Source organism: Eucyclogobius newberryi, unplaced genomic scaffold (assembly GCF_026437365.1).
Source record: "Eucyclogobius newberryi isolate DKJ021-1_F unplaced genomic scaffold, fEucNew1.0.hap1 SCAF_6, whole genome shotgun sequence".
NCBI lineage: Eukaryota > Metazoa > Chordata > Actinopteri > Gobiiformes > Gobiidae > Eucyclogobius > Eucyclogobius newberryi.
Window position 1 is genome coordinate 15504870 of NW_027316278.1, and position 72089 is coordinate 15576958.

Here is a 72089-nt window from a genome sequence, read left to right on the forward strand (position 1 = left end):
TTAACTGAACTTCTGACAGTGGATTTCATCAGCGTTGCTTCTTTGGCTTGCATCACAGTGGCATGGTAAATTAGACTAAGAAGGGAATGTCCAATTGTTGTGGTTGAAATAAGGAGAAGGGTTATAAATATTAAATGCTACTAATTCTGTATCATATACAGCATATATTCAGGTTTAGTATTAAGTTATTTCTTCTAAAGCATCACCAATAATACAAACACAAACATGAATAAAACTAACTTAAATGAATGGCTACTCTTAATATATTCAGGACAACAGCTTCAAACTCACATATGCTCCAATATGCATATCTTAGTGTCCCTTGACCCTCATATTTACAATTGTAAGTTGTATGAGACGTCTTTGCCATGGCCATGGAGGTCATTCTGAAGCCATATTGAGCAGATACATTTTAACTTAGATTCCTGTTGCCTATGGTTAAACACAACTACTGGTGGTTTAATGCATTCATAATTCCAATGTAATATTTCTTAATGTATTCCTTTTGTGCACCACCTACTAAAAGGCAACTATCAAGCTTCTGGACAGGTAAAATAAGAAAAGAAAGCTGAAACCAACTTATTTTCAATCAAATCAACCAAGTAGGATCAGTTAACTACAAAAACCCACAAATTAGAAAATGCCTAAAATGCCTGAAATGAAAACTGTGATTGGCAACATAAGTTAAATCCAATTTCTCCCTGCAGCATCTTTACTCCCCCATTTACCTATCGCAAGGCGGGTCATTTTGTGGAAATCAACCGAAATTTAGGACATAATAGATTCTGCAGAACAAGTCCTCAAGGCTCCTCCTAATTATTCTGTTCATGGTGGAAAAGGCTGATCACAATCTGCTGCACATCGAGCCTCTATATTGGGCCGTGCATTGAACGGATAGACTGCATTGCTGCTTCCCCCAGCCCCGGAGCCCCCTCCCGGTCGTCGCTCCCCCCCTCCCGGTCGTCGCTCCCCGGTGTACCGACCGCGTACGGCACATAAACACGCACGGCCACGCCCCCAGAGACGCTGGCAGAAGGCGCAGACCCAGGACACGCCTCCTCTTCTCTCTCCATCCTCTCTCCGCTCACAGAACAGACACACATTACACCACAGTCGCATCTTTGAACGAGAGGAACAACATGTAACACGCCATGAGGGTCATTTGTCTCCGTAGCAGGCGCAGTGTGCGACGTGCCTCTGGTTTGATGCTGAGAAGCGCTCGGCTGCGGGCGCTTCTGCCATAACCGCCGCGTCCAATCATCTCACTGGCATCTCGCGGTAAGGCCTTTTGCGTCTTCTGTCCGCAAACTTTGTGTTACTCGTGCTTGTTTCCTCCTCAAAGATGTGATCTAACCCGGTTTGAACCTCTCCTCTGCGTCTTTACGGCTCGGAACATGATGTCACTCCCGCCTCAAAGGCATCAGGTCAGTCACAGCGGAGCGATGATGGCCGGCCGCGCTGCACCACCTAAATATAAGGTGCCAAACTATTTGCTATCTCACAGTTTAAAAAAAAAAAAGGAAGATTTTTTGCGCTTAAAAATTAACTGAAATGCAATAGGCCACACGCCGTTTGGAGAAAAGGTACGCGTGATAAAGTTAGCTGTGTGCGTGAATGTGGGATGTGCGTAGGCTTCTGAAATATTTTGTGTTACGCTTCAGTTTTTCCAAGCACAGATTTTGCCCCCTGCAACTCCGGCTGCTTCGTGCCTTCTTTTCAGTGAGCTGTAGCCATGGAGACAGTATGTGGCATGTGTTTAAATGCTTTTGCTGTAAAAGTGTAGGCCCTTCTATTCAGCGGAGAGCTGTTGCGGAAAAACACAATTTCTTATCTTATCTAAACCAGTTTCCGTTTAAATGATTATTTTATCTTAGATGGATATAGCTCAGATGTTCATGTTTCTTCAAATCAGTTTAGTTTATGGGACTCTGATTAAGTGTTGTTACAATGAATCATGAAATAAAGCCTACTGCAACAAAACCAGCTCAGGACTAAACCAATTCAGGATAAATCCAGACTAAACCCTAATAAAACAATGAACAAAACCAGAACTTAGAGGTGCACAATGTAACTTTTCAGATACCGTGTCCTTAAAGTGCCTGTCTCCATGGAGATATTATTGCTTGGACTGGAATTTCCCACACTATGGCCATTTTCAATAAATTACATCTTGAAAAACATGCTTTCTGTGACTATCTCACCTGATCCGTAACTTAATAACTCAATGGAGGGATGTTTAATATCATGCAGGTGGTGGACCTTTTACCAGAAAAAGTTAGGTATAGGATAGGTGTTGTAGCAGTAGTAGTATTACTAAACCAGGTCAATAATAAGCCTTGTGAGGAGGTGTGGAGACCTGACAGTGAGACGGCTGGTCAGTACTCTCCCATCCACATGAACAGATGGTCACTCAGGGTTAGCCATAGGTGAGAGCCAACAAGAAAGGCACATGGACATCCATATTGAAGGAAGTATTCTTCTACAACAACAAGCTTAAACAGTGGATACACTAACCGTGTTTTTAAAGAAATGTATAAAATTTTATATTAATTTAATTTGAATCACAATTGCACACTACATTTCACTTACTGATACTATTTATGACATGAGTTGTGTTACATAATGCTACAGCCAACCACCAATACGTAGAAGATGAATGAATGAATGTACTAAACGTTTCTCTCTGTAGTTACATAGTGTACACAATCAGTCTATTTATTTCTGTTGGTTATGACTAAGTGCCTTAAAACCACCTCCTCACACTGACTAAATAAGATCCTAAAAACAAAACACTGATATTTAGATTAACTCATTGACAGTGTGACTTGTTTTGATATAATTTTAAGCTCATAATTGATTTATTGTTTGCAGGACTTTTCACTTGAGTGCATTTGTCTCTTTCCCAGGCTGAAGGGCGCTGAAGGTATTTTAAAATGACCCGGACCCATCCTCCTGATATACTGGCATCAACTTTATATCGGGACATCACTCTTAATCCCATCAATGATCACCCCATTCTCCACGCCTCTCCGCAATGTGACCTGAAAATGATTGACAAACCGGAGATCATTAACAAAAGACACTGTCGTAGCTTTGACTTCATTGAGTCACTGGACGACCCGCAAGCTTTATCCTCCTCAGTGGAGTATCCTTACAAGCGACCTGAGCAGTTGGCTTTCAACAAAAACGTAATGTGGAATGGATTGGATCAACCGGGGCATCTTCGCTTTTCATCTCCAGATCTGTTTAATACCAGGCACTTTCAGCAGCAGCAGCAGCAGCAAGACAAAACCAGCCATCTAACATGGTCCGATTCTAAAAAGAGGGCGAGATCTAAAAGTACGCCACGAATCAAGGCCACACTCACTCCGGTGCCAATTTCCGTGTCTCCTCCAAGCATACGCAAAGGCAGGGACGCACCTCAGGCACTTCAAGACTCTCAAAAAGAAACATATTCAGCAAACAGGGCTTATTTTAATGAGGTGCATCCTATTAAACTTCAACCCCAAACTCCCCTCTATGTCTCAGACTGTTTTGAAGACGACAAACCAGACAAGCCAGCCGCTACGCCTCATGTCAGGTGCCGTGTGGACATTAAACCAGATGCTGCGGTTCTCCAGCAAACAACAAGGCACAATGTACGGAGCGATAATCAGTGGCAGAGATATTCACAGGCCGGTAGCAGTCGTGGTTTGTATGTACAACCACCACCGCGACAGATTGGCTACTCACCGACACCCACTCCAAGCGAATGCTACAGTGGAGATTTTAGACAAGGGTACCACTATACCACCAGCATGTCTCCCATCTCATACCAGCATTTAGACTTGCACAGAATGCCATCACCGATGCCGCCATACTTAACTGCAGAACAAAGAGCCTACTCAAATCCTAACATACCCACTAAGTTCTTTTATACGGAAGATCCGGTCCGATATCCCATCCATCCCTTCTCCAGACCCTACTTTCAGGATGATCGGTCAAGTATTACCAGCCATGCCAGTACTTTGACCAGTCACTATGACCCCAGGACTAGATGGGTGCACACACTTCCCCCTCGTTCATACTACACAGATCAAAGTGTTTATAGTAGACCATACTCGACAAGTGAGGCTGGGTCTTACATGTCCCATACGCCACTATCTAGACCTTATTTTGGAGATGAAAATCGTTATAACACATACCACCCAACCAGTTCAGGGCTTTTTTATTCCAAACCATATGTCGCTTCTACAGAAACATACATTCCCCCAGCAAGACTTTATCACACAGAAGCCCGTCGGAGGCCACAAATGTCTGAAGGTCTTTCTAATGACTGGTACGGGTCCAGTATATCTGGTTACTCCACTCAATCTTTCCAGCACACACACCCCAGGTTAAGAGAGACAGGTATATCTCCATGGTATGGGGGTGTGGACACCTCTCGACTTGGGGAAGAAGCTAAAAATCACTCAAAGTCTTTTGACAATATTTCGTATCCCCATCTGGACAGAAGTCAGTCAGTGCCTCGTGGTCGTAGCTATGAGAATCTGTTTCACCAATCTCGACATGCAGCATCTACTGATGTTACCTCTCAGCCTGTTATTCTGAATCTTTCCAGCTCACCTCGGCGCTATGCAGCACTGTCTCTCTCTGAAAACTCTCTTGACAAGGGGTCAAGTAACCCTTGGAGGAATACAAAGGGTGGACAGTGGTTTGTAACTCCTGAGATCACAATCACAGACAATGACTTATGTGCAGGAAATAACAAGAGGCGTGAAGTCCACTCGGTCAGCTGGGATATAATGGACAATGAAAATACTCCAAGGGTGATGCCTCAAAAGCAAGAATCCCTCACAAAAGAGTTAACCAAAGACAGGAAACATAACAACTTTTCCTTACAACAAAGTCTTGAGCAGCTGGACAAGCTCTTAGCCGATCTGGTTGTAGACTACAAACCACCTACGAGCAGGAAGTCGAGCGATGACCTCTTGGATCAACTAAAGCAACTCATAAATGTTGATGATAAAGACCAATGCTCATCAGGGGTGGAAAACCTTCAGAGTTCTGATACACAGCTCACATCCAGTAAATCTAGCCCCGACACAAACAAGGAAGCTGATAGTGGATGTGATGCTTTTCAAAGGAGTGGAGAGGAGTGCTCACCTGACCATAGCACAGATGAGGATGACAACCTGGTGTGCGCTAATAAAAAGTGCAATAGGGTTGAAAGTATGTTCAATGCATGTTTGTACTATAAATCTTGCCACAGTTGCTATACATTTTATTGCTCACGAAACTGCCGGAGGGATGACTGGGAAACGCATAAAGAAACTTGTTTATATGGCAGTGTCAGTAGTGTGTGTCGGCATACACTTAAGTTTTGCAGAGAGAATACAGACATTCACAAAGCCTTCTCACGTGTTGCTAAAGTGGGCTACCTTTCTCGAGGGAGAGGTGTGCTCTTCCTGGGCTTTGCTAATCCGGACACAGCGCACAACTTCCTGCAGGTGGGCCTGGAGAGCCTTCTCATGTCTCCAACATACTTATCTCTCAGAGAGCTAGACAGCTTCAAAGACAATTTGGGTGAATATTGCAAAGAACTACAGCACGCAGGAAATGAGTATGATCCCAATGAATGTTTCCTCCTCAATGTATCCATAGCAGTTGGTGAACTGGTGCCTAACAGACCCTCTCCAAGGATCCAAGCTCCAACGGTACGCAAATATGCAAAAGTGTCCTTGGCATCGTCTAGTCCAGATAAGAAATTACTCAAGCAGGAAAATGAAATGGAAACGCTCATCTTAACTCCGCCACCTGGGACACCAGACATAGACCGGGAAGGGGAGGAGGGAAGGAAAGCACGGGAGGTCTGCTTTGTCAATATACAGCGTGAACTCAGGACAAGGGGTGTCTTCCTCCGGCATGAGTACCCTAAAATTTATAACCATCTTTGTGAGTTTGTGGAGAAAAACATACGGTTCACACCAACCACGATTTACCCAATAGATAAGAGAACAGGGAAACAGTTCATGTGTATGATCATGGCAGCATCAGAGCCAAGGACACTGGACTGGGTGGGCACACCTCATCTGTTGGATGATATTATTTAGAAAAAGAGGATGAAAATGTCAGTCAAAAGTGTATATTGTGTAAATATATGGGATGGCTTAATAGGTTGACTTAATGGATGTGTGAGAACATGTGACAAAATCTGGTTGTTGTGTGTATTTTTAGCTATTACCAGAATATGTATGCACACATGCACAGACCAAACAGCACTTACTCAATACACATACTTTGCTGATGTACAACTACAGTAGGTGGCTGTAAATGCACCTTTTCAGTTGGCTGCCAACCGCCATTAAAAGTTGCACAACAACAACAACAACAACAACAACAACACATACTAATGTACATGTTTTTTGGCTCGTTGCTCTGAACTGATTGAAGCCTGCATGTAGCCCACATGCCCAGCCCCAAGTGCTGGGTGTTAAAGATGTGAACGTCGAGTGCAGTATATACAAAACATGTATAAAGCACACTATATTTATGAACAATGTGTCTTATCCCCTCCACAATACTTGAGTGGACAACTACTATTTCTAAACTGCACTCTGAAACAGACTTTTTGATCAATAATCTAAGCCGTAAAGATACTTTTAAAAAACTACTTGAAAATATGTTTAAAGTACAATCAAACCAATGTTTTCCCAGAAAAATATATTTACATTTATTTCATATTGTAAAGAAAAACTTGATGTCGTTCTTTAACAGCTTTTTTTGGAAGTGGCCTTCTGTAATAATGCATTTGACACAAAGCAATGTAAAGAGTGATGAGTTTATAAATGCTTGACAGCCGCCAATTTAGATTTACTGAACTAATGTTGTAAATTTTAACACTTATTTTGCTTAAAGCATGTTATTTATATTCAGGTTCTTAAATATCAGCATTGCATTATTTTAAATTGTTATGTTGATGAATTATGGTTTTATGCTTAAAAATGTAAGAGGTATATATGATAAATATCTATATTGAATATCAGATTATTCCCACTACATAACCTTGAGACCTGATTGTAGGTAATACCACAGTATATGCAATAAAAGAGCAACCTTATTATTTATCACTAAATTATATTTTGTTATAGCCTGAATGAAATATTTATTATTAAACCTGCAAAAACTGCACTAAAATATAAATTACACATAAGTCTATTATGCTTCTATAAAGCTGCAGCAGCACCACCACTGAAAGCCTCCTTTTATTTAAAATGGACACAGCTAAGGTTGCTCTTTTAACTGATTGATCTTTGTGACCTTCCTTAACTTTATATTTTGTGATGTTTATATCCTAAATACATGATTAATATGGCATTAAAAAGGGTGAACAAACTATGTTGGATTTTACTTTTATTTTGTATTGGAAAATGTTTCTGGTGAGGTAATACTATCCATACTAATAGGACCTAATTTTTCCAGTTTTAATTTTAACAGTTTTAATTTGATGGGTGCTTCAACAGTGTTTTTGATAGTCTGCACTGCTTGGCCTGTCGAACTATTTTTAGCACAAAGCGATGCAGATGGGGATCCCTTATATCAACAGCGCCGTCCGGCTGCCATCTAGTGGAGATAATCGGCACTCCTTTTTGTTGTACTTTTACTTTTTTACTTGTAGTGTTACACGTTTTCCTTGCATTATGGTTACTTAATACTTACTTTCGAATACAGTAGAATCAAGTAGGATAAGTGTTTACAGACAGAAACAAAAGTTAGGAGACTTTGTTAAACACAGACATTTAATATATATTGTAGCAGGTCTGGTCACTTCACGCATGCGCAGGTTGTAGTTTTCCTCGTGATGACAGTAATGACAGCGGCGCTGTTCGCTTCTGCAGAAGCCACTGTGGCGCTAACATCCCAGAGCTGATTCAATAAACCTTTTCATCGCCGCTGTTTATACAAGAACCAGTCGTCCCATAGCGCAAACCTACATTTGGTAAGTACCCACATACATCGTAGGAAACATTTTTTTTTTTTTATCACAAATGCCCTCATAATAGCTAATAACTTGCAGCCAATGCTAAGCTAACTTGGCTAGCTAGCTCGTCTTGGCTTGGCTAGCCTCTCTTTTCAGAATTTGACTCGACTTGCTTAAGCAAAGGTTGTAGTAGCCTTTTGAAGTGTTTTCCTGCGATAATCCCATATAATAAACCAGTTTGTTTTATACAAATCTGTCAATTCATCCACATATTTGTGTCACTTCATCTTGCTCACACAGCTTTTAGCTGACATAATTTCTTTAGGCTGACGAATGATTTTCAATACAGAGCCAACACCAAACAGCTACCACCTCAAACCTCACGCACGTCACCGTTTATGCTTCATATTATCTCTGCGTGATTAGATTTATTTGGCTTACTAGCACTTCAAGGACAAAAACAGAGTAAAACCCTGGCCCAACACTGACCCTGGCCCCTCATTTCCAGGTTATTTGAGGCAAATAGTAATTCGTAGTTATGGTTTCTCTCTTTTGATTACCCAGTTGTCATTTGTCAACATTGACGAACGTGTATAAAATGTGTCTACTATGGTAGACACATTTGTGCGTGTGCGTGTGTTCATTAGGTGACTGCTGCTCTCTAGTTCTTTAGTATACTAGATAGAGGCTGATTTATTGAGTTCATCGAACTCGAAAGTTTTTGTTGCTCGGTGTGTTTAGGCTGACTCTTTATACGCTAATCAACTTAAGACCTTGGTTTAAGCACTTGCTTTATGTGTCGTGGGAAATGTGCTTGGTCAAGTCTTTACCCTTCATGTGTGAATGTGACTGAGGATCTTTTCCTGTTAGAGCAACATCCAGGAAGCTGCTGGTCAAAACTGAAAACATTTGTTTATCCACTTGATGCATCACCAGGAAATTAGCCAAGACAAGACAGCAGATCAGCAGCATTTACATCAAAAAATGATAAGGACATTATTAAACTGTATTTTGTCCATGTTATATTTGTTTTATTTTTAGAAATATTTTATAGCGGTAAGTGGTACAATATCCATGGATTATATACATGTATATGTATACAAATAAAACAAATTTAATCCCTCCCTAAAATCTGTATTCATTTTCATATGTAAATAGTAAGGAAAATACTTGATCATTGATACAGATTTTGATACCTCAATGATAATTAAAATAAAATCTTATGACATTAGACAATAGAAACCTTTTCAACACAAACATGATTACTTTCTTTATTAAACATTGTGGTCTTATAGTTTTGATGAAGCTCAAGATCATTTTGTACTTGTTCACGAAAGGTCAAATTGAGTTCTGTCAATGTGATCTTTTTCTTTTTGTTAATACTTGCTCAATTAAATTAGTATCAGATTTTTGACATTCTGGACAACCCTATTTTTGATACTCAATATAAATAGTCTAGTAATCTTATTGTAAGAAATTAACTGAAAAGGAAGTTTGAACAGGATGTTTGTACTAGAAACTGAAAACATCACCCTATTGATCTTTTATTGGCTCAATAGGTGCATTTTTATGCTGTTGAGATCCTCACTTGTCATGTCTCCAGTAGTACTGTGTTTTCTCTTCTGCTTTAGACTTCCTCCGTCCGGTCCAAAAATGACTCACCTGGAAGCTTTGTGTGGTGGAATATAGCTGCCACCAGCCGCAGCCGTGACTAACAACCGCTAGCCTCCTCACTTGACATGTTGTGGCCTTGTTGCCTTTTCACTTCCATTCAAGTATCTGTGGAATGTGCCTATTTGTTAACATGTGGAAGTGGGCCTTACAAGGCTTGAGTGACATGTTTTGGATTGCAAAGAAATCATTGTCTTTTTTTCTAATAAATGTGCTAATTAGTTAATAGAAGTGTAAGTTTAATATAACTGTATTTCAAATTTTGTTTGTTGCCAATGATCTCATGTGAAATTGTTGTTTTTATTAGTTGTGCTAAATTGTAACACTCAAGGCAGCAAAATGACAAAAAAAATACAACCTTTGTATCTTTTTAATGTACCCCAATCGTTCATACAACTCAGATGGGTGGAAATTTTTTTAATACAATTTAATTGTAATTTAAGACAACAATTAATATATTTCCCCCCTGGGATTTGACAGATTTGTATTCGCAATATGGCTGTCCATCAGAAAATTGGCGTTCAGGTATTTTACAAAATGTGAATGGATAATAAAATTAACCACGATAAGTGCAAGAAAGACAACCCATGTGATATTATACATTTTTTGATAAATCTCCCTTTACGTCTGTCATTATATTTTGTATAATCACATTTACAACCAGATTTATTGAGCTCATCCGCTCAGCAGTTGTTTGTGCCTCCAAACTAACAGAGAGCCACGTCCTTTGCAGTAATACACTTCTTTCAGACAGTTTTCAGTCATATTCTTCCTCTGGCACTTGTTGTATGCTGCAGCTAATGCTGTGTTTGCATACTGCCACAAAGAGGCTTTGTTTAACAGATTCACCACAAATCATTGAAATTTCATGCCCTGAGCTGGGTGTGTATGTCTTGGCTGTGTATGTAAAAGAGCATGTGTAATTAGCATCTTCTACTCCAGTATTGCCAGCAGCTTATAAAAATGCATGCCTTCTCTGATGTCGATGAGCCAGCATGTGAAGCATACTGGCTGCAAATCATCCCTTACCTTGCAGGACATTAATTAATATGTTTTATATCAACTCTAAGCAAAACACTAGGCGTGATTTCCCTTTTTCTATGGTTGTTTTATGGATCTAATTTTTCTCATAAGGAACTGCTCAGCTCTTGTATCTAAAAGCATTATTACTACAGAATAACCTTAATTTATGACAGAACTCTAGCCGACTACTACTACTATCCAGTTTGTTTACAGAAGTTTAATGAAGTTCTTGTTGTATCAGCCCGTAGCTGTCTCCCTGTGTGAGCTGAAGATGGTGAAGCCAGACATCCACACTCTGGCCCATCACCTTAAGCAGGAGCGACTGTATGTGGCCTCAGAGAAGCAGCTCATCCAGAGGCTCAACAGTGATGTGCTGAAGACTGCAGAAAGGCTGTACCGGGCCGCCTGGATCGCCAAACAACAGAGGATCAACCTCGACCGCCTCATTCTCACCAGGTTCGACTTAACTGTTTGTCTGTGTCTGACTAATGCACAAGTTGAAGCGAACATAATGGGAAAAATTAAACCATATTGGAAATAAATATTGCAAAAAGTGGTACATTTTTAATAAACTGTTAGTAATTGTGTTCAAACTGTTGGCTACAGTGCCGAGGCCTCTCCGGCAGAGTGCTGCCAACATGCCAAAATGCTGGAGGATACACAGTTTGTGGACGGCTACAAGATTCTCGGGTTCCAAGAGACAATCTATGGGGAGTTCTTGGCCCGACTTCGCGAGAACCCCAGACTTGTGGCATCGTGCTTGGTCGCGGGTGAGAGGTTGAACCAAGAGCATACCCCGAGTGTCATCCATACTGTCTTTACTGCACTGTACGGAAACTGCATCATGCAAGAAGATGAAAGCTACCTGCTTCAGGTATAGTCTTGATGACTGTCATGTTGCCATAATGTTCTCAAAGGCTAACAGATGTTCCTGGTTAGGTGTTGAGATATCTGGTTGAGTTTGAGCTGAAGGAGAACGAAAACCCTCGGCGTCTCCTGCGCAGAGGAACGTGTGCCTTCAGTATCCTGTTCAAGCTCTTCTCTGAGGGCCTCTACTCAGCCAAACTTTTCCTTACGGCGACTCTTCATGAGCCCATTATGCAGCTGCTAGTGGAGGATGAAGACCATTTAGAAACAGACCCAGCTAAAGTCACCGAGCGCCTGACTCCCGCCCAGCAGGAGCGCTTTGGGGAGAAGGGCTCAGAGGACTATAAACAGAGGGTGCAGGCTGCTGTGGATGCCAATGAAGCCAAACTTGTAGCACTAGTCAACAAATTTATTGGTTATTTAAAGCAGAACACCTACTGCTTTCCTCATAGTCTTCGTTGGATAGTCTCTCAGATGTACAAAACTCTGTCATGTGTGGAGCGTCTGGAAGTGGGAGAGGTTCGGACCATGTGCACAGACCTGCTGCTGACATGCTTCATCTGCCCTGCGATAGTCAACCCAGAGCAGTACGGCATTATTTCAGACGCCCCCATCAATGAAGTGGCTCGCTTCAATCTAATGCAGGTGTGTGTTATATCTCATGTCATGTACATCTGAGTCATTCAATAACCTTGGTTTTATTGCTCTTATTCAGGTGGGACAACTGCTGCAGCAATTGGCAATGGCCGATGATGATGCCGATCCTAGACGGAAAAGTAGTTTATTCAAATTTGATAAAGTACGTGCACTGCCACATATTTTATAATGTGTGTCTTTATTGTTATAATTTTAAGTATACTTATGTATTTTGATTTTTACAGAGTTGTGTTGCAGTGTTTTTGGATGTGGTGATTGGAGGAAGAGCAGTTGAAACTCCACCAATGTCTCCCATGAACTTATTGGAAGGGCTCAGCAGGACCGCAGTTTACATCACACATAATCAGCTACTGACTTTGGTTTGTACAATATGCTTATTTCTATGTGTAATTTGAAAATGTAAATATTTGTATCACTCCATCTCCAATAATACTACTAGGAATGCACTGATAATTATCAGCCAATAATGACAATTATGATGTCACACCAATAATTCTGATCATTCTTAATATTTCCCCTGATAATCTGAAGCTCAAAAATATATGGATTCAGTTTTCTCCCTCGCTCAGCCCTTTGCTCCTGCCACACACACAGCAGAGGCTCTGGACTCATGAAACCCCCCAGATAAACCTATAGAAGTATTAACGAGGAATATAACAAAATAAAACATTAAAGGTGGTATGGACGATTTTTCGTTGATTTGAGAACGCAGGCGGAAGTGCGCATGCGCACTCCCCCCGTGCGGACTGATACAACACACATGTGCGATTTGTTTATTAGCGCAACGGAGCGCATCTTATCTCTCGTCTCCCGTAGATTTCTGTCCACTTCTGCGTCAGCTCAAACTGTCTTTCTCTCTTCATTTTGCCCCGTACACTGGGAGAACTATATTATGATAGATCCATGCGCTTAGGCACGCGGAAACGTGGGGACGAACCGCATGCGGCTGCAGGTGAGCGGTAGGTGCGTTTTATGATACGTGGCAGGACAAATGATTTATCCACGCCACGAGGAAATATGATAAAAAAATTTGCTGAAAAAAATCGTCCATACCACCTTTAACACATCCGAATATGTGGCAAGTGAAATTAGTTGCGAGTGTGAATTCCGGCTCTGACAACGTATGCCTTACACATATGAAACTTTACCTGAAATGCCACAGACACTAGATTATTGAGCTTTAAAGTAATTATAAACTACTTATACATTTGTATGTAATATTTGGGCTCATATCTCTCTGTCTCTCTCTGTCTCTCTCTCTGTCTCTCTCTCTGTCTCTCTCTCTGTCTCTCTCTCTGTCTCTCTCTCTGTCTCTCTCTCTGTCTCTCTCTCTCTGTCTCTCTCTGTCTCTCTCTCTCTGTCTCTCTCTCTGTCTCTCTCTCTGTCTCTCTCTCTGTCTCTCTCTCTGTCTCTCTCTCTGTCTCTCTCTCTGTCTCTCTCTCTGTCTCTCTCTCTGTCTCTTTCTCTGTCTCTCTTTCTCTGTCTCTGTCTGTCTCTGTCTGTCTCTGTCTGTCTCTGTCTGTCTCTGTCTCTCTGTCTCTGTCTGTCTCTGTCTGTCTCTGTCTGTCTCTGTCTGTCTCTGTCTGTCTGTCTCTGTCTGTCTCTGTCTGTCTCTGTCAGTCTCTGTCAGTCTCTGTCAGTCTCTGTCAGTCTCTGTCAGTCTCTGTCAGTCTCTGTCAGTCTCTGTCAGTCTCTGTCAGTCTCTGTCACGCACTGTCCCAACCCCCTAAACATGTCTATGCCAGGAGGGGGAGGCAAAGGTTTCCCAATAGACCTTTTGGTGCAGTGATCATTTTCTACCGTTTGTTCCCGTTTACCCCACCTGTCACCCGCGACCCCACCTGTCGCGGGTGACAGCTGGGATAAACATAGACACACATTCACAAGGGGCATTTTAGACCTGCCAGTTGTATGTGTTTAGACAGTAGGAGGAACTGCCACTGTTCAGAAATTCACTGATGCCCGTTCCAATACAGGAAAAATAGTATGACATATGAAGCCAGTTGACTCTGCTGTGAGAATGTGTGGTGTAAACTGGATCTGAACCACTTGTGTGCGCAGGTGGATTTTGTGCGGGGTGTGACTGCGGGGGACCATCTCAGAGAGGAGGAACACATGGCGTTGGAGACCCTGCTCGCCAATGTGCCTCAGTCCAGAGCCGTAAAGAGCAACAGTCTGGAGCTGACTCCCTCCAATACCCCACAGCTATCCCCAGCCACCACTCCCGCCAACAAGAAGAACCGGCTCCCCATAGGTACTTTGACTATATGCCCTTTTGGTAATCAGTCAGACTTTGGCAGGAATAACTTGTGAAACCAAAAATAAATAGTTTTGAATAATTTTGCCTAATGAGAAGTAACATAAACAAGTTGAGCGCTGATGGCTAGTGAAAGCCTTGTGTTTTATGCATAAGCTAATGAGCTTCTTCTAGGCTTGTTACAAAGATAATTAGCACGGCCTGGATCGAGGTTCAATTATAGAAATGACAACCAATTAAATTACCAAATATAAATGAACTAATTTTAATTAGAATAGATTGAAAGATGCATAGGCTTCTTTCATTAGCATTTTAAAGACAAATGATGGCATGCGACTCCTTAATTAGGAATAAACTGCTCGTGCCTTTGTCGTTGACATATGAATTTTATAAACACAATCTTGACATGATGTTTAAAAATGGCTGAACTTGGAGATCTCAGACGTAATATGTATTTATTTTTTTTCCAATCCCCAACTTTTCCTTTTCTCCCTTTCCCGCTGCCACTGAATGACCAGGACAACATTTAGCTGCTATAACATCCTGGGACCCAACTTCCACTTCTCTGTCCGCTCACATTCCTTTAGTAACCCCTTTTGGTGGGTAGCCTGCTGTCAGTTGTATAAAAGCTCGATGTGACCTCATATTTTGCTTCTTGCAGTTTTGTGTTTGATCAAACTCATACAGCGCTAGTCTACGCTCTACCCTGCACACTCTTAACCCCGCCTCCACTCCAGCACCTAGAAGCACTGCTTTGGTTTTTGTGCACTAGAAACACGCACTGTGTGTTTATACCATGCTTTGGCTATTTATTAGAGCTGCAGTTTCAATTTACAGTAAATTACTTAATTACCTAAAATGTCTGTAATTTCTGCTTTCCATCCAGTGGAGTTTGGCTGTTCATTACCAGGTAGAGTTGTACTGAAACTTTTTCGGTTTAATAGTTTTCCTGCCCAAACTTGAACACAAAGTTTGTTTATTTGACGAAACCGAAAGAAAAGTATTAACAAGTGAAAATGAGCAGCGCACATTTAAAGTTCCTTTTCACATTCAAACGAATGTTTATTATAACATGTTTTTTATTTTTCAAAATTTGAAACATAAAACAAAAACAGTTCAACATGAACTATTATTGATAACTGCATTTTCTTTGTATTATTTTAAGCTAAGGCACCAACCAGCCTGAAAAAAATAAATACAATGAAAAACACAAATGATATTCATGAAGTTGAACTAAAAGGGTCTTCTTGCTGCTTTGATTATTTTATAGTAATCCACAATCACAACCATGCTTGGTTTGCTTTCCTAACACATGTACCCTCTAACTTATTGACCGCTCATGTAATTATTTTAACACAACTGATTTGCATAAGTTAAAGCCAGTAACTAACTCTTTGTTCATTTTGACTAATTCCCCTAAACCTGCAGCCGCCCGTAGCCGCAGTCGTACCAACATTGCCCAGGAGGGGGAAGCAGAGGCTAGCTCCCAGGAGTCTCTCCATGAGCTCCCGCCAGAGGAGGTGCTGGTGATTTCAATAGGAACAGGCCCCCAGAACGTCCCCGGGATGATGTCAGAAAATGAGGTAATGTGACTTTCATTTATATAGTCATCTACTGGAGAGGTGACAATGGTGTTAATTCAGTTTTATTTCTGCCACAATTTGATGTCTGAAGATGCAATATTATATGATGGACCACCAAGAAACAATGTTTTATTTATTATTATTATATCAAATGGGGATCATAATATGAACATAGTATCACTTTATTGCTCCATCACTGACTGAAATATTGTCATCCCCACAAATCAGATTTGTGGGGATGTGTTGAAATGTGCCTCTTTGAAATACTGGGTTGTTTTTGTATTAAATCATTATCTCATGAACTATATTATACTTCTTCTGGACTTTGTATTTTTAGTTTTTAGCTGAATATGGTTTTCATTGCCTTTTTTTTAGGTTTTGAACCTGCAGATGAGTGATGGACCTCAGGGAGATGGTCCCACTGATGAATCTAAACTTCATGGCAAACCAGACAAGACCCTGAGGTTCTCCCTTTGTAGTGACAACTTGGAAGGCATCTCAGAAGGTCAGTCTATTGTTCACAAGGCATCAGCGGTACACTGTGAGACATAATTAAATCCATTATTTTGTCTAGGTCCATCCAATCGCTCCAATTCTGTGTCCTCTCTGGACTTGGAGGGAGAATCTGTGTCAGAGCTTGGAGCTGGACCGTCAGGAAGCAATGGAGTGGAGGCTCTTCAGCTTTTAGAGCATGAACAAGGTAAGCTTATTTTTCTTAAATTTAGTTTGGTTTTAAATGTATACTAAAACCATTTTGGGATTATCTTATACAGCCACCACTCAGGACAACTTGGACGACAAATTGCGCAAGTTTGAAATCCGAGACATGATGGGCCTCACTGAAGACCGCGACATCTCTGAAACTGTGAGTGAAACCTGGAGCACCGATGTACTCGGCAGCGACTTCGACCCCAACATGGACGAAGACCGATTACAGGAAATTGCAGGTGAGAGTTGTTGTAACTTTTTTTTTTTTTTAGCCTAGTGCTATGTGCCTCTTTTTTCAATGAAATGTCATCACCTTGTGGTTTAAAGGGGAACAACATTCCAGACTGAAACGTCCAAAATAAATCCAGATTTATCTTACAATAATACATACACGAGCTGCAACGATTCAGCTGAATAATTGTGACTAATTTACTAAACAGACTATAAAACATATATAAAAAGGCATACAACAAATATCTGTATTATTAAGATTAAATTGCAAAAATGTATTATTTGTAAATATGTTCTATCTATAATCAATAAGCATAGCTCATGTTAACCATTAAAAACTTGAACTTTAAACATGTTACTGTAAGTTTACTTTCATACTTTACAACACCCAAGTAGAAAATACAAATATACTACCACCACACAATGAAGTGTGTACACAAAACATTGAGCCTAATACTTGTGATACTGTATAAAGAGGATAATAATAGACATGTCTTTCCAATGTTTTTGATGTACTTGTCTGTCTACTTTCTTCTCCCAATGCAGATCCAGTCTAGTCTCTCTCCCGCTCTCTCCTCTATCGCTCTCTCTGACATTCACTCAGTCCCTGCTGTCTTATTGACCTTGGTTCCTTCTCATTTGCATCCACCATTTTTCATTCTTCGGAATATGGCGTTGGGGGACTTTTCCATCATTAAGTGAATTTACAGCGATTTCCTTATGTGTTTTCTCCGAGGGATTGGGTTATGAGATGCACATTAAATATCCATTAATACCTCATTATCCCACTGATAAGATTACCATGATAATGAGGCAGAAATTCTAATTGTTTCACTTCTTGTTGTGCCACTCATTTAATCATCCACCTGAAAGACATGTACTCTGCGCCCCTACCTTGAAGACTGTAAACACGAACAGCGGGATAGAGCTCTCCCACTGCCGCCCAGAGCCTTGCCCCCGCCAACAGCGCCACACACAGTTGCCTGGGTGCTGGCATGCTCGTTCATTCATCGTGCCTGCGCGCTATGGACTGGAAGCATGACGTACCGGGGGGTGCGGGGGCCGTCGGAGGACTTGGTCTCGAGCCCTTACCCACTCACACCTGCTTGCTCAATTCCCGCTCCGGCACATTCTTCTGCCTTGTTAAGCCCTGGCTCTTCCAAATGGAGGGAGACGGTGCGGCGGACGTTGTGGGAGGGCGAGCTAAGTGGTAATTTGGTTGTGAGTAATGCTAGGTTTAATCAACAGCTCAAAGTCATGGCTCTGGAGGCCAAAGCGGGGTGAGATATTACCATTAACCTTTGAACTTTGGCCCTGTGGTGTCTGTGCCTGTTGGGCCCAGCATGAAAAGCATGTGACCTCCAGCTTGTGCGGCCGTTCACACTGATTTAAATACATACTTAAACACGACAGTCAACATAGATGCTTGTTAATTTTTGCTTATTTTAGGTTTATCACAAATAAGTCGCTAACGGTGGAAAACAAGGTTATTGAGGCTAGTTGTAGATGAGTGCGAGTTTCATATTGCATTGTATCACCTGTATGTTACCTAAGGCCTCTCTTTAGAATGTTCATGCACCACCATTCCCACATTGCTCATTTAAAAAAGCCTGAATTATTGATAAGAACTAATTACAGAATATATAAATCAACCTTAGTGCCTTAACAACCTGTGCACTAAGCTGAAATGTGTCTTTAAGATGACTTTGGGGCCACAGAGGAGACTTCTTGCTTCTCCTACTCTAACCTTAAAAACAATGGCCGCTGCGGATGGCGCTTTACTCTTCGTGTGCCCTTTGTGTTTCAGGAGCGGCTGCAGAGAACATGCTCGGCAGCCTGCTGTGTCTGCCTGGCTCTGGTTCAGTTCTGTTGGACCCCTATGGATCCACTATATCAGAAACCACCAGTGAGGCCTGGAGCGTGGAGGTGCTGCCCAGTGACTCGGGTAGGTTTTGTTTTGGCGGTGAAACATGGGGAGGGTGACACTAACTGGAGGCACTTCTGTCAAGCTCTGTTACGCAAGTTAGACTTTAATCTGAGCTTTGTTATTACTAAATCTAACCACACAATGACTTGATTGAAACTCCTGCCGGTGAACTGATTTGTGCTCTTCAATATAGTTTATCTCAAATAACAGAAACACTTAGGGTTTTTCAGTTAGTCACACTCGCCCTTATTGTGAGGGAAAGCTCCTAAACAGGACCATGAACACTCGTATTGATCACAGGCGCCTGAAAATGTGTTGTTGAAATCTATTTTATATTTGAGTTTTCAGACTGTTTCCCATCATGTGCATTGTGTCACCGTGGTAACTGTTGACCTGTCCTCCATAGACTTACATGCTGCCCTCTTGTGATTTCACTGCAATGTATCAGTTGTTCAATATTATTTGGGTGTTTGTATGGATATTTATTTGTTTGTGTGGCATGGGGGTGGGGACGGCTGTGCTGTGTATTCAAAATGTGCACCTGCACCTGTCAACATGTTGGTGTATTGTTTACTGTCGTTCAGGACAAATATGTGCGTGTACTATGTAGTTAAAGGCAGCTCAGGGCTTCCTTCAGCGGACCACCAGGTGTGTCTGCACCTGTGGTGGAGCAGTGTGATGAAAAACACAAGGACAGTCAGCAGCTGTCCTCAGGCAGTGAGTTTACAGTGTCAGTTCTGTATCTGGCTCATAACAGTGCACTGTAGATGATCTGGAAAAAGAACCAACAGGCCTCAATAGTCTTCAGCAGAAAGAGTGTTTGTTCTTATGCATTCTTTCTAATCTAATTAATATATTTATTTTCTTTTTCAGAAATTCAGACCTAAAACTGTAGGTACAGTGAAAGAAGGGGACACAAAGTCTTGATTGTTTTTGTTCCGTTTTGCTTTCCCATTCTGCTCTATAATCACACAGTTGGAGAATTGATCCGGCTAGAGCGCTTGTTTCATGGCTAGGCAGCAGAAAACTACACTCTGAAGAGCACTTCACCAACACATTATTACTAACGAGCATGCAAATGAGCACCGCTGTTACTATGGAACCTCTGGGTTTGGCCCAACAGCTCCATTGGCCATACTAGTTTAATAGTTCAGTTTGGCCATTCCAACACATGATAATGTATGTCATGTTTGATTTTGTCCATGTGTGAACACAAAAGGGTGGAGATGGCCACCATCTGTGGATCAGATGCTGTTACTTGAAAAGTCCCTGAAAAGACCAAATAAAACCTAGTATTTGTGTTGCCTTAGAAGCACCTGACCTGAAGCAGGAGGAGCGTCTGCAGGAGCTAGAGAGCTGTTCTGGAGTGGGCAGCACCTCTGACGACACCGAGGTCCGAGAGGTCAGCTCCAGACCCAGCACTCCAGGCCTCAGTGTGGTTTCAGGTACAAATCTATGCACTTCATGTGCTTGTGTGATCCCCTGCATGCAATAACTTTGTTAAAATGTTAGTTAGTCATTAGACTGAAACACTATACTTAACATCCAGGTTGTTTCTGGCTGTCCTTGCATGTGTTGACCGGTCATATTGCTGGCAGGCCTGTTAACACGGGTAGAAGGGTCATGTACATTTTTCCATGTGATACAGAGGTTAATGCTGGCTGTGTTTTGGACATGCATGTTGACAAACATGAAGTAGTATCCAGATTAAGAAGCTAGTCATGACGTCCACAGCTCTGCTCACAGGGGACCTTCCCCAGGGATCAGGCCGATGGATAGTCTGCATCCGATGATCACTCTTATCTGTGTCTGTCTCCAAACCCAAGGGAGCTTACGCTACCAATTTAGTGGTCCCAGTTGGTTCCCAACTGAGCCAGTCTGTACTGCATAGTCTAAAGAGAGAAATATCCCATTTTGTATGAATACTTCTCCTTTACATAGAATTTGAATTAATTTTAAAGGTGATAATGAGTTGTTTTTGTGTGAAAGTCAAACTGTCTGTGCCCCAGGTATCAGTGCAACGTCAGAAGACATCCCAAACAAGATTGAGGACCTGCGGTCAGAGTGCAGCTCCGATTTTGGAGGGAAGGACTCTGTGACCAGTCCAGATGGGGAAGAGGCCGGCCACGGTAGGACAGAGTCACATTCCCACCAGGACAGCCACACTAAAAGTACAGTGTGTATGTGGTCGAAACAGCATCAGTCAGACCCATCAATCCCTGTCTACTCAACAGCTGCCACTAAGTTTAATCACCTGTTTACAGTGTTAATGACACTTAAGTTGATAAGGAGAAAACAACAGTCCAGAACAAAGTTTAAAGCTTGCTTGTCCTTATCCCCATTCCCATTGTCTCAAAAATATTGGAAGATTTTGATGCTTGAGAGTTTATACAAACCTGGACACAAATGCATGTTTCGTCTAGTTGTTATTATAAACCAACAAGTGATATGTTAAAATATTTTATCAGTTGGGCCGCAAAGAGTTTGAGAAAACATCTTTGGTTTGTTTCACTTTCCAACTTGTGTAAAGACAGATTCCAGCAGCAGATTATAATATTCTTCTCCTACCTTCCTGCATTACCCTCTTGTTTGATTAATTTGTCAGTTGTTTTGTTTTGTTTGCGCATGGTTGACTCTTGCCTTTTTAGCAGCACACCACCCAACGACCCCACCATCACAAACGGACTCGTTACTGGCCATGTTTGATCCTCTCTCCACTGGTGAAGGTAACTGTTCTGACAGATTTTGTGTAATCTTCACTGTTAGACCCAAACTGTTTTGAGCTCTATAAATGTCATCAAACCGACTCTCACTTTTGCAAAACATAATAAAGGTGTTACAGAATGTCATTGACTTTGCCCTTTGAGTAATATTATATTAGAGTCTCTGTTCCTCTGAGCACATTCAGTTTGATTGCTGGTGGAAACGAGAAAGAAATGATAGTGCAATGTGTCTGTGGCAAGGTGAAGGGTTGACAGGTTGAGAGCCCTCACCCCAGGCTCTTTGGCACTGTACCCTTGTCCCACTGTGCTCATGGCACCAGGCTGCCATTGGAACCCTTTCAGCAGAGTGTCTACCCTTGGAACAGGTGGCCTACCTACACTACTACTCGTCTCTCACAAACATCTTGCTTTAGAGAGTCCCTTTTTCTGTTGTCTGTTTAAAGACTTTTATAGTGCATCATCTTCTTCAGAGGGCCACCATTATTGCATGTAGGTATTCTTACCCTTCTTTCCTTTTCAGGTTCATCAACTGGAACAATTGTAAGACCCAAAGTGCACTATGCCAGGCCAGCCCACCCGCCTCCTGATCCCCCTATTCCTGAAGCCAGTGCTCTGGGACACGAGACACGGCACTCCATGTTCACCCCCCACTGTCTGGCCCAGGTGGAGCAGAGGCACTCGTTCCCAGATAGACTGGTCCGCAGTCGCAGCTCAGACATTGTGTGCCCCGGCCGCCGTCCCACCAGTGACCCCGGTCTGAACCGGAGGGTTGCTGTGGAGGAGCGAGAGTCGGGGGTCTTCGCCTCAGGACCGTCCTCTTCACCCAGCAAGGATTCCCTTAAAGGAGAGGTATCTTCAATTGAACAACTATTCTGCAAAAGTGCGACTAGTTTTACTGCTTAAAACTGTACTTAATCTGTGCACATGTTTTCTAGACTGAAGAGAGAAAAGACAGTGATGACGAGAAGTCTGATCGTAGCAGACCGTGGTGGAAAAAGCGTTTTGTGTCTGCCATTCCTAAAGGTCAGTCAACCAATCACTTGGTCATTTTGAGCATGTCTTCTTTCTCAAACTGACAAATGTATGTCTGTACTTTGAAAAGTGATCTGTTTCTTTGCAGCACTCCTTTATTTTTTATTGTGGCAAAAGTTCTCTTAATCACAACTGACAGAAAATATCACACTTTAAAGAGCAGAGCGAAAGCCAATTTATAATGTGAGAAAGAGAATGATGATCCATGTTGTCCACTTCATTGCTGATGTTCCACTTGGAAAATGATGTTTCTTGTTTGAAGTTACTCCAGAGACGTGTCCAGTTCTTTTCCCCTCACGTTTCACTGGCTGCAGATTTATATAGACTTTTCAAAGCTAATCAGTCATCAGAGAAGCTTTAGCTGTGTAGATTGTATGGCTGTAGCCCTCCCAGCAGTGCTGTCAGCCAGCGGCTAATGGTCATTAGATGGACCTCTCTGTCACGAGCTCTGATAGATGACACATCTCTTGTTGCACTTCTACTCTACAATAATCTCTCATACATCTGTCTGCAAAATAATGAGCTGTGCTTACATGAAATGCCTGCTTATTACTCTTGGGCATAATGATCTTTCTTAAGTAAACATTAAACATGAAATTGATATTCACAATATACTGCGTGGAGAAAAGTGTGGGGTCAGACAGAAAAGTTTGCAGAATTACCATGATTAGAGTTTTTATTTTTTTTTAGATACTTAATCATTATTTCAATACTACAAATCTAGAAAACATATATTTGATTTCCCTTCACATTAATGATACTGTGATAATGGTTTAAATAGTTTATGTGCTAAATGTGTTGAAAACAGAGCAGCTGGTCCTGAACTTGTTTGTGGCTAGTGTTTGTATTGCTGCCTCAGCTTTTGAGGAGCAGACAGTTGTCCCGCAGAGAGGCATACTGTGTGTGAAAGGCCAACCTTGTCTGTTATGCCCCTCACAGTGCTGTACTGGGCGGCTGAGGAGGATGTCCCAGGTAATGCTTTACTGCTGAAGCCTCCTACCACTGCTGTGCTCCTTTGTAGGTGTGATCTTAGAGCTGTAGAGCTGTGAAGATGTAGTGTGAGCCAAAAACACATCAACCTTCCCTTCCAAGTTATGTCCAAAATTGTTTGGTTGTATTTCACAGAGAATATTGAAGAATAATGTCGTCTTGTTTTAGTCTCGCTTCAAGCATTTAATATTGTGCTGTAACCCAGTGGTGAATCTGTTTCCTTTAGCAATAAAAAGTTTAAGAATATTAAAGTACTAGCTTCTCTCCCGTCTTCCCTCCACAGTATTCACTAAAATCATGTCTGTTTCAGCTCCAATAGCAGCCTTTCGTAAAAGAGACAAGCAGGAGAAGGACGATCTGTCACAGGAGCGCATCCCACAAGGTTTTAAGATTATTTTTAAATGACTATGAAAGTCTTGCCCCTGGTTTGAATTGTTTTTACTAACATGCTTTAATTTTGAACTTTCAGATGACTCATTTCCCAGACAAAACTCCCAAACCCAGGCAGCCGAGGACATCCTAGACAAGTATAGAAACATTAAGAGGAGTAGTCCAAGTGACGGAGCTACAGGAGGAGCCTCGTATGATGGAACGGGAGGTCTGTAGAACTAAACTGACGCAGCGCTTTACGAAAACACACATTATTAATGAATAAAACCTGCATTCATAGATCTGTGTGTCGAGGACCCCGTCCATGACTCTCCGAGAGAGGATGCACTGCAAAATATATCTGCAGATGACCTTCCAGATTCAGCCAGCCAAACAGCACAGCAGCATGACACAAAGTTCTCCTTTAGGTGGCCTCTCAATATCTCAATATGCTTTGTTCTCTCGAGTTTTCTTGTCTTTACCATGTCTTTATTCACTAGTGACGCCAAGAAGAAATTGAGGTTGGCATTGTGCTCTGCAGACTCTGTAGCACTGCCCATCATGGCTGCTGCAACCACAAGAAATGGGCTCCCTGACCACATGGATCCTGAAGGTGGCTGCCTGAATTTGATATTAAAGTGCATTGTTTTTTCCCCTTACATTGCAAGGTTTTACTCTACACGTAGCCAGATTTCAACCTTAAATGTTGACAAATGAGTAAACTGTCCCCATGCAAGTGACACCAAACCTTGACCGTCTGACTTAACAGTTTTATGCTAACTCATGAAAAAAGCAGGTGGTGAATTCCCTTATGGTTTAAAAAAAAGATCCTGTCCTCTCAACTGCTTTATTCAAAGCCACATTGGTGGTAATTAAAGAGATTCACTTTTTTCTCTTTTTCCCCTATAAAATAATTGATTCTTATTGTCCACTACAGACAATGAGATCGTCTGCTTCCTGAAAGTGCAGCTTGCGGAGGCCATAAACCTGCAGGACAGAGACCAGATGGCTCAGATCCAGGAGACCACGCGCTGTGTCAGCCGCTTTGATGCACGCACTCGCAGAAAGCTGCTGGCTGCCATCGCCGAGGACTACAGGTAAGTGCCATGTCTATAATGGAGAGCTCATGAACTAAAATCTGAAGTCTCGACATAGTAGTAGTGCGAAGAGTAAAAGGGTAAACAATTTATTTTTGTCCTAGGAAACGTGCTCCGTACATAGCTTACCTGACCCGATGTCGGCAAGGTCTGCAGACGTCACAGGCGCATTTGGAGAGGCTGCTTCAGAGGGTGCTCCGAGACAAGGACGTCGCCAACCGCTACTTCACCACAGTCTGTGTCCGCCTCCTCCTCGAACACATGGAGTCTAAGATGCTCGACTTCATCAAAGGTACCTAATATTCTTCCCCTGTATCTTAACCATCTTATTACAGTCTTGATGTTAAGTTTTCTTTACACTATCGTTCTCTGTTAGCGTTCCAGGGGTGCACAGCTTCTGATGACAAGACCGCATCAGTAGAGGATTTTCTGCGCTACTTGTACGGCGCCATGGCCCGTGATGCCATTTGGCAGTATGCAAGCGAGGACCAGCTGCAGGATGCCCAAATGGCCATTGAGCGGAGTGTTATGAACCGAATTTTCAAACTGGCCTTTTATCCAAATCAGGATGGAGACATTCTGAGAGACCAGTAAGTATTATTATTTGATGGGTGTTTTTGTTCCAATAGTAGAAGAAGCGTTCATACCGATATTTTTTATTAAATAACTTTACTTTCATTACAGACTTTTTCATGAACATATCCAGAGACTGTCTAAAGTTGTGACTGCAAACCATAAAGCTCTTCAAATCCCAGAAGTATTGCATTACTCAAGTTTCACTCATTACTGCAAAAAAGAACTTGTTTCACATTCTCTGTTACATTTTGTTTCAGGTTTATCTAAAAGAGGCGCCCTGGCCTTCAGCTCAGTCTGAGATCAGGAGCATCAATGCCTATAAAACACCCCGAGACAAAGTACAGTGTATCCTGCGCATGTGCTCTACCATCATGAACCTGCTGAGTCTGGCCAATGAGGACTCTGTCCCCGGAGCTGACGACTTTGTCCCAGTGCTGGTCTTTGTACTCATAAGGGTGAGTCTCAATGTTGAACTAATTAACTTAAATGCACAATTTATGAAGCATTTTTCAACTTGCCCTTATCTCATAGAAGATGTGTAAGGACTCATTGTAGGGGCAGTAATGGTAGAACATGTGAGATAAATAGTGTATAGCATACTGATTGCAGTTACAGTAGGTGTTACTAGTGGTCAAAGTAAATTGTGTTCGCAGTGGTATTTACTTATGTTAACTTTTTACTCTATCTTAAAACTTATACTCGTGTAAAAACAGTACATGTTGGCAGTACTTCTTCAGCTTAACACTACAGGTAATTGCTTAAGTAGGCATAGTTTAATGCACCATAAACTGCAATGAGGATACCGTCTTACACATGTCCATATAGTAATGTGCGTGTGCCGTTCTTCTCGGCTGCTAATGCTGGCCCATCCCCACGTCTCCTCCCCTCCAGGCAAACCCGCCCTGCCTGCTGTCCACCGTTCAGTACATCAATAATTTCTACGCCAGCCGGCTGAGTGGGGAGGAGTGCTATTGGTGGATGCAGTTCACCGCAGCACTGGAATTCATTAAGACCATCGACGATCGCAAGTGAAGCAGAACAGCCACCTGTATGGGCAGACTGCGGGGGAAGGAGCCGGGAGACTGAGAGACTTCCCAACCAACTGCTCCCTCTGCACAGCTAATAAACCCTGGCTCACCGCCTGCTCTTTATTTGTATAGCTTTGTACATAGCCAGAGACTTTGAAAGACTACAAAAATATATTACTAAGTGTATGTGGACAAATCCAGGTTTTAGCCATGGTAGAAAAACGGCTTTTGGGGAAATAATTGGCAAAATATTCATCTTTATTTTTCATTTTATCTTTGTCTCGTCTTGTTTCATTTTTGGAGTCTGCAATAGAAATATTTTATATAGACAATTACCAATATGACATTAAATCAAAGCAAAAGCTAATCCTATTGAAAGGGACCAGACTTCCTTGATGTAATCACTGATCTTTGTTTCCCCCTGAGTGAGAGGGCTTCCAATTAAATTACAATTTAGCGTTCATTAAATGTATTGTAACATATAGGGATTTGCAATGTACAATGGTTACTGATGAGATCTAGTCACAATAAAACTGTGCACACTTAAGACTAGCCATCACACAGAAGGGCAGCTGTTTCACAGAATAACTTATCTCAACAATTTGGACAAAAGGGCCTACATATTTATGCAAACATGTATTTATTTCTTTAATTCTATTTATGATTGTTGTTTCCTTTCAACAAAGAAAACTCGCATCTTGCCCATTTGATGATGTCTGATGCAAATGTCATTGACATTTTGCTAGAGATGAGAAAGGAAGGCACCTTTTAGTAAAGCTCTTAGTTGGGGTGGTGGGAGAATTAGACACAGGGTTAACTCGTGCACAGTGTAGTCTTGTGGCATTCATAGAAATACTGAATACAGTGCCTTTGATGTGGGGCGCTTTGTACAGCTAGAATTTTCCTTTAATTTTTTTTTAAACCAGCAAATACCAATAGGGATTTTCCCCAACCCTACACTCCAATGGGCCAACCTGATTTTACTTAAAACGCTTTGAGAAACTACTTATCCTCTTGAATGAGCTTGTGTACAATAGTGACGGTTCGGTCCCTTTAATGCACTTGTACTGAGATTGAACAAATTCCCCCTTTGGTATTTTCGATCCTACCTCAGCGTTGTAGCCACTTTGACTGAGGCCCCACACTGGTCTACAGCAGAGTCCTGGATCTCTATATTGCACTGGTTGAGGGTCTTATTGTGATTTGTAAATGTAGAGGCTTTTCTAATAGTAAAGTAGGGTCTAGTTAGAAAAGTTGGTGAAATGTTGTGATGCTCGTTCTTGTCACATCACTCACTCTTGATTCACACAAGCCTTTGTTTATTGAACTAAATACATGTAGGATTTATTTTCTGATCTTTTACATGAGATGCCACACGTTCGCATGGGCAAAATATTGGATTTTAGCTTTCTACCTCCTAAAGCATTCATTAAAGGGACTCGTTATGTGCACTTATTACTTTTATTTCCTCAATTTGATGTACTGTGGTATCTCAGTGTCATTGTACTACTTAATTATAATCCAAGCATGTTTGATTAATTGACTAAATCTAATTTTCTCTAGAAATCTTCCAAGTCATTTTTGTATTATAGCTTTGTTATTCTATATCTTTTCATAATAATTTACCAGACAGCACAATATACACTAGAAAAGGAAAATATTAAACACTTTGACATGTAACTGACATGGTTTGCATTAGTCACGGGTTTCTGAACGTGTGAGGAGATGACCCAGACTCTTGTAAAAACTTGATACTGGTGTAACGTCAGGCCAGTACCGAGACCCACAAGAGGACGCAAAGCATTTCCTCATCCATTGTATTTGCATATCAAACAGATTTATTTTGCACAGAGATGTCTTTTCGTAAAGATTTGACAGGGAGCAGTGTTTTTTAAAACGCCGTCGTTACGTATAGCCTTTGAAACAACATTTGTTAAAACTAAACAAGGTGTAATTAAGGTAGTTATTGAGTGCAAAGTTAAGGACTTAACTGTTACTCTTCAGAGCTGGAACATTCGCGTTTTATGGTCAACAGTTAAACAGATGTATTTTATATCCCTCTCGCTGTAGCAGCGGTGCCATGTGTATGTAATATCCCTCTCTGAGTAATCAATTTGATGAGAAAACCATGCACTGGAAAATCAAGTTGCATCTATACTAATTAGGTTTATGCGATGTCACTTAAATTGGAAATGCATACGCGCAGATCTGATTTGGACCTGGCTTACATTTGTGTTTCCTTTGTAACCTTTTTACACCGACATATGACCCAACCCTAAACAAGTCACTATTTATATATAAAGAAAATCGTATGTGACTGTGGAAGTGGGTGTCGTTTCAAGCTCTGTGTATGCAAACCTTTGGCCAGTGGTGTCGAAAACAATGATGAAAAAGGGTTTCCAAAGCTTTACACTCTCCTCCCTGTACAATTGATGCTCAAAGCCTGAGAGAGCAGAGAAAGTCATCTATGTAATTTTAATTGTAAGCTTGCACAACTATGACATGCGGGAAATGCCGGTTTGTCTTTACTGTGATTAATGCATTATGTAATTCTTTAAAAACAATAAAATAAGCAGACATTTTCACTCTTTATTTTCTTTTTTCCTTTTCTCCCCCTAAAAATATTTTGCAGTGGAAAAACGCCAGCCTTTTCGTGCACATTAAGGTTTCATTATCCTTGACTTCTTGGACAATGCAGGTGTAGCCAAAGTGCAACACAAAAGAGATGATTGCAGAAAAATGTATGCAAGGAATATAATTGCTGGTGGGGGCAGTGGAGCAGCATCATCCAATCCAGCAGAGCCACAAATGGCAAGCTTTCTGCAAACATTTCATTACTGCTGACAAGTGTACGCTGGATTGTAATTGGAGATATCCCCCTCATCAGAAAGCCTTCTTTACTTCACCAATTGCCTGCTCTAATAATCCTCTTTTTTTCATCATAAACTTCTTCGTGGGGTGCTTTTGTCCCCCGATGTTATCTCGCAATTGTTAATTTAAATTCAAATTCTGATGTGTGAAGTTAATTAGTTGCAGGAGCCAAAAGCTTGATAGCAGACTCACTGAGATGGGATCTTCTGACTGGGTGCACTTAACTGATTTGAGATTTTCACAGGTTTTTGTTTTGTTGTAAGTGAGCCTTGCAAACCTTTTTTTTTTTTTCTCTCTGAAGTTCATATTTATGTTTACTCAATAAGTAATCTCAGTTGGCTTTTAAACTAGACAAACCAAAAGATGAAAGCTGGTTCTCACAAATTGCATGCTTTCATGTTTTGTTACCAAAATGAAGCCACATTCTACACACATTTTCAGGTAATAAAATTAATGAATGTGGCGTTGTACAGTAAAAATAAAAATGGGAGATAGAAAGCAGCTCTGAAATTGATTGAAACTAAAGGGTCTTATTTTTTCTTTTGACAAGAGCAACAATAAATCTTACCTGCCAAACGAATTTAAAAACATAGCCTAATTTGATCATAGTTGCCTAAAGAGAATTTGAAATATAATGGAAAAACTATAGACTCGCTCCAGACATTTTACCGGAGTTTTTTTTTTTTTTAGAGCAAAAGTCGAATTAAATTGTATTTGAATTTAAAGCGATCCTTCTAGTGCGTTTTGCATCCTTAATGTTTCTGTGGGATATTTGTTTTCATAAATATAATTAAAACAAACACACAGATATATATATATATATATATATATATATATATATATATATATATATATATATATATATATATATATATATATATATATATATATATATATATATATATATACATATATAGTTTTAAATGTTCAATACAGTGCATGATATACGGGATACTCTTCATGAAACAATGCTTAGGGGCCACTCCACTCAAAAACGTGCTGTAGAGTTTAGACCCCCTTGCAGCTCCAGTAAACAACAGTATGGTCACTAGCGGGTGCAGTACCTCTGACGCACTGCAGATGGCACACGCGCCATTCCTCAGGACGCACTGGATTCGAGAGCAGAGACAAAGACCACGAGGCCACGACGCCTTTTCCAAATAAAACACTCACAAAGTCTGCTTTTCACGTTGAATACATGTAAGTATACGAGTTTTTAACTATACGTGTACAGTTGTTTGTCAAAGGACTGCACCAAACTATACGCTTTTGCCACATGAAACAATGAAATCGCCTTATGCTACATGTTAAATACAGTATAACGCAAAGTGAACACATGACGTATTATGGCGAGATATACTCACTAAGGACAAAACAAACAGCACCAGGCAGCAGCACGTCAATTAAATTAAGGGTCGAGGGACGGAGACGCTGGGGGAGGAGGGGTACAAATGAAGAAAATGTCAAATACACATATTAAAACTTAAATGAAATAGCCGCGAGGACTCAAGACAGACGAAGAGATTAAAACTCAAAGGGATACCATGTCGTCTTGCCCGCAGGTGCCAATACTGTAAAATGCAAATGGGGGAAGCAGGAAAAAAACACACAAAACATTAAAAAACACCATACTACAAAGACGCGCGAAAGACGGTTTAGTTTGTCCGACAAATCTGCGCACAACTTGGGACTATTAAACCGCATATTACTTGTATTTGGAAAGCTTTCAACAGTCGGGGTCTAAATTACAGCAGCCATATTGTCTTTACACTGTGACCGCGGATCTATTTCCATGACTGCGACGCGCGTCAATTAGGCCGGTGCGTCAATTACACGCGCGCGCGCTCTCCGCCGTTTCTTTTCCCACACTGCGCGAGTATTATTTAAAAAAAAAAGCACAATTTTCGCACAGCTAATCACCGGGAGAAGTGGGTGGCGGTGACATCGAATTGAACTATGGAAAATGGAACAGGAATTAGATGCACTTAGCCGTCACATGTTAATGGCAGCAATCAACAGCCAATTACCGCGCTGCGTTCGAGCACCTTGACAAGTGCAGGTGTAGCACGCGCGCACACGGGCCTCGTGCGGCTCGTGCGGCTCGTGCGTTTCCATAAATTCCGACTGTAAACTCCAATGCACGCACTGATTGCATGTTTTTATCGGGTTTGCAATTAAACAATATTGTTAGGGAAGTGTCAAGTGCAGTGGAATGAGGCTGCGAGCGGGAGATTGCTTAAGGGCAACAATTATATTTATTTTATGTCGTTGCATGTAAATCAATAGAGCTGAAGTATTATGCTGTGCCTTTGGAAAATGTGCACCATAAAAGCCGCACAAAAGGAACAATCGTGCTTTGTGTGGTGACTGAAAAGGTTTTTATCTGCACTCATCTCTTTTCTAGTAAATTTTGTCATGATTATTTATGTTTTTATCTGTTTGTCTTGTGATTTGAATGCATATTTTCCTGTAATGTATTAATTACTTTGCGTATTAGTCGTGCTCAACAACAAATAAACTTGCGTTGCCTTGTTAATGATGTTGAATATATGCAACATAAGCCTCTGCATCAGTCAAACACATGTCAACAACAAAATAAAAACGTGAACTAAAGCAAAAATTTACTTAACAGTTGGAATCATTTACTTTTTTTCTTGTTGTTGCAATTAGCAAAGGCTGCGTTTATTGGTGCTGTAATTTTCTCTGAAGATGAACACAATCTCTTACTGTGAATAAAATCGTCTCACTAATGTTGGGCGATATTGACAAAAATGGATGTCTCATTTTTTTCCATGATCTCAAAAACAATATATTCAGACAATGTTTTAACAATACATCAGGAATGTGTTAAAATGTGTCTGTAAATGTCTTAATGGAGGTTCAAGTATCGGATCTTTAAATTAACTGCAAAAGAGCAACATTTTCCATTATACCCTTGTTTGGGAGATCATTTTGCATATCTCTGAAACAAAAACAGCGATATTTTTATATTTTATTGTCTATGTACCTCTCTCCTTTACTTCTTGCTCTAAAGTTTAGACCTTTACAAACATGTTCTGAAATATATAATGTGATGTTATTGTTCTGGTTTAGCAGTTCTTCAGTTTGGAGTTGAACGATTGCGACAGTGACATTAGATTTGCCATTTGGGTTTTGATAATTAGATTCAGTTCAAAGTTCACATTATACATTTTATAAAAAAGACCGTTGATCAATATATTTCAAAGCATGTGCAGGTGCAATAAGACGGAACATTTTGTTGTTCGTGGAAGAAATCCTGGTACTTATTGCAGTCTTTGCGATTTACCTGTGCGTCCATTCAAGTTGCGTTTTCGATTTGATTGCGATTAATCTTGAAGCCCTACTTCAGTTCTTAAACAGCCTCGAGGTGTTTAACACGTGCACTCTCAATTCAATCTCGATTTGCAAAACACAAAATCGCAAATGTGATGGTCAGAAACGTTGCAGTTAGACGTCGTTCCCAAATAGTTGTGCAGTTCTTGTGTAGATAATAGTGTGCAGCGCGAGCGTCCGCACACATGCCCTGCTCTTCTTTGCACAGCAGCTGTTGTCTTGTGAGGTCACTGCTGTGGTGTGGGCGCCTGGCATGGCCTTCATTGTGAACATGATCTGGACTGATGTTGCCTCTGATGCTGATGATCTGTGTCACAGGGCGCTCCGGCTGCTGCTCTGACAAATCTGGAAAAAGCACACTCACGTCGCAAGGGGAGGAACACGTCACGAGTGGAGGTAGAGTGGACGGAAATCGTACTCTTGTGTGGTTTATGTGTGCAGTCGCTGTTAGGATGCCTTTTTCCCATCTGACAAAAGGACTGGAAATTAGATCATATCAGCTAACCTGGGCACTTTTACACAGTTTGAAGTCGATTCATGTGCAATGTCCCTTTAAAAATAAGATTTTTTTTTTATAATAATTAGATAAAAAGGCTATTTCTAAAAGAAAACACCACACACAAAAAACAACACATTAATTAACACAAATGTAGAATGCTTTACACATATTATACACAAGATTAAATTGATATGATTGTTTGAAACCAAAACAGTAAATATATATTAAGTAAAAAAAAGTGATTAAATAAATATTTTTCCTCCAATATTTCAATCCCGACTGGTCTGATGAGCACTGGTTCTGTAAGTTTCCCACTTCTGATCCAGTTTCACAGTTCACTTAAAACGTGACATTGAACTCAGCATTGTCACGTCAAAACAATTGAATAGAATAGAATCTCTTCACGGTGGTAGAAACGTGTCTTTTGTGTGCTCGTGCACACACGTCTCACACACACTTGCAATAAATTAGCATGTCCGTTTAAATTCTTTGCGCACACGGCAGCGGAAAAAGGCACAGGACTGAGCGACGTTGGGGGGCTGTGACTGATGGCACAGGGCACTCGCATAAAAGTCAAATTATGCTGGGGATAAACCTATCTCTAGTAAGTCATTATTACCTATCTGTGTCCCTGTTTGACCCACTTTGATGGTCCTGTCCTTCAGCAACAGGTAAAGAGGAGAGATAGAGGGGGGCTTCCCTCGGTGTCATCTGTGTCATTGGCCCCTGTTCAGACGCAGCAGCGCTCAGGACCCGGGCAGAGAGGCTGGCAACACGCCCGATCTACAACAAGTGAGCTGTCCTATCGCTGACATCAAGTAAGCCCCAAGATGTCATGTCTTCATCTTGTGAGAGTTCAGTCCTGCTCTCAGTGCGGATCAGGCTCTGCGTCTGCAAGGGGCTGTGCAGAGGGGTCGTGCTTTCCCCGGCTATGAAAAAGTACATATGTCACGCAAATGCTTAGTCGGGAATCGAGTTAAATGTGCCACAATTTTGAAGATCAGAATTTACGGTACAAATTTTGATTGAAAACTAGGATTTGATATTGTCCAAGCGCCTGGCTCTGCTACACACAGCAAATCACACACAGGTGTGGCCGCAACAGTCATGCACTTCAAATATGTAGTGTTTTGACACAGAATACTGTTGCCAGATTTGAGATACAGTATGAGAGCTGTAGATGGATACAAAAACGTGTATGTTGATGGTTGAATTTGTGCAAAAATGTGTGCACCACAGTTTGGGATTTAAAATCAACTCAAGTTTTACAAATATGTTTTTTTTTTTTGCATTTTCCCAGCAGACCTTTTACAGCTGCACCATTGTGTCTACAGTCTTGTGGTGAGTGCTGCATTTGCCACACTGCTAAGCTCACACACACAAGAAACACAAGAAGAACCATTTGTGGTACCAACAATAACCTAAATGATAAGAAAAAAGCACTGCTCACAGATTGCAGAACATTAACATTATTCTAAACTCATTTATTTTGAGACTCTGCGCTGTTGTTTTTTTATGTAAAATAATGGACATCACATGAATAATGGCGCCGCCTTTACATGAGGGAAACATATTTGATCATATCTGATATATTACAATATAACCATTGACAGACCATTAGCTTTTAAGAATGACCTGTTCGTTTCCTCTGTTCCCTCCCTCTCTCTGCCCCCGAGCTACTTGACTTGTTCTACTTGACTCCTGAACCATTTTAATATCAGGCTGCCACGGGTTTCCTTCCTGTAAGCCAGCGTCTTTATATTTCTGTTTCTGCCTCCCGGAGCAGCAGACAAACCTTAAGGGATCTTAAAATACTGTGTACTGTTAATGACCCTTAAAACAGTGTGATGAATGAGCAGGATGTCGAGCAAATATTTGCAACTTTTATGGTTTTTATGTGCATAAACTTCAACACATTTCTATCATGCCTTGTTAACAATGTATTCTCAGATACAACCTTTAAAATAAATGCCTGTCTTTAACTTTCTAATACTGTAAGCGATTTTTGACTCAACATTATGGCTCATACGGCAAATGGTCAAAATGTCTGGAGTCATGTTTTTCTTTTCAATGTGGACCTATTCTGTGGTCAATCTCCTTTTGAAACATAATGTATTCTCATATTGCTGGTCAGCCCTTGTTTTTTATGGACATACAACAATAGCGTGTCATTTTAGCGCTAAATACAACAGCTAGTTAACAGTTCATATTAATCACTTTTGATATTACATCAATAAAGCAGCCCAACGGAAAAATGGCAATTAAGCGTTTATTGGCCAAACGTGATCAGTGTTGTCAGAGGTCACTCTCAGACATCAATGATTGGCCGTGGGTGTATGAGCGCAGACACACAAGCCCAGTTTGCATTCAAGTGAAACCCAACTTGTGATAAACAGCTGCTATAAAAGACGCAGTAAACCTCTTCCAGCTCGCATCGTCATTGCTTACTCACCGAGGAGGACCTTACAATGCTATATATTAATTAAGGGTCTCAGAAACAATAATGGTGACGATAAAGTCCTCCCTCTTTGTCCGAGATATTCTGCCGTCAGATGACATTAGGAGGTAGGAGGCTTGTGCGAGGAGATAGGAAAGGAAGAATGAGGAGGAGGAGGGGATGAGGACAGATAGAGCTTCCTTCTGCCTGGAATGTAATCTCCCTGATGTTACATGGTGCAGCCTAAACTGATAAATTGCAGATTAAATGGCGGCCACACTCCACTTCACCCTACAGCCTACACCACACCCCCTTAGTTCCACGCGTTTCTCCTATTCACTGCCTTCTTGGCCTGTCAATTCTGCCTAATCGTGAGAGGCACTAAAACACCAGGTCTTGACAGAGCCAGATCAAGAATGATGAACATCTCTCAATGGCAAAAGACTTGTGCTCCTAACTCTACTAGAAGGCGCGCATCACTTATGCAGAAATCAGCAGCGCTCCGGCATCTAGGAATTATGTGCGCTGACAGGAGATGCATGAGGTACGCATTGTGCGGTTAGAGCAGCCTTGACAAGTTATAGTTAACTGCAGCAGCGGCGACCCCGAACACAAAGGATGCACAGTCTTATTAATGGGAGAGCATCCATGTCAATAATCTCTGCTTTTGGGTGCTGTCCAGAGACATGCATCTTGCCACACATGCTGCAGACATGTGCACGGGACACAGGGATGTTGTTATAATTGATTTATTTATTCTACAAAGCTTTGGTTTGCTTTTGGTGCACTTTTTTGTAACACAGTAGAAAAAGTGAATTGGCCTTGAAACTTCAAATCAGATTTTGAATTAATTTGGATTGCAGTCTCAGTACATACAATTTAGAGGAATACAATATGTAACCATGGCAATATTTTGGGGTTCAACCTCCATTGCCAAGTCCAAGATTCAGGAAAACATGCACATTGAATTACTGAGATGCAGTTATTTGGAAGATTGCGGGAAGTAGACTGGACAATATATATACGGTATATATATATTTTTTGTTTCCAAACTTTTGTACTTTTCACCATCGCATAAACACTTTGGATTTCTTTTGTGTTTGTGGCTCTGAATCAAAGAGCTCTTTTCCTTTAATAAAGCTGGAAGAAATGAAACATAAATAGTATACATCTATGTTTAATAATGTATTTGTTTTTTTTTTAAGTCTACCCAGGGAGGGCTCTCTTTCATCTAAGCACACGTAGAAAGAAATAAGTCATTAAACGCCTAACTGCATGTTGCTGATGTTGTATATGGAAATATTTGTAATGTATATTCTAATTTTTCAGAATAAATTAGGCAGAGATGCATTTCCATGTAAATTTATTCAAGGCGAAAGGAAAGAGGAGTGTGGGGGGCGCGGTAAGAACTGCCAGATTATGCATAATTGTAGTATTGTAGTCCTCATTTCTACATCTAGCTCCGTATTGTGTGGTCATTAAAATCTAAAATAATAGCAACCTCACAGCTTCTCTGTTCTAATTGCCCCCTTCCATACAATTGGCTTCTCCAGACAATATGATGAAGTGTGCAGTCGGATGTGTTAATAAGATGGCCTTTCAAAGTGAGGACAGTCGTTTGGTAGTTGCAGCGGCGCCGTACACAAACCCGGCCGACTCGACTCACTCACTGTCTTGTCGTAAACGTTCACCTTTTTGCAGTTTGATGTCTTTGAGGACGTGGCGCTGACATATCAGGAGAAAACCGGGATTTCAGCTTGTCTCTCCTCATCTCGGCGTGTGCAGAAATCAAAGAGCGAAAAAAAAGCCTCATTAATAAAGAGACATGCCTCTAATCCACTCAGCGGTTGGGGAGAAAATTTTTAATCAAATGCAACATGTTACTTAATTGCGTTCCTGCATCTGGAGAACGGTGTACGGTTTTGGGCAAGTCAGGTTTCTAAGCCTATAAACAAAGCCACAAGTATCCATGTGCTTACTACGCCTGATTAGGAATGGAAAATATAAATGCTGAACTGGTTGTTTTGGACCTTGGCCAAGGCACTGTTACAATCTTTAAATGAACATATTATGCATTTATTCGCCTTTACCTTTGCTTTTGCATCTCATGTTTTAGAACTTAAAATAATGCCCTATGTTGTCAGTGCTCCCTTATGTGGATTTGGTTTTAGCACGCCATCTACTGGTAGCTGTGGGAACTACTATGAAAAAACAAACAACAAAAGTTAGCCATAAAGCAACGTGCGCCGTCATGCTGGTATAAACACACAGCTGTGATGAACGTGATTTGATGGCAGAAATGCTCAGAACAGCACAGGAAAATGTAAGCATTTAAAAGTGTTTCTGAGGACAACCTTGTAAACAGGATTAACGAAACAAGTGAGAATGAAGCAAAATACAATTCCAGTTTAGTTCCAATTTAATGTCTAGCGGAAATAAAATGTGTCCTTTAAACTCAAAAAACATTGAAGAGCATTAGTTTATTTATTCTAGATTATTCTCTATTACTATTATTATTATGAGTAAATTTAAACATGACATATTTTTTTTTTTTTTTTGTCAAAATGTGACCTATTCTCAAAAACACACACATTTTAACTGTGACCTGGATCCACACAAAATGAGCAATTTGGCCTTTCCGTACTCCCCCCCCCCAAAAAAAAAAAATAAATCATTGCATAGCATTTTTCACTAGCTCATTTTATAGTTGTATCAATTTAAAAGGATGCATCTCAAAAACTCTGCATTGAGAGCAGACAGCGGCACACAAGGAGAGGCAGAGGGGAGATCAATCTTTGTGATGATGTTCGAAAAGGCCAAGCTCCGCGCCCAGCATGTACTCTTCCTCATTACCTTTCATTTGGCACCGGAGCATCTTCAGCTCGATACAGAATAAACAGTGAATACCGCGAGCCCCTGGACGTCTTTACAAAACCCTCACTGCCTTGCACCAGCATTACGCGTGGTTATTTTAAAGTGCCCCCCCTGTGGACTTTTGGAGCACATTTAGACCTGGTGCTTGGACTCATCATTGGTGGGATTTTCTCTGCTCCGCTCTGTCCCATGGCGCTTTGTCCCACCCAAAACCTCCACTCGCAACGTTTAGCGGTGCTCAGTCTCCACATCCTTAAAAGCAAGAAATTAATGACAAGCACAAAGCGGCTCATTTATAATTGCTTCATTATACTGTTATGTTCTCCTGACAATAATGGTGCTGCTGGTGTTTTTCTAATTATATGGCTTTTTTTCTTTTTCTTTGCTCGTTATCAAGGACTTCAGGTAATTGTGGGGAAAATAATGACTGCCTGGCCGTTCTCTCATGGATAGCACATCACAACAGTCTGGCGGTGCAGCCCAGAGCCCTATCAAGGAGGCTGCGGGCTGGTGTTTTCAAGCTGACTTCGTTTACTCTGCAGCGGCCCAGTGGCTCAAGCGTCTCTAATGAGCAACTTGTATTCAGTGCAGTTTTATGACAGTACGATGTGGCTGCAGAGGACGAGGACTGACACAAAATAAGGAAATGCACTTAACAAGGACTAAATAGATCAGAATATGGATTAAATATGGGAGTTGTGCATGTTTTTGAACGTACACTTTAGTTCTGTTGATTTTTCCTTTGCTGTGCGCTAAACGCTCCGGTTTTAACACAGTTTTTGAGGTAACAGCACATTTCTTTTGCCGTGGAACAATAATGATGGATATTTCCTTGTACATTTTCAAAGTAATATGTTTTACCAATTGAATAAAACAGTGTACATTTTATTATAAAGTAGTTCAATATACGTTTATGTGTATGGTGTCCATTTGAGGACTTTTTGAATGTTGTTCCTGTTCATTTCCAGGCCCCTAATGATTTTACAAGATAGTTTTCCTGCAGCGCTGCACATAGTTTGACTCTTAGAGGGCAGCGCTGCAGTGTCGGGTGAAAATGTTATTTGTCAAATGATGTGAAACATAGAGCCCATGCATCACACCACGTTGTGTACGTCTCATATGAGGAGTGTGCCATTTGATTTGCAGTTGGGACGATAACATCACTAATAATGCTGTCTGTGTGCTGAGATTTCATTCAACTGCAGGGAGATTAGTGATTTGCATTTAATACCCGGCGTGCTCTGCTGTTCCTCTTTCACACAACGGTAACGGATATGGATGATGACATTATATTAATTAAAGCACATTATGGACAGAGGACACCATGCTATCTGCTAGCATGTGTAATGGCAGCCAACACTGTTATTTCTATTTGAAGAATGCATCCAAGTGTGAAATAATAATACTCCCTCCAGGAATACCATTGTCGTATTTTACTCGACAGTATAAAGAGCGGAAACATAATAAAAATGAACTCTCACTCTTCATTTCCATCTTCTCCCTTTGTTTTTTATTTAATTCTGCAATTGCAGCATCCAACACCATTGCTGTCTGAGAACCTCAGAGGCGGACTTAATTAGTTGCTAAGAGAAAGCTGCCAGTGGTGGGGGGGCTAAGAGAGTGGGGCGCATTTGAGTTTGCTCTGAACTTTGCTAATTATCAGGTAGGATGTAATTTTCTCCATTCCCACAAGGCACCACACAGAGCTGCACCAACTAAAAGGAAAGAAACAAAGCTAAGCCCAGGAAAAGTATGAAATCCCTTTGTTACAATTTCTACTTCCAGATCTCCCAGAGTTATTTTTTCCTGCCGCTCCTGGAGGTGTGATTATAGTCTAACGCAGTGACACAATGCTACCTGAGAGTATGTGGGGGAGCGTATTTGTGATGGCGGACAGGTGGAAACCATGCTCGATGGAAGGAAAAAGCCACAATGCCCCTAACATTCCGTTAAGAAGAGTCTATTTCTTACATTGTCAATTTACACATATGTGTTATCATATGCAGCGAGCTCTGCATTGGGTCCCAGCAGTGAGGCCCACCCATTGGCTGTCTGATTGGGTTACTTCCTGTTATTCTGTCAAATGAACAGCAAATCACATCTCATCAAAACTGCTGTCAATTATGGATTTCTTTTTTGGGAAAAGGTTAACGATGTGCATATGAAAGGGATGCCTCCTCAGAGCATTGCGTAAAGTGCACTCGATGTAACATCACTCATTTATACTTTGCTGATCCCAAGCCTGGATTAATCCAATGCAAAGTAATGCAATATAATTAGTGTGAACGGATGATTAGCTGTGGTGGCCCTTGAAGGCTGGAGATGAAAGTGACTTTGTTTATGATAAAAGTCACCAAAGCGATCTCAATGGGATTTTTAGTTTTTCTCTTAGGCAAAAGTAAAAGCTTCTAATGTGAACTGTACTCATAAAGTTGGGTGATGGAGTTTTCCTCATATTGCAAACTTGATGCAATGTCTCTTTGTGTGCCTCTGTAACTCTGTGTAGAAGTGCTCTGCACTGGTTAAGGGTGCATCGTTTATATCCAGTGATGTGTGAGCAGTGACAGCCACTGTGTTTAGCAGGTTCCTATCCCACATGCATCACATTATGATCCTGAAGTGGTTGAGACGAAGGAGGAGGTGGAATTGCCGTTGACCTGAGTGAGCTAAAATGACACAGATTCAGACAAATAGAGCAGGAGCTCAGCGCAAAAGCAAGATGGATGTGTAGTGGCAGCACATCTGCACATTCTCTGCCTCTCTCTCCTCTCTGGGAGCATTGCTTAAAAACTTCTCCCACTGCTTCTGAAGCTGTCTTACATATAGCATTTTAAAATTATGCAACTGCTTGAAAACCCATACAGAGATACACTGAAGTTTCTTTAACTGCAAACAACTCACTATTAAGTTCTGGGAATGCTCGCTGAGATCTCTCCTTGTTGTGAAATGTCAGTATCAAGTTTTCAGAGCAGCTTTTACGAGTTCCCCATCCTGTGTGTGTGTTTGTGCATGTGAGAGCATCTCCATGGTTGCAGCGTCTAATATGCACGCCCCAGTGCATTGAAAAAAGAGACCAGTTCTTCCTCACTTGGTTTAATTGTCCCTCAGAGACCTGTGCAATTGGAATCTAAGTGGAATACCAGTCTTTTCTGCACAGCCCCTACACTCTCATTGTGCTCTCTCCACGGAGCGGCCGTTTTCGGAGACTCTTGATTTGGCCCTGTCTTTATTTCATCAGGCGTCTTGTGGGCGCGCTCTTTTCGCCTTGCTCGCTGTTGCTCCAGCAGCAGAGCGTTCAGCTTTATTAACCCCCCTAAGCAAGAAGTACCTAAGGGAGGTCAAAGACAGGTCGTTAAAAATCTATTGTGACTTGTCTGAAAAATGAATAAATGAGCACATTATTCCAAGCTGGCTGCGTTGTTTGTCTAATCAAGTGCAGGAGCGGGCAAAGTCAACCAGGGTTGACATGCACATTTTATTTAAGTTTTTGTCTGTCAAAGGAGTTTAGACATGTAATGAACAAAGGAGTGGTGATTTGAAATATAATCCCATTACACTGATGAAATTACAACGACGACAAGAGTTCACAAATCACACTCATTGTTTTCCATCATGAGCGATGCCCCTGTTGAGCTTGTGGCGAGAGTAGGAAGGGCAGAGCGTGAATGAATAGTGACAGCACTGTAAAGGGAATTGGGATGCAGCGCAGTCTCAGCCCCAGTGCACTTGTGACTAAAGCTACCAGGAAGTGCACTGTTTGGAAAAGGTCTTTGGACAGTCTCCTGCTGCAGATCAGCCACAAACATGAGGAACACGCCACCAGCACACAGCCCTGAAAACATAAGATTAGAAATGTGTAATTTTGTAATCCCACGTAGAACCTTGTAATTCTCAAAGTATTTTATTTATTTATTTATATGTACAGTGAATCAGATGCTCTTTGGGAGCTTGTGGAAACTTGTGGTGAAAGAATGGGCTATTGTTTTATCGTATAATCCTAGAGAAATGGAATGATGATTTAATGTCATAATTTCTTACTGACATTTTACCCTATTGATCTTTTACATTTGTCCTTCAGGAGCTTGTGAGAGGGAGTTTATGATGAAATATTGACATGAAATTATGTTTAGGTCCATCTTTGTATTTCATGAATACAGGAACTGCATAATTATATATATATATATATATATATATATATATATACATATACACATATACACCATGTATATATATATATATATATATATATATATATATATATATATATATATATATATATATATATATATATATATATAAAATTCAATTTTAGTTTTCTACAGCTTTAATTGGAAGCCTCACATGCCCCTTAAACAACATCATCTGAAGCTAATAAGACTTAAAAAGTACATCTGGTTTGAAAATGCTTACCATTTTTAACACTAATGAACTGAGGCACGCAGTGGAGATGGCCAAGCGGCGGGGAGATGTACGGTATATTCGGGAGAATTCCCCCGCTGCTCAGGAGCTCATAAAACACATCCACAGACAGGAACTTGTATCTGGTTATTTCTGTTTAATTGGAGGCACTGAGTGATGCAAACTAGATTTTAATGCCCTCCCCTGCTGCCTAACTACAAGTAGCATCAGTGTTGCCACCACTTCCACTCTATCCATCCTTGCTGAAATGACCAAACAGACTGCTAATAATGTCGGACAAAACTCCCTGCTAAATGCACATTCAAAACATGCTGTTACCAAATGTTAAATGTGTAGTGTACACACAGTACAACTAGCTTTACCTGCCATAGTAAAGAATTTTGAATTTTTCACATGGATTCAATTAATGACGCTTTAGTACGGATTATGAAAATATCAGCAATCCGCTAAAAAATTAACCGTTTCATCTTTTGAGAAATTATTTAGCTTTAACTGTGGGTCTTTCTCTGTTTTTTTCTTTAAAATAGTTTGATCTCATCTTAGAGTTGTAATATATTTTGTCCTGTAAACATTCAAACAGATTGAATAAAGAGCACTTTTCTCTCTTGGCCACAGAGAACAGTTCTGTCATGTGCTGTCCACGCTGATCTGGACCAGGGGCCGGTCTTGGCGCCTTTATTCAATGTGACAGAGCTGAAGCTGGGACTCTCTCTCCTGGCACCCCGGTCCACACCACACTGACACTCTGGTCTGAAGTGCCATATTAATTCTAATAAAGCGCTGCCGTACCAGGGCAGAGCAGACCAGGGGAGGGCTTAATGAAGGCAGGCAGTGGTGGCGCAGGTGCTGTGGCTGGGCAGGTGGCACCTCTCGCCCCCGGGCCCCTGGGTGAGTCCGCTGCCTCTGCAGCTCCAGGGGGCCACAGCAGCAGAGATTGCATTTTAATTAGCAGGTACACCTCGTCCTCCTGATAAGTCACCGCCTTAGTGGGAGTCAGTCTCGTCCCAAACTGGCATCACAAACAGGCCTTGACTTCACTGGTCACTGTCTTACAGGCAGTATATACAGTAGGTCTCTGTGCCTGAATTTTACTTTACAATTATTTTGACAAATGACTGTTGGAAAGGTATTTTACCGTTATGATTTTTATCATCCAATAACTAATAACATCCAATAACTCTTAACTTAATTATGACTTAATAGAGATTCTAGTTGGATATGAGTTAAACAATCCAATGGGATTCAATTATTTTGCTAATGAATAAGTCTATGTTTTTCCGTCAATTTATGACTCTTGATTGGAACCAAAGCTGTTGAAGATATGATCTTTTTTCTGCTAAATTTGTATTTGAGTTGTTGCAGTCCCAAACTCATCCACATATTTTGTTTCCTACTCTGCGGCTGCACTAAGTGAATTTGCTCTTCTGACCAAAGAGCAGGACAACCATTCGTGTTCCTGGGAAAAAAACATTTCTTGTCACAGTATATGAGGCTGCATCGGGAAGGAATCTGGAGAAATCTGAATGACTAAATACATGGTTTTGTGTAGTGGACTGTTCGATTCCTGGATCACATTTTCTAATGAGCCTATGCTGTCTCAAGGACTTTTTTTATCTTATCTTATTGTATATAAAAATATCTAATGTATATTTTTCTATCTTATTGTATATAAAAAATTTAAAATGAATATATCTTCATGCTTGGCCTGTCTCCACTCAGCATAACTAATTCTGCGTATGGATGAGCGCAGCATCCCCTTTGAATTATACGCTCCTCTGTGGTTGTGGGGAGGCATCCATCCAGCTCCAGTCAGTGCTAACCCTCCCCTTGAGGAGCTCTATCCACAGGGAGGTCCACACCTGTTCCCCCCGCCTCCTCCTCCTTACCGCTGGAAAAAAAATCATCCCTTTCTTTCCCACTTTCAGCGCTAACTCCAAACTCTTGACATTTCAAATACCTTTTTAGTTGCTGGAGCTCAGAGTGTTGCCTCATACCTGGCGGAGAAATGGATTTTTTTGAGTGGCCTCTTGCGCATGTCAGGACCCCTGTGCACATGGGTGATGAGCGGACAGAGGGGTGATGGTGTGTATGTCCAGGACAAGTGAAGACACCAGCCCTCCCCCCATTTAAACACCACCAGTTTTCTCCCGGGACGCTTCTGTCAGTGCACAGCAGCACTCGGCAGCACAGATGTTGTTGCATTGTCTGGAGCTCCAAAGCCTGGATCAGCCCAACTGGGATCTCCTACTCATTAGCTATTGTCTCTGTGTGTCTGACGAGGCCTTTGATGAATGCAGCAGTTAGCCCAAGATCAGACACTAGACGGGGAGAACAGAAAACAAACCATCTATCCATCTGTAAGATACATTTCTGGGAGACGATGTTCGGCTTGTTGGGCAAATAGCTACAGCAGATTTATAGCTATTTCATGCCACACTCAAATCGTTCTTTCCAGAAGTATTATGCTGTGAGTGAAACATAAAATACTGTGAAAATGATTTTAATAGTAGATAACAACCGTCCATCCCTTGAACTTTGAGCACATTTTAATTTTCTATCACCAAGTAGGGAACAGGTTCAGGAAGAATTGGTTTGCAATTTGAGTTGGCCTTCATAGGAACACTATATAAACAATAAAAAACAGACATACCATCATAGGTTACAATAAATTAGAAAGTGCCCCAGTATTGATCAAAAAAGAAAAATAAAACCATATAAAGAGCTCATGACTACAATTTTACAGGTATCATGAACATGAATCACACTGATAAATAATTAAGGTGGATTTTACAATAGCATGTATATCACCATGTGCCAGTAATTACCCCTTTTCGTTGAAATTGTTGTAGAAATTAGACTTCTGGTTCACAAATGAGTAAAATTGCTGCTCTAAAACTCATTTGTAGTTAACCAAATTTATTTTTCACAACATCATCTTTAGATTTGTGCTTGCCTGAAAGAGCTGAGAAAATAAAAAGCACAGCATTAGCCACAGCATGCCTGGCACTTGAAAGAAAATCGGCTTTGTACCTTTGCTTACTCACCCAAAGTAAGGCCATGCTATTATTTATTTAATTTGGCCTGCTTCCCTATGCATGAGTCCAGCCATCCAGTCCGTAACACACAGGCGGCCCGGGACTTTGAACACATTGCAAAGCCTGAGGGCAATGCTATGGACAACCTGCGCCGTGTTCACATGGGTGAGCAGGGAGCGCGGGAGGAAGACTGGCACGCCGAAACCAAACAGGTGTATGATTCAGGGGCGTGAGCTGTGAAGGGTGAATTTCTTATATACAAGGAGTCTATGTTGCCTTTGGAGCAAACAGACTTTTGGAGCTGTCCCAGGAAAGTGCTACATGTATTGTGAGGGGTCTCGGTGAAGAGCAGGGGAATGGTTTTGTTGTTGGTTGGTCATCAGAAAACCTTGGTCATGCATGTACACAAATAGGATGTACAATATGTAAATGACTACACATAGGATTGTTTTTCTTCTAGTTCTGTGTTTTTACATGTTCTTTTGGTTTATATTTAAAGTGTGTAGTATAATGATATATCTGGAAAGAATTTGTCATTTTCTACACACTATGACACTTTCTTTCGATACCTTTTATAATGAACGGCACAAGTTCTTCATTTTTCTGCCAAAAATGTAAATACATATAACTAGTAATTAACGCTTCATTAAGTTACAGATCAGATCCATGGAGACACTGCATGTAAGAATGCATTAAATGTATCAAACACATGTATTAAAACTTACCAATAAAAAAACACCCATATTGAATAAATGCAAGATGGATAAGTTTAATCCCATACAGGAGGTGTCGCTTCTGTTATGAGTAAGGCAGTAAAGTACTTCTCGTTTTACGTTTTCTGCTGAGCCGTGCCATCTTATTTATACCCTCTATACCAGTGTAAGATTGTGGGACTAGCTACTGTTACCTTAACAAGCCAATAACTGCTCACTTCCCAGGCAGTGGAATTACTGTGAACTGAGATTTTCTGCACACAATCCTTTATTGCAGTCTCAATATTTTTTTGATAGAGCTTTTTACAATGCAACTTCAGTCATTTTATTCCCTTCTCGCGGCCTTTTTCCAGATGGATATGACCTGCGGTGGAAATGAGCATAGTGTTTCATAAAGTAGTTTAACAAGAAGCTTGCAGGAATTGCGCAGCTTTTCCCCGGCGGAGAGACTATAAGAGCCAAGGCATAAATCTGCTGCACAGTGAGTCCTGGAAGGCCAGACCTTGGGGTTAAGATAAGAGAACATATTAGCGGTTATTAAGTGAAACTTTCCAATCGATAGGCAGAGAGACGTAATCATAGACGGTTTAATTGCAGAGGGGAAGACATCTGTTCACATTATTGCGGTGACTGTCCAGGAAAGCTTAATATTTTGCCCAAGTGTCTCCCTGCGACCATCTGACCACGCTGACCTCCTGAAAGGCTAGCGCTAACGTAGTCCAGCGTTCAATGAGATCATTCCAAGTTTATTTAGACGTGCGTCATATCTCCATTGCGCATGACATCAAATAAAAAGAGGTGTTTTATCCAGTAATAAGACCTTTAATGTGTCTTTTCACTGTGGTACATTTCTTTAAATGGCAAGCCTGAGGGGAAAGTGTATCAGCCTTTTCCTAAGACCACACCAAACTTATTTTTATGACTCTGAATTCTCCAAAGCATTAACCTTTAGAAATGTGATTCGTATGTGCATTCATCAACTCCTCGCCAGGTTAAGTTGGCAAAAAACACCTTTAAGCCCTTTGGAAACATCTCCCCTGAAAACATTTGGCTTTTGTTATATATCATCTGTCAATTACTATTTAGCTCTAAACAAATCACTGCAAACTACGGACAAACACATATGGAACGTTTGTAGCAGATAGCACATTTTCTTACAACATCTTAAACAAGATTTGCTGTGTTGAGATCAATTAGATTCTTAGCTATTTCATGACAACATTACTTTGTTGTCAGAAACATCACACACTGTAAAGTTGGAATGGGGTAACAAAAACAGCTGGAAACAATTACTTGCAAAATAAGGTTGTTGATAATTTGGAAAGACACTTTGCACAAACCCAAGCTCTATCTACAGACAATTGACTTATTCATCCTATTAATTGCATTTTCTAGTGCAACATATTATCGTACAGTACCAACTTTTCTACTATTCATCATATACAGTGTGAATACATGTACAAATAGTAATGATTTACCCTTGTCTGATAGTTCTTATAGCAGCTCAATATAGTACTATGTTCAAGTATAAGGCTTCGGGTTGTAGACATATTGGAATCTGACTAACAAAATTAGGCACATTATTCAGTGCGGTGGTTGTCTGTTCCACATTATGTTGTATGATCATAATAGGCGTGAAAAGCCATTCATTCCTACAACAGTCAGTGCGTCGGCAGCAGGCTGTTCATTTCTGGCTCCATGTGCTGCTTGATCACCAAAACCCAACGACAACTTATTGCGGGGAATTGGTGCCATGAAATGATGATGATGTGAATGGATGGCTGATGCAGCGTCAAATCCCGTAGATGTCAGTAAATTGGAACATATGTTACTTAAACTATAACATCATGATAATTCTCCTCCAAGATGGCTCATAAAGGGGGGATTTATTGGGCCAAATCTATGATGATGATAACATAGATAATTTTTAATGGAAGGTTAATGGGAGAATCAAAAGATAAAAATGGACCCTTTGGCCTTGTATCAGCGGCTTTCTGTGGCAATGTGTCTAAAATGGAAAAAATTTTATGCACCATGGGGTGTTCCCCTTTCATTACTTTTTATAGCTTAAAGCATAAAAATATACGGAACATTTTCATGGCTAATAAAACCGCAGATCTTTACGTGATGAGCAGAATGGAGACACGTTGCTGGAAAAGGAATATTCCCTGTACTATTTGTCCCACCAGAACGAAAGTGTGTTCAGCTGCTGTAGCCATACCTCCTCCCAGCGGGGCCCTGGAACGCCTCTGACACAAGCACGGCACTTCCTCTATTCCCATAGATGCACTTTTAAAATAGGCCACATTGGAGAAAACATGACTTTTCACTATTCTAATAAATGGGATGCTGCCTGTTTGTTATTAATGACATCCCAGCACACTTTTCAGATCTGGTTGGTGTTACGCATTGTGAGTAATTTATATGGGTGCCAGCCTGAGAGCCCGCCACTGTATGCTTACTGTCTTTTTACCATCAGCTCTGTGTAGTAGCTCCATGAAATTGTAATGTTTACCAGGTCAGACCTGACCCCCTTAATCCTCCATGTTATTAATACTGTAAGGCCAACACAGAGGAACAATTAATCAAAAACACCTCTTTTCTTCCCGTTTCACCTTTCATACATATTAATTATATTGAACCGTGAGCATGGAGAGGAATAGAGAAAAGCGACAGTGCTGAGGTCTTACAGCGAGAGGTGCTTCCTCAGGATTAGCCTCGTGGAGCTGAGTGGCAGCAACTCTGACATGACAGAGCACTGATACACTTTCTTGTCCAGACAATTATCCGTGGCCTAGTTCTAAAGCTAATTCTACGTGGGCCCCCCAGGTTGTGTGCGAGGCGCCCTGTAGAGTGGGCGAGTGGGGGGTGTCAGTCACTGGAGGACCAGACTGCCCCGGAGCAGAGCTGCTGGTCTCTTCTCAGAGGGGCGGGAGGGGATGGGGGCACATGATTGAAATACAAGTTGAGATGTAGGACACACAAACCATGTTTTTCTTTTGTTTTGTTTTTTACAAGAATACACTCCCACTATTCACACATTTACATAATAGTCCCTCTTACCTGTATACACTGTGTTTATCATCTGTACAGGAACAACAAGAAGTATATGACCTCTTTGACAGTATTAACTCTGCTGGTATATTTGTTATTTCTCCATAATTTCTGTTTTGGCATATTTTCGTTTCATTGCCCAACAAAATGAATATTGTTGTTTGTTTTATTTTGTTACTCACCCTCAGGGTTCAGGGCCCAATGGGATCATACAAGTGCTACCTCATGACAAACCTTCCAAACAGCAAACCGTGGTGTAGAGTCAATGTCCCAGGTGCCGTTTTGTCTTTTTGTCCTTAACCTCAGAGGGGACATGGCAGACAATGCGTTTGATAAAAAGGCTCAGAAAGCGAGTACGTCCACGGCCGGGCTGGGGTGCTGGGGAGTGCAGAGGGGAGGATGGGAAGCAGATGGCAATGGCTCTGTCCCATCAGCCCAACAGAAGGGGGACTCAAGATGGCTACCTCTGTTACATTACCTTATCGTCATGAACCCAGTGTGTTTTTAACAGCACTGTCTGGCAGAATCAATCATCTCTACCATTTTACATTAAGGAGGTCTGTATCACATCCAAATGGGATCTCAAAGACTGAATATATTGGTGAAAATGATGGAGAAACAGGTTTTGGGTGAAGGCCGTGACCTGCCTGATGTTAAGTATGAATGAGGCAGAGCAGCTTGTCTGGGAGATAACCTCCAGCATCGCTTCAGCTCCGCAGAGTATGGACACAAAGGACCGAGAAGGTGCTAATTAAGCTTTGTGTATATATTCAAAGGGGAATGTGTATACAATACAATCTGTGTATTACCTGTACTATCGACCTCTGGGAAGCGCTATGAACAAAGAACGTATTTATTAAGAAATATTGGTAGCATCACAACCTATTTTGTGAAATCAATATTTTATTTAATACATTAGTTTATTTGGTGAGGAGTGTACACATTGATGGTCACTACGGTGATGTGTAAAATGTACTGAATTTTCCTGGAAGCTACCAGCTACTACTTTTAATCTGCAGTCTTCAAACAATTAAAAACAATGACAAAACATTATACCGCTATAAAATGACTGCACAGCACTAAACATACAAAGCTACCTAGAGGAGAGATTCCATCCACATGTTAAACATGAATGGTTAATGACTATTTCAAGTGTTTCCTAAAATATATACCTAATACTTTGCATACACTAAAATATTTCCACATCGAGAACTTTTTGCCCAGTACTGTCCACTTTCCCTTTGTAGATATTCATGAACGAGTTTTTCCAAGTGAAATAAGACTCTTTTGCTTGAGGAATATATATGTATGTAGCCACCGTAAATCAGAGGTGGGATCTAAATTGCTCATCTGATGACTTTTCCTCTTGCTGCATAGTTCATCATAGAGGCCACTGACAGTGCAGCAAAAAAACCCCAAAGAATCATGCATCTTTGCAAGTAGAAATTAATAAAAACACTATGTCAAGGAGCCAGAAAAATGGCTTTCCCTAATGGATTCTCCACAGAAAACAGCTTTTAGACAATCAATCTTTCTTTGAAAGCCCAATTATTTAAGTAATTGTTCCTTACAACTGCCACAGGAATTTGTCCTTTGCACGCCGTAAAAGTAAGCATCTTTTGTCACTTGTAAAACGACTCATACCATTTTTATTGCTCTCATTTAATTTGTGTGCCACCGCTGTACTTAATGCCCTTTGTCTACATTTATAAAACCATTCATTTAGTATTTGTCAAGCACACGTACAGCAGTTTATATTACTATTATAGCTTCATACAAAGTCATACAGTACAGTGTCACTCACAGCTTTGTTTACAATAGGCAGTAAACACCTGTTGATGGACAGATTGTCACTCTGCAGCCAATGCCAATCATTAAACTACACACAACACACTTTTCAGCTCAGTGCAGCCACAATAGTCCATTGTAATCTGCACAATATTCACATATACTTTTTACTGCTACTGTTCATCTCATGTACACGACATTATTCCCCTCAGAGTTGTCATAATATTACTGAACAATCACTCAAACCTGTCAATACTTTGGTTCACATACTACACCATTTCATTATAACATGTCTCAGAGTTTGATATAGAAAAATATATATGTCAGATACATTTTACATCTATATAAGTGCTGAGATATTATACATATTTATAATATAATAGACACCTTTTCAAATGTACAATTACCTACACTCAATTCCTTAAAAAAGTAATTGATTTAAATATTTTTTGTTCTGATATATAATATTTTGTGTTCTGAGAAGTATGATAAAAGATAAATTATGAATTGTAAAAGCAGTCTCTTACAACTAGCCCAATAACAATGTATTCTGCAAATGGTTTACTTGGATGATTAAAATAATTTAGTTTTGCTTGTTAGTGTCCAGGTTACTGACAGCCTGCAAACTCCTGTTACAATTAAGCCTGACAGCTGCACCAGATGTTTGGGTGAGCGAGGAGAGGGAGATGTCAAAACACCTGTCTGATCATGGTTGTGCACGTGCTGCGGCTGCGGCTGCAACCGGCAACGCTGCAACCAACTCTAGTTAGGTACGTTTTCTCTTCATTGGCCTGTCTGTGGCTACACACTTCAGTGCATCTGGACAGGGAATAGAAACACTGAACATACTGCTTAAATTGGACATTTTGTTTTAAAGAAATTGCTAAATCTATTAAAAATATTTGCTGGGACTAGCAGAGTCTTAGAAAGGTAAGCAAATGGTCAAATATTAAGGTTAAGTGTTTCTTGGCAGTTTAAAAACAATCAGTGTTTTGGTTTGTATGTAGTATAGGATTTTTTTCTGCATTTTTGTGTATATTTCTATAAATATTTAATCAAAGTCTATTTTTTATTTATTTTATTTGAGTAAACTCCTTATTTTTTATGCATGCCTTCTTTTTCCTCATAACTTATATGTTACTATTATTTTTCATCGTTTCCTGGTTTGTGTGTTTTCTTCACTGACAATGACAATGACATTTTTCTGATTCTGTAAAAAAAAAAAGAAAAACAGTAGTATTGATGATAGTCTGCTGTGTTTGGGTGTGTTCTGTACCTGAGCCACACCGCTCCGCCCTGATTCGTTCTCTTGTTTTACTGTAAGTAAGACACTCACAATCCACATTTTTGCACTAAAAAAACCAATATTAAAGCAGTGTACTTTCATATGATGATTGAAAACAAAACTCAAGGAGGGTACAATAAAAAAAAAAAACTGTTGTAATTAATTAAAATCAAGGTGCATTCAATAACTTCCCTTGACCTGCTTGTCACCATGTTCCTTAGCCATAAATAGTGGAACAGTACTTTTTCTTACAGTTGTTAATATTAAAATAGTCTAAAGCACTTTTGATATCTTTCATTTCTGTTGGTTTTTAAATTTGACAAAACCATGAATGAAAACATGAAATGAAAATGACCCTTTAACCTCTGAAGCCTGATGTTCAATTCCTCACATACATTTGACTTGTAGGCCCACTCGTAATACTCATCCTTTCGCAGCGTTCGCGTAAGTTACCATGGCGACAGCCGCAATCTGGGGATGAGATAAGGGCCGGAGAGCCGTGGCCTTGAGGGAGTCGTTAAGCATCTGTCTCTCCCGACCCCCCTCCCGTCCCCTCCATATACCCCACCCCGTTCTGTCTTCACCTATCCCCCATCCCATAGCATTTTGTTCAGGACAACACAACAAAAGGTGGCTCACCTCTGGTCCCTCTCTCCAAGGGCTGACCATCGTCCTGCTCAGCTCACACTCTTCACAGCTCATCGGACGCATTCACGCACTTGTATTTTAGTGCAGGGTCAGTAATAACAGGAGCATTCGGAAATCGTGCAATAGATATGTTGAAATCTGCAGAATCATTGTGCAAATCTATGGATTTGATGATTCTGTTTCATTTTGACAATTCTTCGACATTTTGACTAAAACAAAGTACATCTCAGACATGTTAGTACCACATGAACCATCTCAAACGCTGAGGAGCTCAGGGACCAGCCTTTTGCTGGTGCCCAGAGTCACACATCTGTGTTTCAGTTTTATGCAACTAAACTCTGGAACAGTCTTCCTGAAGATGTGAGACAGGCCTCAAATCTGGCATGTTAAAATCTAAGCTCAAAACTGTTTTGGCTGTGCATATGACTGAAGGATTTTCTTTGCACTCTCCTCTTTTATGTCTTTGTGATTTTAATGCATTTCCTGTTATGTGAAGCATTTTGAATAGCCTTGTGTACGAATTGTGCTCTACAAATGCCTTGCCTTATTTATCAATCAATGCGAAATATAAGGATCTTGTTCCTCAGTGTAGGGTGCAGAGTTTTACTTATTTAGGAACAATTAGACAACATTCAGACAACATACAGTCAACGTTACATGCACTCTTTCTAAGATTACTGTGCTTAGTTCATATTTTTGGAAGTTTATAATGCTAATACATATACAATCATCTCAATATATATATATATATATATATATATATATATATATATATATATATATATATAAAAAGCCAGTTCACATAATACATTTCCTTCCACCATTGCTATGGATGTCCTCAACAGCAGAACACTGAGTGGCTAACCCTTAGCAGAGGGAACGTGCTGAAAGATGAAATATTGCTTTAAATTATTCTGACTCCATCATCTACAAGTGTGAAGACAAGAGAGATGTCAGAGGCTAAGTTCATCAGTGGATTGTGATGAGGTTGGTGCTGCTACAGCGGCCTGCAGCACGCCTCACTGAGCCCCTGTGCAGCTGGGCTTTTCAACATCCTCCAATCAAGATGTCATAGTTTCCTATAGAAAACTTACAAAGAAACCTTAAATCAGAGATTAAATCAAACAGGTCTGTTTGAAATGGAAGAGTGCACAATGGTGTGAATGTATTTTATTAAAGTCCGGCTCTGAGCATTGACAATTCAATTATAAAATACTGGCTATTCGTTTTAGAATATATATCAAAGATATCTGACAGAAAGGCAGTGCCTATTTCCATTCACAGTCTTGTATTTTCACTCGTCAGCATCCGTCTGTGGAGCGAATCCAGGTTTTCTCCCAACTGAATGAATTAATCATACTCTAAACATACAAAACAGCCAGAGTCAGCTAACAAGAGGCCCCTGCTGCTTGACCACAGCGTGTCAATGTCAATAACGGCAACATTTACTGGACTCAACGCCCGCGCACAAAGAGGATGACAATTCAGTGCCTGATAGGGCTTAAGATAGTGCCACTCAGGCTCTCTGTTATACTCAAGTGTTTTAAACTGGTCCAAGGTACAAGTGTACCTCTGGCCTCCCCTCACAGAGCAGACCTGCAGCAGCCAGCCTCGCTTTAGAAACAGATGATAAATAAATCAAAGTGCACTAAGCACTGCTTCCACATGGCAATCGCCTCCTTCATAGCGTCTGCACCTCATCAATCACGCCATTGTCTGCTTGAAAGGCGAGCCTTGTAAATGTCATATCCACTCAAACCCAAGGAGAGGCGGATCAGAATGCGCCTCGTTTTTTCTTTTTTAATTGGATAGTGTAATTAAACTAAAAAACCTTGCTAGGCTGCCTTTTGACAGGACAGATGAAGACCCCTTTTAATAGGGCTATGAAACATATTTGTTAAAAGGATGAGGCAATATGTACCATATGATTGGGTGCCCTTGTGTGTCATACTTCTCATTTATGATTAAACCCACAAATGGTATCTTCTGAGAAAGGAGAAATTCTTAAAAGGGTTCAGTCTCAAATAGTAATGGATAACGTTTGCTAAATTATAATGAATACCTTTGAACTGAATGGAAAGCAAAGGCCTCATATATTAGAGGGGCCAATCAGATGCATATATCAAGGCATTTGTTCCACTGCATTTGTGAGACATTCGTCTTGGGGGTGAGCGATTAAGAGAGGTAGAGCTTGTTCTTGATTAAAATAACAACTGAGAGAGGCCAAGCTATAATATTGATTACATGCACAAACTAGATACGGGTCACTTTGCTTGCCACACATGCTTTCTATTTAATTTCATTAGTGTAGTTCTTTCCTGATGCACTAATGTTACTCAAACACCAAAGGAATACAGTTCTGCCTCTCCGCTCACATGTCCAGGGTCATAAAAGCCCCTCTACTCTCACACTCATTGACTGAGGTCTTCCTGTAGAGCTGATTTTGACTGGAGCCCGTGAGAGGCAGGCTCCGGGTCCCTCCTGAGAGGCAGAGTAAGGCCCCTGTACAAAAGATCGATAGGACAGGGGTGCAGAAATAAATCAGCGCACTCTAGTGACGTCTGTCATAAAGCTCCCACCACAGTCACAGCTCCTAGCTTTATGGCACCGCTGAGTGTTATTGCAATCTTTTGATAGCTTTAGTTAATTTATCTGATTACAAGAGCGCCCTAAGAAAACATGCCTCCATCAAACTTTCAATGTTGCATCACAGCAGCTGCTGGTCTGAATGTTGATGGGACGTACCATGCGTAAAGGGGGAAGTAACTGGCTGTTTTTGTAAGTATTTTGCCTTTCAATGTATGTTATGTGTATTCTAATATTAGAGGGAGTCAACATCTCTTCAGAAGCAGCTGTAGTATTATAGGTTCGGTATTTTTGTAGAATAATTATCCTAGTAGCAGCATCTACTAATGGTAAAAAGAATAAGGAATAAGTCAACACAGTGGTAGTTTAATTTATTTTGAAGAAAGTTTCATTGTTTTGCCCTTCTCTCACTGCAAAGACACATTTTCTGCTTTATCATTTCAGCATTCTTTGTGCCTCAACATCAGCGGCGAAACCAAGCCAGACAATATAAAAGTGAGGACTGTAGCCGAGCTTATCCAATGGGGCATTTGCCAAAAGTGAATGAACACGTCAGCTAGCTCATGGTTTTAAATGAAACTGCATAGAGTCTCGCCCTGCCATTCCATCTACTGGCAGACGGCGTGAATTGTGCTGGAAAATCTATTTTGGAGAAGCCTGGCCTTTTCAATTCAAAAGGGAGAAGACTGACTGCTGTAGCGACATCAATCAAACCGGGGGACGCCACGGTGGCTCTGAAACACAAGTGGAAGGTCCCGGGTTCACTGGTTAAAACAGGCAATATAGAAAAAGGTGTTTGCGGCAGGGCTTGAGCTGACGTTGGTCCGTGCTATCTCTTCAAATGAAAGTGTTGGAGAGAGGTACCGGTATATACCCCCCTCCTGTATTAGCTGGACTTCATTAATCTTCATGCCATCTTCTTTAACTAGTCATGTAGAACGGCTCAATAGAAAGCCGTATAATGGGGAAGGCCCAGTGCCAATTACTAGGTTAACATAGTGTTCAGCCCCAGTGCAACAAAGGAATGAGATGGAGGAGTGGAGCCAGCGCGCCGGGAGAGATGCACTGCATTTGAATTGACAAGAGATGCTAAATGAAAGTTCCACCAATGTGATTTGACCTGTGAGAGAGAACGAGTCGACAATAAAATGGAAATACATACATCAACATGATGTTCTGAAAATATGAGGGTCACTAAGCATTTATTTTTTCTTTCTGTAAAAGTACTCTAGTACTTTTATGGAACCCTCTCTTAACTTTAAAAAAAAAAAATATTTAAGATTTCAATTTAGGATGAATATACATAGAGAAACTTTCAAGACAACAAAATCTCCCCATCTTTTTACCACTGAATCTGTTTATTTGATTAGTTTATTATACTTTATTACTAATTATACTTAATCCAAATAGCTAGACATGTGTATCCATTAAAAATAATATACATCACAATAACAAATCCATAAATTAAAAAAATAAAAACATGTCATAATACATATAGCTAACTATATCTTGGAGTTTTTTGTTCCTTTGTTTAAATAAATAGTCTGTGATGGTGAGTATCACTGCTGTCATCTTCAGCCTGCGTTGTTTTTATTCTTGATTTGACTTGAGGCGAAGTGCGCTGTGCAAACCACTTGTCATGACTGCTGTCAGAACAAGAGCGCTGTTAAACTGTACTTATTTAATTCCATGTGATTAAAATAGGACTGGGTCAGTTTGGGAAGAGCCTGTAGGCGATGAATTTATTTAGAGGAGCCACATTAGACTGGAGTAAAATGGAAATGTCACACCGTCATGGCGGATGCTGCAGGAGTTGTGAGGAGGAAAATATTATTGTGATTTGAAGTTATAATTCGGGCCCTGTCTAGCCTCATTATCCACTGTGAATATGGCTTACAGCTCTATGGAATTTTGTACTTTGTCTAAGGATGAATGAGCAAAGGGTGTGTCGAGGGCTATTTTCTGTGCAGCTGTCCTATGTAAGAACTGATAGATACAATATACAGATATTGTAGAAATGTGACTGGAAAGTGAGGGCTGGCTCAAACATATTTTATTCAACTTTCTTGTCATTTAAACAAACTTGCTACTTTCGTCAAAACTCAGATATAAAGTCTCCTGCATTCTTTTTCATATTGGGAATCCTTGAGCGTGTAAAACAAAACACAAATGTATTAATAAATACATTTCATGAGCTGTTTTAAACCATTTTCACTCATTTTTTTGGTAAAGGACACCACAAGAGCAAAACAACCCTAAAACCCCTTAAAGAGTTCCAACCCATCCGCCATCAACACCACACAAAGGAAACAAACCACAAGCTGATCTGCAGACTCTCCACATCCACGCACACCCAAGCAGCCTCCGAGATAAGGTGTATTTTTGTCTGGAAAAAGATAAGGGCCAGAAAGCAAACATATTACAGGGCTCAAAATTCTATATCTATAGCTCCTTTTGGTGAGTCCAATAATTCATTCATTCATGGCCTCTGTTTCCTGAGCCTCTCCAACATGTGCCTCATACATACATCACTGCACCGATAAAGATCACAGACAGAATTGGTAATACTCTGTGAATGGGAGACTGCAGGCTGATTAAATAACTTTGGTGGCACAGTAAAATTGAAGTGGGACGAAAGGGGACTTATCAGGCTTTATTAAAGGCACTATAGAAGATGATTTTGGGTTTAGGGTGATGTGCACAATTTAAAGTGCAATGTCCTGTAGCTCTGCCAAGAGGATTTAAAGCAAAGGAACAAAAATGGCCTCTTTGACCTGTGTCAGCACAACCCCATCCCACACACATTGGGTTTAAACTATATTCTATGGCGAATGTGCCTGGAATAAAGCAATGTGAGGAAAGGAATCCATGAGCACAAGGGATTGGAAAGTTCTTCAGTCATTTTTATGAATGTAGTTTAAGATTTAAGTTATAATTTAAGTATAATTCAATGTAAAGTTGAAAGTGACTCCCTGAGTTGATATTTTTGTATGACAACAATTAAAAAGATAAGAGAACCTTTATCTGTCCCACAATGGGGACATTCCAGGGTCGAACCACACAATTCAAGAACAGCTGAAGAATAAAGATAATTTGAAAAATCAATCAATCAATCAATCAATCAAACAATCAATCAATCATCATAATAAATAAAATATTTTGCATTGCAATAACACACTCATGTTTTAGGTGCATTTCAATTTAATGTTGCATTGGTCCTTGTAATGTTGACTTAAAGTCAGTGTGAGCTCATCAACATAGACGTCAATCCCTATTTTGTGATCTTTTATCGTTGCTTTTATATTAAATGGCCTTCCTGCACAGGTTTTGGTTCAGATCAAACATGGCCTATTCTATCCAAACAGGTGTGTATAAAACATCCATCCAGCGGTGATTCCCTTTACATGTGCACGTGGGAGATAGCCTCTGTGGTATTTACACAGTTAATCCACTGCGATGATCTAACAGGAATTGTCTCTGAGCGCTATCTCTGAATCCTGCAGCCCCAAACTGCATCAAATGAACAGATGGTAGTGACACGAATTAAAAGCATAGAACAATAGTAGAATATAAACCAGAAATGACACCCAAAGTGGCTGTTGATTTATGGCGCTGGTGAGTTTGGTACTGGGCTTCCATGTATATTAGTGCTACAAATCTGGGTCCATTTAGCAGGGAGATGCTCATACATACATCACCGGCTGCTGCTCCAAGCCAAGGTCAGTCCTTATTGCATCAATCTTTTCAACAGAGGCTAGTCCACACAGCAGCACTTTTGTAACTGTCGCGCCTGTAATGGAATCTTTTTTCACGCGCTTCATCTTTCTCTTATCACATGAAATATATATTCAACTTCTCTCCTTCTTTCCCTCATTCTCCAGATTCTTTTTTATTTTATCTGTAAAACATTCCTGGGACCTGATTTCTTCTCCAGGCGTTAACCCTTCGCAGGTCAGGATCTGCTGAATACAGAGGCGAAAAATGAGATAGAGATAAAACAATAGCAAAATCTAAAAGACATTACTGAGGGAATTAAATGCATCTAATTCATATGATTTTTGACAAGACATTGTTTCAAATCATTCATCCCAGCTTCCTATGCACTATCTATCATGTATCTATTATTTACACAAGTCATTTCCCAAAAGGGTTTAGTCACGTCTCCACTTAACGCTCCACTTGCGTGAAATCTCCTTGAATGCTCTTTTTGTTACAAGACATAAGAAGAACGACTATTGAGTGAATATAGCATCAATTAATGTGCAAACAACCCTTTGAATCAACAATTTTCTCATGGGCTTTGTAAATAAAGAGATCCCAGAAAAAGTCTAATATCAAAGTTCTGTTTTTGTACTTTTTTATTGTCCTCAGTACACCAAATGTTTGAACTGTGGGACTTTCCTTTGTTCTTCCCAAAAGACGCATTATCTTATGTAACATATTCACAATGTTTTTAACTCATTACTATTATTAAATGTACTGCTTTAAATAATGAACAAACACGTTCCTAACTCATATTAAACGCTCCCTAAAGTATCCAAATAAGTCAGGTTTTCCTTAATGTACTCAAAGCCTGGTTTTATAATAATAGATGAGTTAGTAAATTATGTAGAGACATTTTCACATCACTATGCTGACTCAGGTCTTATTGTCCTGATTACTCACGCTGTACTTTAATAAATGAAGTAATAATAAAATCAATCATTTTAAATAGCGCCGGACCATTTACAGCACAGGGCGAGAAAAAAAAGAGGTGACTTTTAATTGATGAACTTGACCTGCTTTTCCCTGATAACACATTTCATTTGTTCTATAAAAATTATGCTCAAGTGACATTATTTGATGGGATCTTTATCACCTGCAGAGTAAATAAGAGTAATTTATGCTGTTTAATTTTGAGCATGCATTATAAATCACAGCTCTATCATATATTACTCCAGCGCTTGCATTGATGAGGGAAGTGAGTGCGGGGCCAGCTGATTGGGTTGTTAAGGCGCCTGTACAAAGCAACAGTAGCAGCTCAGGCTCATTCTCCCAGCATGCCTCAGTACAGCCGGGCAGATTGATGTACGTGATGAATGATGATAAACACCGCTTGTTGAAAGATGGACTTTTAAATAAATTATAACGCATGGCTCATTAAAAATCAGCTTGATGCAGGTATGGATATTGTCTCTCTTGCCTCAACTCAATTATCATTACAGCAAATCCGATTGTGTATTCATGGTACATTGGTTCTGTGGTAATAACGACATGATCAAATGAAACAATAACGTATAATACACACTAATGTTAGAACATGATATTTCTTCCCCGCATTTGCAGTTGCCATCCACCGCATTGGCATTGTTTTTGTGGACGCAGCATCTTTCCTTCATCCAGGCTTGGGACCAGCACAAGACAGGACTTTTACCCGTTGTGACAGGATAAGGATGTATACGTTTACACTTGTTTAACATGATTCATTCAGCAATCTTTATTTCTTTTTTTCTTTGCACAAGCGGCTCAGCTCTGTTCTGCCGGTGAAGGCTTATGGCAGTGCAGAAGCCGTCTTTGGGCTGAGCAGACCCTCCGATCCTCTGTCAAAGAGATGGCTTCTGACAAATATCAGTGTGCGCTGATGAAGACATGACAGCTGTCAATCATGTGCTAATAACACAGAGGCAGAGCGGTTCAGGCACCAGAGTGGACCGCAGAGGGGCCCTGGAGACTCACAAAGGCATAAACACTTTGATTTATTCATCCATCCGCTTTTATTAACACATATAAAACAGCAGGTGAAATATGAGTAAACCATTGCAAACCACAGTGGAGACTTTATACTGTTAGCAAGAGAGGCATTTGTGAACGAGAGCTGCTTCAATGCAAAGGGTAATGATAGTAAAGTCCAAGCTGTTTCCAAGCAATTTATCTTTTATGTGTTTAGTAAATACCAAACAAATCACTCAGTTTGATGTATTTTAGCTTTTCAAAGGTTATTTGATAGAACAGGAATCGTATGGACGAAAGCCTGGCAAAATTTTTCGAACTTTGATTAATAATGCTTGCAAGCTGTACAGTGTCTCTCTGTGTTTGAGACACATGCCCAACCAACAACGCTACTTGTATTTTAGTTTATTTATTCCTCAAAAGAAAAACAACAAAAATAATAATAATCACATTTTATTTTCTTAGTTACTGATTGGAAACTTGACTAATTTTGTGTTGCACTCAATCTATCGCTCCAAAAGCAGGCAGCTGTCTTCTGAGCATATATGTGGAAAAATCTCTTGCATTGACTTAAACTACGTAAAGCTATAAGCACCAAATACACAAGTTATGTGCCTGCGCCTCCCACTGACTGGATCTACACTATAAACCTCTCCATCTGCATCAGTTAATGAGATGCATCATCATATTGGTCTCAGGCCTGTGCTGTACACTGTGATGTGTACTGTAGTGTGCATGGGGTGGTGTATTCAGATGGAAAAGGATTAATAATGGCCTTCCTCTCCCGTCTCATCCTGCAGCTTTATGAGTTCCTTCGATCCCTGCTTTCAGAAACCATTAGCGCTCTTCCTCTTGAGAGATAGAAGACGGAGCCTGCAGCCACAGTGAGACTCCTCTTCCTGCTCTAACTAGAAATGACACAATGTCAATAAGTATACTGATTATTCTGCCCATTTGTTTTGTGCAATGCAGTTAACGAGCTTTATTATACAAAAGACATTGTGAAAACCCAATAACCATTCTTTATCATTTGTTTTGATGATAGTAATAGAGTGATTGAGGATGGATGGCTTTCTCACAGGAAACTTTTCTTTGAGCTGCACTATTACAATAGAGACACATTGTAAACCCAAACAAAAACCCAATCAAATCATTTGGAGAACATAATTGAAGTTTCTTACCTTCCACAAATTAGCTTAAGTTACTATTGAGTCTACAAGGACAAATGAGGGGACATCTTCACTCTTAAAACTTTTATCTATATGACAGAACTTCCATTTTCTTTTATTTTCAATTGTCAATTTTCTTTTGCTCTGGAACCTCCCTGGCTGACTGAGGGACAAACATCTGAATAGTCTAATAATAATGTAGACATCAATAGCTTAAATCCTCTTTTGTTTCTCAGAGGAAAATAAGAAACATCACAATGGTTTGACAATCATGTATAACGTACATTCACATTACACATATTTTCCAATAATTAACATTTTATAGTGTAGCAACATTTTACCCCAACATTTGATGGTTGTATCAGGGCAGAGGATCAACGCCAGCGCAGTCTTTGTGTTATTTGTATCCTGCATCAGCTGTCCTCCCAATTCACCATTTATCTCCCTGAACCGTCATAACCTTTTCAGGCTCACATTTATGACAAGATCCAGATCCACCATGAAGCCAAATCTCAACCTAGAGGCCAGAGTGAGCATCATACACACGGCTGACAGTGAAGGGGGAAGCGTGTGTAAACCATACATGGGCTGGCACGGCGCATTGGCCTTCTCGTAAACAGGCACACTTCAGACAGGCGGGAGGAGGTTTTGGCACAGAATGGACACAGTGATGCCTCAGACAGCTCCTCGCGCCAACCTCTGGCCCTGCTGTGCAAAGAAAAATAAACATGTTTCTTATAGATACAATACATTAGGTTTAGAGCGGGGCAATATTTTGAATTATGTCACAAATGTTGCTTTGAAAATATGTAAATGTTGATATAATATGATAAAAAACAATCTCAAAATGCTGCAAAAAGAGCTGATTTAAACATGGTGACATCATAATCGTTCAAACAAAGTATAACAACTAATACATTTAAAACCATATTTTAGCACATTTCTGTTGGATTGCCCAAAAAATTCATGTATATATAAATATGTCTAATTTTTATCTGAACTACCCTCAGTTGTATCAACCAGCTCAGGGACTACAGATGTAAAAGTGAAATAATGTTTATAATATAATGTGTGTGGATAAAACTGCACAGCATTTTAATAATAACGGCATATTGCTTGTTTTAGTTTGGATCTTGTACAATTGACCGATGAGAAAACTCCCAGCATCCTCTGTCTGTGTAGATAGAAATATGAGTTGTCTGCTTTGGTCTGTGCATTCCTATGGGGATAGTTGAGAGCGTCATTTCCTTCCAAAAGGCCTAAATGAGCGTCTTTGAAGCGTGCTTGATTGACCGAACCTTGCAGCTTGTCATCTAATCAGTGCGGCCAGGTCTGTACTTGCCTTTCACTCTGTTGTTGTTGGAAAGCTGATAGACCCATTTCATTTTCCCGCTTTGTATGTCAAGATAACAATGCCAAACACACACATATTGACTTAGACATGTGGATACAAACTTCCTGCCCGATGTGTATTGCATTTAGCATGTGGTTACTTAGGGTTATGGTTAATAAAGAGATTACCAATACTTCATCATGCACAGTTGCTCATTTTGATCTCATTCGCCTTGCTCCAGTTACACAAGGGACAAACTGATCTGATAGCTCTCTATAAATTTGCTCTATAACACGTTTGATTAACACGTACATCACAAAAGTGCCATGCAATATAATAGAGCATTCATAACGCGAAAGCAATAGAATTGACTCTGATTGCAATAAGGGAATAAACTAGGGATGGCCAGATATGGATTCTTTTTTAATAGCCTATACGATACACGATATTTAATTTAGTGTTGTGGCCTATAACCAATATTTGCCAATACCTATATTTGGATTTTTAAATCCATAGCAAGGCTCACAAGATCATGATTTCCCTTTTACTTTAGTGCAAATAAAAACAAATGTATTTATCTAGGATATCAAATAATTTGGGGCATGATTGTGGGCAGACCTATGTTTAGCCTAATTGTCCATTTTTACTTATTAGTTTTTTCCAAAAAGACAAATCTGACGCACAATCACACACTGACTGGGGCATCTCCCCTAAATTATTGGGGGAGATCCTATATTTTTTTCAATAACTGCCAATACTGAAAGCAATATCACCCATCCCTAAAATGAACCTATTCATTTCAATACAGACACACAGTTTCGCGCTACACTAAAGCGAATAATGTGAGTAGTAGTTGGGGAAATGTGACTGTATTTAGCTTCACTGAAAAACAAAGCTGTGAAAAGGGGCTGTGCCGTGCCTCAGAGGAGACCGTGGGTGGGTAGACGGGGGCCCCGCATTCAGCCATCTCCTTGATGGCTTTGCATTTCAAAAGACCTTGGTCCAATCCATTAGGGGTGTAGGAAAACAAGATGTTCCTCTCCAGTTGGACTAATTAGCTTTTTTTGAGGGAAACCTCCATATTTTTAAATTGCTATGGGGATCCAGATGTGTAACTAGGCTAATGACTGACTGGCTAACAAAGAAAAATGGGCTATAATCCTTGAGCAGCGCAATAAGTCACCTTCTGAAAGGCAGTAGTGGATAGGCACTGCCCATGGAGCTACGCTGGGGTCAAAGTATATGCGAGCTCCTCATTAGATATCTTCTAAATAAGGCGATTACAGTCCATAGTGTGCAGAGCTGAGAGCAGACAAACAGTCCACGAGCGGAGGTGGGTTTGGCTTGGGGGGGGGGGGGGGGGGGGAGGACTAGAGCTGACAGAGGCCACCTCCAGAGACTCTTCATTCTCCATCAAAGTGTTGAGAAGAAGCGGCAGGGTCTGTCAGGGGTTCCCAATTCCTCCAGAGCACCCCACCTTCCCGCCTTCCCGCCGCGGCACCTCCCACACCATAACACCTTTCGTCAGTCTTGCAAAAGCTCCCCTTGCGCTGCCACTCGACTCATTGGCAATGCATGACCAATCCCCAGCACAGGCATCCCAAACATCAGCAGAGTTTAGCACTTACAACATGTCAGATGTGTCCAACGGGTTTCATGTCCACACGGCCGGGCAAATACTCCTATCATACCCTATGGAAGTCAACAAGGATAAGATCTTATTACAGGGACGATAAAAATGTACATTACAGCTACAAATCAATATCAAACAATATTATATTATGTTTGATGGAAACCTTAAACTATCGAGACAACTAAGATGGGATTTCTCCAAGTGAAAGCAGCCTGACCATATCTGGACAACCAATTCGACTTGTTCTCGCTGCAAATTGAGACCCCCCCTCTTCGAACAAGGCCTATCAGTTTTAATTTTCCGAACTTTCTCTTTCCATGTCAAAATTGGGTAGGAGGAAAACGCAAGGAGGCAAAGACCACCATTCCAAGTTTTATCTCCTCGACAAAATGCTTGTTATCTTAGGGCCGTGTCAAGAACTCTATCTCTTTTTTCTTCCAGGTGACAGGCACGGACGAGAGATAAGATTGGAAAAGAATCCCACTCCACTGAGTAAATAAATAATCAATACTCATCTAAATGTAAATGAGAAAGTAGCCCGCTTTGATAGGAGGGTTTTTATCAACCAACCAATTTTCTACAGGCACTCACTGGGCCTCAACCAAATCACCATCATTCAGCTCCCCATGTAATGGATAAGAGAAGGGGAGGGGGGGGAGGAAGGGTCATCTGAGATCAGCCACTTCCAAAGGGCTGCATCGATACCCCTCACGACTGTATGCACAAATCTTTAAAGACTTGCTAACTGTAGTTCAAGAAAAGCCAAATATTGCTGCTTCATTGATATTACAGTGCTACCTATAGAATGATCAGGCATACAACAATCTCAACTCGTCCAGCCTTGGGATCAGCTTAAAGAGTACAAACATTGATCTGAATGTAGAAGTACAACAATCACATCATTTATTGTATTTACCGGTATGTGTATCAGACTATAAACTGGAAACGTTTTGTATTTTTAGTATACGGCTATTTACCTAAGTAATGTATAACAAGTTTGCCATATGTAATATATTCATATGGGAATAAATTAACTCAACCCGCTTATGGGGATTTTAATTACAGTTATTTTGGCCTTAATAAATCAATGTGTCTTAAAATTATTTGGGTGAAAATATAGTAGCTTCAAAACTTTGCTGTACTCCTTAAAAGCAGAGTTAAATATGTCATTACCAGGTCGTTTATCCAGTGTTACTTTGAGTATGAGATGTGGTCAGTGTGTTTTTATGCCATGTGCTTTTTATGTTAAAAAAAAAAAAAATCCATCAGCTCACATTAATGTCAAACTAAATTCAAAGGAAAATTCACAAAATAGAATGTGACAACAAAGCCCTCTATGATAATTCCTAATGCTGTTCAATGTTAATATTTTTGATAACTCTGCACTTTTCTAACCTCTTTTTGATGCTCTGTGTGGAATAGGATTAGCATTTTATTGTCATCAAATTGCACTACTCTGACTTAAAATTGATCCAATAAAAAACCCTCAAATACTATTTTCCTCATCCTCATTGCATTAGGTTTTATTTCATAACTCATAGTTGTCAATAATGGAAACCATTATATAGCAGTATACTCAATAACAGAATTTTCCTGCTTGAAATGCATGCAGTATTGATTAGATGTTTTCTCGGGTCCATAAGGGCAAGTAGCGTGGCGGAGGTTGTTTTACTGTACTCAGTCAGCATTGTGGAAAACAACACGAGAAAGGCACGGCACAATCTGCTAAAAGCTCAGAGAGAATATAGGTCAATGGATGAAAGATGTGCAGTATTTATTGCTTACTATACAAACTCAATTATTACAGAATAAAAAAAAGATAATTATAAAAGACTTTGAAAACTAATAATATAAAACCGAGCTAGTTACCATTTTCAGGAAATAAATAAATAATGTTGTGGTTATGTTTTGTGATTTATTACTTGTTATTAAATTTAGACATTTCTGACCTCATTCAAAATTACATTAAAAAAATATGAATGCAATTGATTTTCTATATTTGCATTAAATAGTATATTTTATTAGAATTACACTGTGCCGCAACTTATTTAAAACTGGATTATGTGGAAGTGTTTCAGGAAAAATACACTGACGTTATGAGTCTAGGTATGTGATTCTGGTGCCGGAATGTTAACAACAAACGTCCCTAATAAAGCAATCTTTTCCAATTGGCAATGATTGCATTTCCCAACTGAAAATGCTTTTGGACAGCACTATTTCCACAGCAGCTGTATCGTGTCTGTGGCTGGCTGTGTGCAGTGCAGGCTCCAGGTGAATGTGCCTGTGGTCCAGTGTGTTTGATTTTTATTGTGCTGAATTGGGATGACAGAGCAAAGCATTTCACCAGAGTGTGTCTTCTATCTCCTTCCTGGGATCCCTCCGAGCTAGCCTCTTGTGTCCCACGGGAAACAGAGCCATCCAGCTAATATGCCATAAGCTGACAGGCTCGTGCTGAAATGTGTGTTAAAGAGACCGCTTTGGATACATAAAGGCATTCTTCAGCCACTGACGCAAGAGCTGTACAAAATCACACCTCTCACTACAGGCTGAAATGTTGTGTTGATACAGCAAAGGAATTTTGAGCACATCCATATTACTGTAACATGAAACTCAAATTTTCTGTAATTTTGGTGTTAAAAAAAGAGCCCTGGAACTCAACTGTAAGTGGTAACAGAGTGCAACATTTGACAAATCTCATAAAACCAAATTGCGTCCCCATAAAAATGTAAAAACACATGAAATGTGGAAATGAGAGATATCATTATTTTGTATTTGAAATGAAAAAGTAAACGTTGAGCCTGAAGCTTGACCCAGTAATCTTATGATTGGATGGTAAAAACCTTTTAGGTCTAAGTATAAAAGCACAATTTAGAATAGTCGTGTCGCAAACACGAAGAGATGTGTATGTGCAAATACTTGCTATTTTCTCTTATGCATTTGACATTTAAAGCCAAGTATAGTTTTATTTTATTATCTTACGCAATGCAATTTAGCCAGCACACAGAATTGCTCCAAGTTTTCCAACCTCAGCTGTAATCGGCTCAGAGAGGATTTGAGACGTTGCTCTAAACCATTTTGAAGCGGGCAGTAGTGTGAATGTGAGGGCTGAAAATAACACTTTTGAGAGTAAATCATGACAGCCAAGCGCACTGGTAATGTTACACCACATCTGCTTTTGTTTAAATCCACTGCTATCACGGCTCTTAAGAAAATATTGCATCATCGCTGGTTCATAATCTCCATGCAATTTCACTCTTTGATGGTCTTAGAGAAGGAAAATGCCCGACTTATTTTCATAATAGTCACAGAAGAGCAAATGTTTTTAGGTTAAAGGTTTTTAAGTCCATTCTCACCACTAGAAACTTTATAAGTAAAAATATGATATGTTTAAACATTAAAAGCTTAAATTGCTGTTGTTGCCACCACTACTAGCTTTCTGCTTGGGTGTTACATTTTCTGAAAAAAGAAAAAAGAATAGAACAATAAATAAATAATAATAATTTGGGGAGGTATTTAGTATAAACTATAACCTATGTATTTAATAATTTTTCCTAAATATGTATCTCAAACATGTAGGAATCAACCAAAATACAACTTTGAGCAAGATAACTATAAGGGAAAACCATTATAGCATAGTGAAAAGTAGATTTTTACACAATAGTTCCCTTTCAAGATAAAACTTAACAATTTCAGATAATACATTTTGAGATTTGCAAATAGCATTGTTATATTTCTAGTTGTTTATCCCTTTGAGTTGGGGAGAGGAAGATCACAAAGCACCCATTCATTTATTGTTCAACAACAGAATGAACCTCTCTTTTAAGTGCAATAAAGCAGGGACAGTAATGGCGTTTATAGTTGGTGTTGTCAAGTCAATTTTCAGATCCGTGCCCACACTGCGGCTTCTCTATTGAAGTGTCACCTGATCGGCCGCATTAGCGACAAGGCCAAAGTCATCACGGAAGCGCCGCGCCTTTCTTTTCACCACAAGAGCCATCAGCAATCACATTAAGATCACCTTAGGCCCGCAAAATAACAACCTCAAGTACTAAAAGCTCCTTCAAACTCCCTGGAACACTGTATTTTAGCTAAAGTATAGTGCAATTTATTACTCTTCTGTTCCTCAGTTTATCACGCAGACAGGGTGTATTCACTTAAATATTAAATTAATGAAGCAACAGAGGAGCTATCCGCGATGACTCATAGGAAACACAATTCATTTAGAGACTGGAAATGACTTCAGAATATTTAAAATAGTTAAACAGATGTAATCTTTTTATGAGTGTACATTATGGGAATTGCTAATTAGCTCATTTAGCACATTAAACTGACAGAACCTGACAGTGGCATCTAAGAAATATTTGGGGAGAGATTGCAGACGCTGTAAATTAAACCTTTATGTTGTAGACTTGAGTCACCTGAACGAATAAACGTCGCAGAGTTGTTTAAGATGCTCGGAGTCTTAAGAGGTCCAAATGGAAATCACTGTGTGTCCAGTTTCATGATAAGACACGAGTGAGTTTTTTTCAGTTTTAGTTTTTATTGCGACTGACATAGTGTAGATTTTCAACCGTCAATCAAAAATAGTGGAAAAATATGATTAAAATTACAGCAAATAATGCCTTACTTTGTTCCTTACTCAGTGGGAATTATAATATATCATAGATAGTTATATGAATATTTAACTTCCTCTTCCTTTTCTTGCTTTGTTGATTGTTGGCGTACACATATTAAGATTAAAACCTCCAACAATTTAACCTAAAAACAAACTTTCTGCACTGCCACCAGATGTTGGGTCGATGTTAAAGTTGAATCTTGACAAAGCGATAACATGTTACTATTCACTAGCACTTTCCCCCTTAGGTCAACAAAAATAAGTTGTGTTTTTGCAGTTGTAAGACCGAGATGACCCAGAATGCATCATACGTTGGCAAGAGGTTTGGCAAGCTCACCTAAAACTGCGTTCCCGGGGGAGGCAGCGGGACAGTCCGGGGCTTGTGGAGGTCTCCCGGGACAGCCTGGCGCTCGGGGCTGGGCTGAAGTGAAGGACAGACGGAGAGAGCGGCGCAGAGAAGGTTGCTGTTATGGCCACAGGGGCAAAACACTGACAACCGGCCCAAGTTAAGAAGTAGAATGAGCTGGCAGCGCTATCACTGCTCATAGCGGCGACTGTCAAGGAGAGCCGCTTTCACACTCTGACATAGAACAAGGACACTTCTGTGAGATTGGATGTTTTAGAAAGCTATTTGAAAACTAAACCTATACTAGCCAGAACGTGGCATCAAGCAGCCTTTTCTCACCAAATTACTGGATATATATTTGAAGCACAGTCGAACATAAAACAATGCAAACTGTGTTTAGTGAGATTTATCAGAGATTCAAATGGCCTTCTATATTTCATTTTTTCCCCTAGTTAAAAAAACAACAACAAAAAAGATTTAAACATAAAACACATAACAGAACAGAACGTGACTAAAAACAAAATAAATGTATGTTTTCTCTGCCCAGTAAAGTCAATCAGTTGTTTTTTATTGTGCACTTTATCAATGTTAACATTAACTTTGGTGTTATCGACACAGCATTGGATACAGAGATTGAGACTGTTGATTTACAAAAAGGGTCGATATTTGTACACAATGGGAAAAGCAGATTTATATATATGTTTTTGGCTTTGTTGGCTAAAAATGTAAACTAAAGTGTGCATTGTAAACCCAGACTTTTTTCTCTTTTGGGATCGTGGTGTTGCTAGAGATTATCTGGGATTTGAATCCAAATGTTCACTTTCAGAAGAAGCGCACGTGTACTTCTTTCCCAGTAATTGCGCCTTTTGCCGAGGGCTGCGTCCCATTACGGCCCATGAGAGGCTCGTGTAACTACTTTATGGAGCCCCAAGAAGACTGTTAGCACCTTCATTATTCATTATTCATTATTGAGTGTCTGTCTGAAAGTGTTTTTGTACATTTCCATTGTATATAGTGGACTG

The 72089-nt window shown here is 40.3% G+C and overlaps 2 protein-coding genes across 8 annotated transcripts; both read left to right on the forward strand.

Moving 5' to 3' along the window:
• Positions 1 to 1293: 1293 nt before the first annotated feature.
• Positions 1294 to 7377, forward strand: unm_hu7912 (un-named hu7912). Of its 2 annotated transcripts, none has more exons than XM_072432576.1 (2): positions 1294 to 1424; positions 2907 to 7377. In XM_072432576.1, the coding sequence occupies exon 2, from the start codon at positions 2934 to 2936 to the stop codon at positions 6090 to 6092; it is 3159 nt and encodes a 1052-aa protein (XP_072288677.1). In that variant the 5' UTR covers positions 1294 to 1424; positions 2907 to 2933; the 3' UTR covers positions 6093 to 7377. The 2 variants fall into 2 exon arrangements, with proteins under 2 accessions (XP_072288677.1, XP_072288678.1); XM_072432577.1 differs by lacking the exon at positions 1294 to 1424 and adding an exon at positions 1460 to 1478.
• A 451-nt stretch (positions 7378 to 7828) lies between these two features.
• On the forward strand, positions 7829 to 29281 carry gapvd1 (GTPase activating protein and VPS9 domains 1). Of its 6 annotated transcripts, none has more exons than XM_072433612.1 (29): positions 7829 to 7978; positions 10896 to 11110; positions 11261 to 11528; positions 11594 to 12166; positions 12237 to 12320; positions 12403 to 12537; positions 14240 to 14432; positions 14954 to 15034; positions 15322 to 15345; positions 15864 to 16018; positions 16394 to 16523; positions 16593 to 16718; positions 16792 to 16965; positions 18765 to 18902; positions 20195 to 20329; positions 20894 to 21013; positions 21533 to 21610; positions 22128 to 22456; positions 22543 to 22630; positions 23940 to 24011; positions 24099 to 24227; positions 24300 to 24426; positions 24499 to 24611; positions 24936 to 25095; positions 25200 to 25387; positions 25472 to 25685; positions 25780 to 25852; positions 25929 to 26126; positions 26563 to 29281. In XM_072433612.1, exons 2-29 carry the CDS (start codon positions 10926 to 10928, stop codon positions 26701 to 26703), a joined length of 4431 nt encoding a protein of 1476 aa, XP_072289713.1. In that variant the 5' UTR covers positions 7829 to 7978; positions 10896 to 10925; the 3' UTR covers positions 26704 to 29281. The 6 variants fall into 6 exon arrangements, with proteins under 6 accessions (XP_072289713.1, XP_072289714.1, XP_072289718.1 ...); XM_072433613.1 differs by having other exon boundaries at positions 20198 to 20329; XM_072433617.1 differs by lacking the exon at positions 15322 to 15345 and adding an exon at positions 23579 to 23611.
• The last annotated feature ends 42808 nt before the right edge of the window (positions 29282 to 72089 follow it).

Coding starts and splice junctions, on each gene's coding strand:
- unm_hu7912 (XM_072432576.1), top strand. CDS start 2,934: ATGACCCGGACCCATCCTCCTGATATACTGGCATCAACTTTATATCGG.
- gapvd1 (XM_072433617.1), top strand. CDS start 10,926: ATGGTGAAGCCAGACATCCACACTCTGGCCCATCACCTTAAGCAGGAG. Junction 12,321..12,402: donor GTTTATTCAAATTTGATAAA/GTACGTGCACTG, acceptor TGATTTTTACAG/AGTTGTGTTGCAGTGTTTTT. Junction 25,853..25,928: donor AAGCTCTTCAAATCCCAGAA/GTATTGCATTAC, acceptor ATTTTGTTTCAG/GTTTATCTAAAAGAGGCGCC.